Source organism: Vombatus ursinus, unplaced genomic scaffold, assembly GCF_900497805.2.
Source record: "Vombatus ursinus unplaced genomic scaffold, bare-nosed wombat genome assembly UNPS02010461.1, whole genome shotgun sequence".
Taxonomy (NCBI): Eukaryota; Metazoa; Chordata; class Mammalia; order Diprotodontia; family Vombatidae; genus Vombatus; species Vombatus ursinus.
The window spans coordinates 6,731,302-6,803,020 of NW_020950239.1; the positions used below are offsets into that span (position 1 = coordinate 6,731,302).

The following is a 71,719-nucleotide window of genomic DNA, read 5'->3' on the forward strand; positions in this document are numbered from 1 at the left end:
ATATAAAAAGCCTACTTGTTGTCCATTACAAAATATCAAATCTAATTATATATAAAAGAAAAGAAAATTTTTTGTTATATGCTTGCACATTCAGTAGATCACAACTCCCCAATCTGCTCATGGCATACCTTTCAATCACTGAGTCCTGCTGCATTTTGGACTGTTATTTACATGCCAGGCAACTGATAACAGAGGACTTCAAACTGCCCTTTGATACTACTCTTCCCCAGAGTTACCCAGTGTCCTTCTGATACCTGCCAGGTTGCTCACAGCTTCACTATGATACAAACTCTGCATGGAATTCCTAAAGCATAAGCTTGGCCAGTAATTCCTCTGAATTTGTTGGGTATATATTTTTCATTTGTTTATGCGTGTACATATTGTTTCCACTGATGGAATATAACATCTTTGAAGGCAGATACTGTTTTGATATTTTTTCTTTGTAAATGAATACAATGGCCAGTGCCCACTTAATAAATGTTTATTGATTAATTTGTGTATTAAAATATATCTTTATAGATTTCATTATTTCCCAATCATATTAAAAAAAATTTAGTTCCAACATCTCTCCTTCCCTTCCTGGCCCCTTGAGAAGACAAGCAAGATGATATCGATTATACGTGTGAAGTCATGTGAAATATATTTCCATATTAGCCATGTTGCAAAAGAAAACACGCAACAAAAAAGAAAGAGAGAAAGCGAGAGAAGTCTGCTTCGATCTTCATTTAGACTTCATTAGTTCTCTGTCTGGAGGCAGATGACATTTTTCATCACGGGTCCTTTGGAATTGTTTTGGATCATTGTCATAATGAGAATAGCTAAGTCTTTCACAGTTCATCATCATTACGATATTGCTGTTGCTGGATACAGTGTTTTCCTCTTTGATTCATACAATTTCACAATTAAGTAAATATTACATGATTTATAATACAAATAAATGTGCAGTTTAATGTAAAGAGATATTATCTAAGAAGGGTAATGCATTAACTCATTACTGTCTGCTGAACACATTAGGATGAGCAAGTTTCTCTAATTATCCAGACCATTGCCTAGAAGAGACCTGGTTTTCAAAGGGAGACATTTTGGACATATAAGTTTTGATGTGTAGTTTGGCAAAAGATTGGAGTTATGGGAGGTAGGCCTGGTTGGAGTGCCATGATGGAACTTTGGGCAATTAAAATAGAATGAGGATACTGGCTGCTCAGGAGGAAGGAGAAATTCAATAAAAAGAACCATCACCTGCTTCACAGTTTTACTTAGGATCCTCCCCATCATTAAAAAAAGGAATAAAACAAAGCTATGGCTTCATTTCCAGTTGGACTTGGAGTTAGTCACCCTTTATAGTATTCCTTTCTCAGGTCTATGTACATGTCATTTTAAGTTCCATTTTATCAACATGGATTCTCTCTGCCTCCCCCCCCCCTTTTTTTTAGATAATCAGAAGGAAAAAGGAAGTGATTAATATTCAAACCCAAACCAAAGCAAAATTTAAAATCCCAGCAACACCTTTGGCTAATTTTTGTGCAGAAAACAGAAATGTAAGTTTATGGTTTGAGCTCTGCAAGGCCATATGACTAGAGAGCATAATGGTTCCATACCATAAGAAAGAGGTGTTTTTTAGTGTCCTAGTCAAAAATACATTATTAAATAATTAAAAAACTAGATTCTCTAACTTACATTTATAGCTTTCGTACTCAATTCAAATCTTAATCTCTCTGTCTCTTTGTGTCTCTTTGTCTCTCTCTTTGTGTCTGTCTCTCTATCTCTCTGTCTCTGTCTCTGTCTCTCTTCATTCAGTCCCCTCAGTTTAAAAGACTGAAGAAGAACGTTTTCAGAGGCAGTGTGGCACAGTGGAAAGAGAAGTGATTCTGGAGTCTGAGGATCTGGGTTCAAACCCCTCCTCTGACATAAACCACTTGTATCATCTTGGAAAGGTGGTCCAGTGGCCAGAGCACTGGACCTGGAATGAGAAAGATCCAGGTGCAAACTTACTAGCTGTGTGACTCCGGGCAAACTCCATGAACCATTATCTGCCCCAATTTCTCCATTTGTAAAATGGCATGCAGCTGCTAATATCATGGAGATCCTAGGGTAGTTGTAAAGATAAAATGAGATAATATTTGTAAAGCACTTTGTGAAACTTTAAGTGCCGTAGAAATGCTCCCTATTTAATTGCTTCATTTCTCAGCACTTAAGTTTCTTCAGCTGTAAAAATGAAGGGATTGGATTAGAGAGCCTTTGAGGCCCTCTCTAGTTCAAAATCAATGATCCCATAACTACTAGATCTCCTTCCAAGATAGTAAGTGTGTATACATTCCCAACCCCTAACTGACTTTTTTTGAGAAAGAAAATTTCAGTACACTTATATTAGGAATCCACTGACTGATGGTAGAAAAGGATCTCTTGTGATCAAGCTGATTTACACAAAGGGCTGGATTATTAGAATCTCAGTCCTCTGGTAACTTTAGTCATCAAATAATCCATATTTAAAAACTACTTGGAACTACAGGGATCAGATAAATCATATAGTTATTTTTTTCAAGTGTGCTCAATATTTTTTTTTGACAAGGTAGTTGGGGTTCAGTGACTTGCCCAGGGTCACATAGCAAGTAAGTGTCAAGTGTCCGAAAAATCACCTCCATGTATCCTGTTAAGACCTGAAGATTTGGAATTTTTTTTTCTTCTCTGAAATTATGATTATTGCATTAAGGCATATTATTGCTTGAGAGGTAATGGTCTATTCTCCGTCCTGTGCAATCAGCTTTCATGGAATACGTGTGGATGGTATAGTGGATAGAGCACTACATCTTGAGTCAGGAAGACCTGAGTTCAAATTCTCTCTCAGACACTTACTGGCTATGTGACCCTGGGCAAGTCAATTAACTTTTCTAAGCCTCAGCAAATAATAACACCTGCTTGCCAGGACTACTGTGAAGATAAAATGGAAGAATAATTATAAGTGCTTTGTAAACCTTAAGTTATGCTAGTGATCATCATCATCATCATCATCATTCTCAAAAAGTCTATCTTCATGTAACTGCAACAGACAACTAAATATTTCAGAGGGCTACACGTTTTCTATTCAGCAAAGCTTTGGACAAAGTCTCTCATACTACTCTTGTGGACAGATTAAAGAAATGTAGGCTAGGTGGAATCAGAACTGGTTGAATGACCAGACCAAAAGAATCAATGTCAACTTCAAAGGAGGTCTTGCAGAGGAGTGTCCCAGGGATCTGTCCTTGGTCCTGTACTATTCAACATTTTTATCAACAGCTTAGCTAAAACCATAGAAGAGACTCTCATGAAATTTCAGATGATGTGAAGCTGAGATAGGGAACTCATATCTTGGATGACAGTCAGGTTCCACAATCAACTTGGCAGGCATGAATGATAGGTTGAATCTCACAAGATGATATTTAACATGGACTGATAGAAAACTGTTCTCTTGGGTTAAAGAAAAAACAGGTTCATAAATATAGGATGGTGGGGTGGGGTGGTTAGACAGAAGTTCATTCAGATAAATACCTGGGATGTTCAGTGAGCTCTAAACTCAATTGGATGAATGAATGAAGCTCTTAGGAAATGTTTACTATGTGCAAAGCAAGGAAATACGAATGGAAAAGCATTCAAAGGGTTCACATTCTAATGAGGGAGACAACACATATAAAAGGTTTCATCTGGAAATCAGATGGGAAGATCCCATGGCTCTTAGGATACAACAGAAAAGCAGATGGTAATACTTCTTCTTTAATGTCATTGCCACTAATACAATCAATTACTTTCTGATGTCGAATTGAGCTGACAATGTAATATGCCAGCGAAAAAAGCTACTGCTCTCTTACGCTCCGTTGAGAGGTGCAATATCCAGAATGAGGGAGGTCATGGTTTCATTGTACTTTGCTCCCCTCAGTTGACATCTGGACCTCTCTGTTTCATTCTGAGACCATATTTTAGGAAGAACCTTTACAATAATAGTATCAAACATAATAACTGACATTTATATCATATTTCAATGTTTGCAAAGTACCATACATAAATTGTCATTTGATATCACAATCACTTAAGATAGGTGCAATAGGTCTTATTATTCCCATTTTGCAGAAAAGGAAACTAAGTCTCAGACAACTTCAATGCCTATGCCGTAGAGTAGACAGCTAATGTGTGGTGGGGTGAGATTCAAACCCAGAACTTCCTGACTTCAGGTCCAGTGCTCTTTTCTCTACACCAGGAAAGTGAGAACCCTTCCGAAAGAGGGCAACAATGATGATGAGGGAATTGACTGAAGAAATTGGGAAAGAGAAGACTTATGAAGGTAGTGATAGCAACTACAAGTCTTTGAAGGGTTTTCATGCTGATGGAGGAGTCATTTTATTATGTTTAGCATCCATGGCTCTAAATAGGAAGAGAGGATGGAAATTCAGAAAGATAGGTTTATGCTCATGGAAAAGGAAAACTTCCTAAAAATTCGAACTATCTGAAAGTGAAATGGATTAACTTGGAAGATAGTGGTTCCCCTCTAATCAGAGGTCTTTAAGCAGGGGCTAGATGACCACTTGTCTGTGATGTCATAGATGATATTCTTAGTCAGATACAAATTAGACTAGGTAGCGTCTGGGCTCAGGTTCTGGGACTCTGTGATTAGGTCTCTCAGGGTGAATCTAAACTCCTTGGGGAGTGAAAGTCTGCTAGAATTAGCAATTGTCTTAAAAACGAATGATATTTTCCTTGGGGGTGTAAGAGTATGTGGGGAAAGGATAACTTTTTTTTTTCTTTTTGAAAGAGAAATTTACTAGAAACATATCCTTGTTTAGGCAGAATAATTAGACTGATGATGCTGATTGAATTGTCCGTTCGTTTGTTTCTTCTACTCTTTCTTTGCTCCTCCTTCTCATTTCTTCCTTTTCCCTATCTCTCCTTCTCTTACTCTCTTCCTCCTCCCCTTCCTCTCTAGCCTATATCCATCCACAACTTCTCGAAAATATGAGCTCAGTGTCCATCCCTACCTGTGTTCCTGAGTCTCCCATGAATACTCAGGTTGCTTCAGTCTGATGAGGGGTATCTCAGCATTTTCAGCATTACGGAACGTGCCACCTGGTCATGTGGTTTTAAGATTTTGATTTGTACCTCACTGTTTCCAAGATCATTATTCCTACAAATCACTTCAATTATTTTCTACCATAATTTCTAAGAATCACAGATAAAGTCAAATAAAAGAAATAAAGTGAGCTTCAGAAAGGGCAATAGCTTTTGAAGGTCAGGCCTGAGATTGATGATGTGAAGTTCTTGGACATCTAGCTGTACTCTAGATGTTTTAGATATCACTGTCTCCATTTGTTGCATTCTGGGCCATATGGGAACTTTTCAGCCTTCAATACTTCCTGAGTAAAGGTAGGAATGAATGAAATGGAAACCTCTAATTCTTTTAATTTAGTAAATTTTTCCAGACCCTCATTGCCATAAGGTAAGTTCAGCAGTGCAAATGGTTTGCCAAGGCACATTTCTGAACTTAGGGCCACTGTTCATGCAGCTCTCCAAGCCTAGCTCCCAGGTTGGTTAAAATTTTACAACTATCACAACTAAAATGTCCAAATGGGAATCTAGGATAAAGGACAAGGTACTGAATAAAAGGTACAAATATTTTAGATCCTTGTTTATAATTTGATAAGGTATTTTACATAAGTTTAATGAATTTACAAGGTCTTTTTGAGAAGAGAGTTCCACATGGCAAACATGTGCAAGGCATTTGGGCAAACAAAGTTTTGGCAAGAATAGTCTGAATTTTGAAATCCGTGGGAGGAAATGAAATGCAAAGTTAATAATCTACAATTATTGTTTAAAAAAGGTATATTAATCCATTTCTCCTCTCAATATCCTACCTTCTTTCCTCCACCAGTCCCCCTAAACTGTTGACAAGATGAAGTGGGTCACCTTCATTTCCCTTATTTTCCTCTTCAGCTCTGTTCATTCCAGGGAAATCGTCCGTCGAGATGCACGTAAGAGTCTTTCTATTCATGGTCTCTTTTAATGAGAAATCGAGGCTGAAGATTGAATCTTTGGGGATTTGTAGTCCCATCGTGTATATTTTCCTTCAGAGGTGAAAAATATTCATGAAGATGATTGTATCTATATAGTGTCAAAGAAGTCATCAGTCTGTCTAATATTGTCAATGAGTTAGACAGGATAGTTTTTGTAACCTTTTTCAGATGGAGAAAATATAGCTACCATGACTTCTTAAAGTTGTACAATCCCAAAAAAAGAAAGGGAACTTATTCCTCCCACCTCCTCAGCTATGACATCATCAGCTCTGCCTCAGCATACAGAAATCTAGAACCATTAGATAAATTTTATAATTAGGGTTTGGGTTTATTGCACTTGCATTTCAGACAGACCTCTCATCACTCCTCTGAGGGAGGTATAAAAGAACTAATCCTATCTTGGCAGCTAGGTGAATAGAGTGCTGGGCCTGGAGTCAGGAAGACCTGAGTTCAAGTCTGGCTTCAGTTACTTTTTAGTTTGTGTGACCTTGGGCAAGTCACTTAATCCTGTTTGCCTCAGTTTCCTCATTTGCAAAATGAGCTGGAGAAGGAAATGGAAATCCACTTCAATATCTTTGCCAAACCCCCCCCAAAAACAAAACCCAAGAAGGGTCATAAAAAATTGGACATGACTGAAAATGACTAAATAAACAACAAAAATCCTCCCTTAGATTTGAAGAAAAAATAAAGAAACAGCAAAGTTCAAAAGAAGCATCTGTGCCAATCAACAATTCCCCAGGTGTTATACTGAATTGAGCCTGACTATTCTACAAAGATTTGTCTGTGCTGGCAGAGGCATCATCTTTTGAGTCAAATGAATGTATAAAATATGCCTAGATTGAGGAGTGGTTCTTCACCTGGTGGTTTAAATATATATGTGTGTGTGTGTATATATATATATATATATATATATATATATATATCATGTACATATGTATATATGTATACATATAAAATATATATTTAAATATATGTACATGAGATATATATCTCAATGTTGTTTATTTTACTTCTAGCTAAGAGTGAGATTGCCAAACGGTATAGAGACTTGGGTGAGGAGAATGTGAAAGGCCTGTAAGTATAATTATTGAAAATTTGAATTCATATTTTCCATTAATATTGATGTGACATAATCCCTTTGTACTTTACATAGTGGGTCCCTTTCTCCTCTTTCTGCTACCTCCCCTGTGGAACATATTTAGCTGTCAATGGTTTCTGGCTCAATAGCTAATTAAAGAACTTTCCAACATCTCCCCTATGAAGGCCTTATGGCTGGAAGTAGGCACCTCATATTTTCACATGGTTACCAGGAATGACAACTGAGCATACTATTGTTATCCCTATTTTTACAGATAAGGAAATTGAGGCAGGTCATCCTCTGAGTCACAGTCTAATAATTGGTGATGTAATCAGTGTCAGAGGCAGACTTTGTGCTCAAGTCTTCTAGACTTAAGGTCCTAGATGCCTAATTGAATTGACTTCAGTTGCTCAGTGATCGACTTACACGTAGTTGGCTACTTTCTACATAGAGTGATTTTTGGGGGTTAGGAAGATCCTCTTCTCCCTCCACAAAATACTCACTCACTGGCTAATGCTTGGAGTTCTACCTTCAGATGTGATCTCATTTGTTTAACTGTTAAAATACAAGTGTCTTTGGGTTAAACACGACTTTAAATATATCAGTCCCTTAGCAAGTGATGTGACTGGAGATTCTGAGAGCAAAGTTTGTATGAGATTGTGAGGATCAAATGAGATAATATCAGTAAAGTGCCAAGAACAGTGCCTGGAACATAGTGGGAGCTGTATAAATGCTTGTTCTCTTCCCCCACCTTTGGTTAGAGCAGTGAGGAAGAGATAGTATCCATTGATCCTTATAGAATGAATGACTGCAAAAGCATGCATTAAATACTATGCTAAGAGCAGGAGGTACACACAAATAGAAAAGCAAAGCAGTCCCTGTTCTCAAGGAGAACCCATCTAGGAGAATGCAGCTACAAGGCAGATGGAAAAAAATCCCATAATCCTTAAGGTAAAATAGCAAAGTACATGGTAATACCACTCTTTTAATGACATCTCTACTGCTAAAATCATTTTCTGTTTCTGATACTGAAAGTCCTTTGGCAAGGACTTTGGTGATGAGAATTTTCCTTTCTGGGTCTTCAGTAGCTATGGCTGCTGAAGAGGTAGGGGCTGCAAGCAGCCTCAGAGACAGCTGTCATAGTTCTTCTCTACAAGGGTCAATCCCCTTGATAAGGGCTGTGGGGATATCAGAGTAGAAGCAAAACATGTCATTAAAAGGGTGCTGCTCTTCCTAGGGCTCTTGGTTACGGGGTCCTGGGCTGTCTCCACCTGTGTGTGAGTGGAGGTGATGGTGGTGGTTGAGGTAGTGGTGGTGGTTCATCCATGAGGTACATGCCACCCCTGTCTTTCTCTCAGGATGCCTTGGTACTCTAGCCAAGTTGGCATGGTGTGGATGGTCCTCCAGCCAACCTGAAAGTGGTGTAGATTCAATTGGATCTTCACCTAAGCAAACACTTTATGATGGGGTTTTTAATATTTAATTTCACCTTTTCTTTCAGTAACCATAAGAACTCTTTATTTCAGAGTATTGATCACATTTTCTCAGTACCTCCAGAAATGTCCATATGAAGATCATATAAAATTAGTGGGTGAGGTTGTGGAATTCGCAAAAGGCTGTGCTGCTGATGAGACAGCGGAAAATTGTGGCAAATCCCTTGTGAGTATCGACCCTGTGGTTGAGTTCGACCTTCTCTCTTCATTTCATTTTAGATAGGAGATCAGAGTCAATAGTAATGTGTCCCATCAAGAAGGCCATTTCTCTCTTTGTTCTTGGACTTCTCACACAGAGACCAGTCCAGAAGTGTTCCTTATCATTAAAAAAATGCAAGGAATTGTTCTGAACTAAGAGAAAGTCAGATAATTTGAGAGGAGCAGAAGAATGTCAAGGGAGCTGCTTCTCCTAACTTTTTGTCTCCTAAGTCTTGTTCTTTCCAAAAGAGAAAGACGAGTATGTCCAGGGCTTTAAATGGGTCAGTGACTAACCACCTATTTTTTTCCTTCCTAGCACCAACTATTCGGGGATAAGTTATGTAGTTTGCCAAATTTTCGGGAGCTGTATGGTGAAATGGCAGACTGCTGCGCTAAAGAGGAACCTGAGAGAAATCACTGTTTCCTGAGTCACAAAGATGACCACCCAGTGCTCCCTAAAATCGAAGCCCCTAATGCTGACACTCTGTGCCACAACTTCCAAGAGAATGAAAACAGAGTCATTGGATAGTAAGTGAAATCAGAAAGTGATTGCAGGGGCTGGTGGGCCAGTGTAGGAGCCAAAGAACCCTGGCACAGGTCATAGCACTAACTGTGTGGGACTGAGGGAGAAGGGGAATAAGCATTCATGAAGTACTTACTATGTGCCAGGCCGTGTGCTAAGGGGTTTACAAATATTCTTTTATTTGATTCCCACAACAAATTATTTAGATGTTGGTATGATTCCCATTTTATGGATGAAGCACCTGAGGCAGACAGAGATTATGTGACATGCCCAGTGTCACACAGCTACTAAGTTTCTCAGGTTTTCCTGCATCCAGGACCAATGCTTTATCCACGGTGCCATCAAGTTGGAAAGGGCAAGTCATTGAAGCTCCTTGGGCCTCAGTTTCCTCATCTATGAACCGAGGAGGTTGGATCAGATGATCTTTGTGCCCCTTTGTAGCTCTAGAATTCTGTGGTCTGAGTGCCCCAGTCAGCTTGACAAAGACTACTGTTATTGAAAAGTGGCCAATCTGCAGAGATAGAGGGAGTTTCCCTGCTCAGCATTTCCTATGCTCCGAACAGGACCTACCTTTGGGGTCCTAAGGGTGGTAGACTCAGAGAAAACTGAACCTATTTGTAGCACTTTGATCAGTGGGGAAATAACAGCATTCAGTCCTGAGTTAGCAGGAATAGCTAATTTTGAGAAAAAGACGCTGGGCCTTGGTGAATCACTCCCAACGCATGGTGTTCCCTGAAACTTCTGCTGCCCTCTCAGGGGGTCTGTCTCTTCTCTTCTCACCTGAAGGGGCCTTTTACATCATTTGCCCTCGGCCTTGTAGGTGGGGTTTGCCAACTGCTCCACTACCAAAACATACCCTGTCCTCTTCCCTATGTCTTTCACATCATACCCTCATCGTGTCCTCTTTGAAAAACAATCTTGTAAAGTAATTCACATTCAATTCTTTTTTTCACATTCAATTATTAATAATTGAATTCTGTTATCCTAATTGTGTTTTCCTTTAAAAAGAGGATTCTAAGAGATGCAGTTCCTTAACCTCAAAGAGTGAATTTGTAGTGAAGAGTGAAATATTCAGTGCACAGTAGGCCAGTGAAAGAGATGTTTTGAAGGTGAGCTTCTTTTGAGTCCCCTGAAATCCCATGCATTTTTACTTCATTCCCAAGCCTAATGCTGGTTGGTACACAAGCAATTTAACTTTGATACTTATTGACAAAACATTCTGTCTTAAATACTTTTGAATCTCTCTGTAAGAACAATATGCACTGTGTAATTTTTCAAATGTGGAGAGTATATCCTACTTAGAAAAGACGTATAGCTTGCTTTATCAGAATAGAGAATGTTAAAGATGTTATATTGCATAATATAGCACACCAATTCCTAGATAGAACTGAAAGAATGCCAATGAGATCACAGCTCCAAATTAGAGGGTTCAGCAGAAGTCAAATCTAGTTAGGTTCAGTTGAGGGAGTAAACTTATCGCCTGGTTCTGGTTGATGTGGGTACAAGGTTGAGGACATTTGTTATTTGTAGCTACTCAAAAGTGACCACTTGGTTCTCTTTGCCAATTTCAGCTACCTGTATGAAGTTGCAAGAAGACACCCCTACTTCTATGCCCCAGCACTCCTTGCCTACGCTCATCAGTATAAGGCGGCAGTGAAAGAATGTTGCCAGGCTGCTGACAAAGCCGCGTGCCTCAAAGAAAAGGTATTTGAGAGAATGAGAGAGAGACAGAGACAGAGAGAGAGAGAGAGAGAGAGAGAGAGAGAGAGAGAGGGGGGGGGAGTGGGAGGGAATAGCAATGTGGGATTTCTGACCTGGACCTAAGAAGTCCCATCTTCCTTACCATGATCATCCATCAGCACCTTCCTGAGTCCTGACCCATGACTTGAGAGGCAGTGTGGTACAGTAGAGAAAGCCCTTGGGTTGAGGAGGGGTGAAAGCAGGAACACTTGGGTTGAAGTCCCATCTCAGATGCTTTCTAGCTGTGTGGTCCTCAGTAAGTCACTTCCTTTCTCCTGGCCTCAGTTTTCTAATCTGTAATCTGAGGGGGTGGTATTTCGTGCTCTTTCCAGATCTAAATACATGATCCTTCCTTTGTTCTTCTTCAGTACTGTCCTCACTTCCGTGAAGGGTAGGGTGATAGAGTCTGCCTCTGTATTGCTTAAACTTTCCAGTCCCCTGAATCATTCCGTTATTTGTGATAATGCTATTGAGAACTTTCTGCATCCTGGTGTTAGTATTGTGTGTGCATGTGTGTGTGTTTGTGTTTGTGTGTGTGTGCGCACGCATGTACGTGTGCAAGCATGTGAATTTATATTTGTGGAATAATTTGGAGTGGACAGACTCTACTGTAGGTAGAAGAGTGAATTTTGCTGACAGATGATAGTGGGAACATTAAGTAGGGCTAAAGATGGAGTTGACAACATAATTTTGTTGTTGTCTAGTTTTTTTCAGTCATGGCTGACTCTTTGTTACTCCATTTGGGGTTTCCTTGGCAAAGGTACTGGAGTGGTTTGCCATTTCCTTCTCCAGCTCATTTTATAGATGAGGAAACTGAGGCAAACAGGCACTTATCGTGCCTTGCCTAGGTTCACAGAGTTAGTAAGTGTCAGATTTGAACTCATGAAGATGAGTCTTCCAGATTCTAAGCTTAGTACTCTATTCACTGGGCTACCTAGCTTCTTGATGACATTGTTGGCCCTAAAGAAAATTGGAAAGCAGGTGAAGTTTGTCTTCTTGGTTCCTTTAGGCTCTTTACCATGCCCCAGGAGGTATTTATATATATTTATTTACTTATTTTTTATTTATATTATATTATATTATTTTTATATTAGTATATTATTTTATCATTTATATTAATATTTTATTTATAGTTTGTTTATTTATATATAAATACATATTTATATGTAATATATTTATTTATATATAATTATTTATATACTGACTCTTCACTGTGCAAAGTATCCCACTGCAGTTAACATTCCCAAGTCCAGCCTCCCCCAAAAGGCTCCTTCCCTATCAAAATATACCCTGTCCTCTTCCCTACCTCTTTGTCACCATACTCTCAGCCAGATATCTTCTCTGAAAAATAATCTTGTAAAGTAATTCACATTCAATTCTTAATACTTGAATTTTGTTATCCTAATAGTGTTTTCCTTTAAAAAGAGGATTCTAAGAGATACAGTTCCTTAACTTCAAGGCGTGAATTTGTAGTGAATAGTGAAATTTTAGGTTCACAGTAAGCCAGTAAAGGAGATGTTTTGAATGTGAACTCCTTTCGTATTCCATTCAAATCCTATACATTTTTACTGTATTCCCAAGTCTAATGCTAGTTAGTAAATAAGCAATTTAACTTTGATAGCTATTGAAAAAAATTTCTTAAATACTTTTGAAACTCTCTTTGAGAACAACATATACTATACAATTTTCCAAATGTGGAGAGCATATCCTACTTAGCAAAGATATATAGCTTCTTCTATCAGGACAGAGAATATTAAAGATATTATATTGAATATAAGAGCACAGATTGAGAGCTGGGAGGGACCTTGGAGATTCTTATATTTACTAATTTCATCACAGGTGAGGAAACTGAGGCCCAGGGAGATTAAACATTCAATTAATTGATCACTGTGCTTGTGGCTGATTGACTTGATGATTCACACATTATTTTAATAGAAATGAAGGTCCTAGCTTCAATTCCAACCCAACAAGCAATTATCAATCTCCTATTAACTCCCATTAAGTTCCTACCAACACCAAGAGAAAACTCAAAATATCCTCTGTCCTCTTGGATCTTATAATGTATTACATACTGGTGAGATTATCATTGACAATTCCTAAATCTGAACAACTCTCTTCAAATTGTGTCACCTTGGTCATAAGAAGCACCAGGAAAGTGATCATTAAGGGCTTAGTCAAAAAAATCTATCACCACTACTGAGAAAAGAAGCCCAAGTGCAAAACTGACTATTGGTGCATAAGCAATGCTATCTTCATATAAAGCAGGGTCTTTTAACATTTTTTGTGTCATGGGCAGTCTAGTGAAGCTTATGGGCCCTTCTCAGATTCACGTCTTTCAATGCATAAAAGGAAATATATAGGATTACAAAGGAAACTAATAATATTGAAATACACCTATCAATAAATCTCTGTCTCTGTCTCTTTCTCTCTGTCTCTATGTCTCTCATTCATGGAACTCAGGTTAAACTCCTTAAATTTTGAAGAAAATGTAGAATTAGTTTGTGAGGACTTTGTGGGGAATTTATTTTTCATATTAATGAAAATGTGGAAATTATTTTCGAAAAAAGTGATTTCTTTTTTCTACAGCTCCCTCTTTTAAGACATAAAGTATTAGCTGAAGGTGCAAAACAGAGATTCCGATGCTCCAGTTTAGACAAGTTTGGAGAGAGAGCTGTCAAGGCTGGGTAAGTCTCTAAAGTTCCAATTGTTTAAAAACCATTGTATTTGTTGTAGAATCAAAGATGGACAAAGGCCTGGGATTCCAATATCTCTAGCTCCCAAGACTTTTTGTTGTTAATTTCATCATTTCCAAAAAGTAAAAAAATTGTCACAAGTGCAATTCAACAGAAAGGTAAACCAAGGTACTTGCTCCAAGCAAGACAACATTTTATTATCAGGGTATTACCTGTTAGTAGAATGGGTCTAATGATAGCCTCAATTAGCCAAAAGACAAAGAATTGAATATGCAACTCTTTTTTATAAGCACAGAACAAAGTATAGAACAGAGTAGGTGACATCCTGGGGTTGAGGACAACATAATTGGTTACATAGCTGAAGCTCAGGCAACAATTTGATTGGTTGGAAGTTGGAAATGAGGGGCAAGCAATAGCTCCTTTCTTCTTTTCTGAGACTGAGAAAATTTCATAGGTCGAGTCCATTTTCAATGTTAAAAAATAGTGGTCCAGACTTCTTTGGATAGTAAATCAGACATCTTTGAAGGAAAGCCTGCCTTGTGTCCATGGTCATTCCTCAAGGACAGCAGAAATCCTTGAGGCAATAATAGAACAATGACTAACAGAACTGGATTTCTAAACTTAACTCATTCATGTTAGTGTATTTCTGCACTCAGTTCAAAGAACCATAATTTAGGCAGTTACAGGACAAAATCAGTAATCTGGCAATAGGATCAATAAAAAAGATACAGAATCAACAAAATTCTCAAGAATTGAACATTTCCTATTTAGTCCTTGCAATAAAAGTGGCAGGCATTTCCATTCCAGTTTTATAAGTAAGGTCTGGAAAAGGTTTATTCTTTAACTTGGAGTATTAAAGCGGCTTTTCGGGAGGGGTTTCCCCACAAATCCACTCTCACTTCATCCCTGCTTGATACAGATTGATGCTTCAATTCCTCCTCCTGTCATATTGGTGAGGGGGTCTGGTTCTCTCTAACCTTCTATCTACCACTTTGACTCACAATGTAGCCTCGTTTAGCCCAGCTAAGCTGTGATTCTCTCTCTCTCTCTTTCTGCCTTTTTGGTGAGGTAATCAGGGTTAAGTGACTTGCCCAGGGTCACAAAGCTAGTGTCAATGTGTCTGAGGCTGGATTTGGACTCAGGTCCTCCTGACTCCAAGGGTGGAGTTTATCCACTGCACCACCTAGCTGTCCCCTGATTCTCTTTTCATTGGAAAAGTACTCATCCACCTTGGGTTTGACTGCCCAAAGCACTTTGCTGTAGAGGGGTCCCCAAAGTACCCCATAGAATCTCTAGGTAACCATGTTTATTAATTGCTTAGAATTTGCAAAAAGAGTGATAGATGTGACTAATGCCTTCTAAGACCACAAAAATATGGTAATGAAGGCCGCTGTTAATACTAACGATCGGAAAATCCTTCCTCTTCCCAAAAATTAATGGAAAGGAAGTATGGCAGAGTGTATAGAGTGTTGTCCTCTGAGTCAGAATGACCTGGGTTTAAGTCCTATCTGATACATAATCATTATTTAACTATGGGCATATCACTTTACCTTTCAGTGGCCAACATAGTTAAGATTTTAAAATTATAGATGAGTTGCATTGGTATAGGGAGTTTTCACTAGGAGTTCTTTGTGCCACCAGAACTATGATAACATGATGTTACACCAGAAATGTCAGGTTGATTATCCAAGTACTGTAGTTGGTAAGAGTAAGAGGCCTGATCCACTTACCAATATGGTGGGGCAGCTACGTGGCTCAGTGGGATAGAGCACCGGCCCTGGATTCAGGAGGACCTGAGTTCAAATTCGGACCGAGACGCATAACACTTACTATCTGTGTGACCCTGGGCAAGTCACTTAACCCCATTGCCTAACCAAAAAAAAAAAAAACAACCAAAAAACCAAAAAAACAAACAAACACTTACCAATATGGCAAGAGGAGGAAGTGGGCTATCAGCTAGAGGCATTGTCTGCATGAAGGAGGTATCCAAGGCAGCAGGGGAAGATTAAAAACCATGTTCTGAAACTCTGAGTCTGAAGATAAACATTTGCAGGTCCTGTTGAAAAGTTTGGAGTGCAAATACTTGCCACATTTATTAATAGCACTAAAAAGAAGACAAAATGTCCCAGAAGCCTTTGCTTTCTTAGAGTAATAGTGACTTCAAATCACTACTGATGCAAGTTCTTGGCAGACAGGTGATGCAGTGGAGGTGCACAATGAAATATATGTTCTCTGACACGGCCAGTACATTGCCTTGTTTTTCTGAGCTACTGTATATACATATTTATAACAGGGAAGGGGTAAATTAGTGGGTAGCGACAGAGATGCAAAAAAGCATCATTTAAACATTTAGAATAAATACACAGAAGAAAGCAAAATGCAGGAGGGAACACAAACAGAACAATATTTGTTTGTGTATCTTTCTTGTTAAGTGCATATATAGGGATAGGAAGAGTGGGCCAGCGATTTCATTGGTATGAAGAACTCTCAGATAAGGAAACTTCCTTGGCTAATGTAGACTGGCACCTTATCTGCAACTTCTAATCTTAGAGAGTTGACTAGAAAAGTGAAAGGTTGAGTGACTTGGCCAGAGTCTCTCACATACACATATAACATATGTATATGCTCATATATATGTGAGTATATGACTTTGAAAACAGATTGTGTACCAGAAGCTCACAGGTTTTTTTAAACATATAATCTTTCCTTGTATAAAGTTTATTTGTGTTTATGATTGTTAAGGTTCTAATGAAATAGAACATTAAAAAACACCATGTGGTTATGGTCCCTGCCTCTGCAGCTTGTTAGCTTTGGGGCCTTGGGAAAACCACTCTGCCTCTTTAGTGTCCTCATCTGTAAAACAGATATCACCCTAGCCACATTACTTTGGATTGTGGGGCTCAGATGAAATATTTGTATATGGAAGTGCTTTGTAATTGTAAGGTGCTTTATCAAAGTCATCTGCTAAGTCAGCATGCACCAGTTCAGTCAGAGGAAGGGACCTTTTTCTACTCTCACCCACCCCAACCTCTGTGTCCTCCCCTGCTTAACTCTCCCTCTTGTGAGACCTGGAAATAGTTTCCTCCTTAAGGAGACCAGTCAACCTCTTCAATAAGCATTCCATGCAATTATTTCCTGTAGTTGAATGAAGACAATAGAACACAAGGATTTTTTTTTTTTTCTGATCAAGTTCTGTTCTCAATATAGGTTAATGTATGTATCTGGATGCTTAAGTACTATTGTGAGAGACTCAAAACTCAGGATTCTCTGCTGCTGGAGGTCCTTAGAAGTCAGAGGAACATCAAACATCGTTTAACAGGTTTTGGTGCAGGATGGCCTGGAAGGGTCACAGAATGGCTAGTGTCAGAAGACCTCTCTTAGCTCTATGATTAATTATATTGAAGGACTAAATGGTTAACCACCCTGTTCTTCTTTACTGATCATAAACTCAGAGTGACTCGTAAGTGATTATGCTGGCATTGAGGACAATAAATAATAGCTAGCATGTATATTATGCTTTTAGGTTTTCAAAGTCTTTTGACAAATATTATCCTCAGCAGCTGGACTGGAAGGTAGATGCTATTATTATTATTATTCCCATTTTGCAGATGAAGAAATTGAGGCAGATAGGGGTTAAGTGATTTGCCTAGAGTCACATAGCTAGATGGATTTGAGGCCAGATTTGAACTCATGTTCCTCGCTCCAAGCTTAGGTAGTGATGGTGTTTGTGATGATGGTTCAGAGTCAACATTGATGTCATATTTGACTGTACCTCCCAAATACTTTCTGTGTGTCAACTCATTCAAGAATTTCATAGCAATTTAAAAAATGATTTCCAGGAAATTTTCATGGAAGTTTTAAGTTCTAATAATTTACCTCTTGTGGATTTTCTTCCTAGGCTCGTAGGTTGGCTAAGTCAGAAATTCCCCAAGATTGAATTTGCTGAACTTCATAAAATAGTGGATGATCTTGGCAAGATTCATAAAGAATGTTGCCATGGTGACCTATTGGAGTGTGCTGATGATAGGGTAAATATTTATTGTTATTTATCCATATTGTTGTTATATAAGCTTCTGTATAATGTGCTTGTCTGAGGATTTTTTTTACACAAATTTAATAAATTTAGAATCACAGGGATGATAATGAATAAATTTGAATCTGTAGTTTCTTTCAAACCTCAGCTTATTCTGGCAGCCAGTCAGTCAACTGGCATTATTAAGCACCTACTGTATGCCAGGTAGTAGGCTAAGCTTGTATCCCTTTCTATAGGAAGCCTTTTCTAATCTCCTCAGCCTCTCATTTCTTCCAGCAGAAAATTACCACATGACGACTTGTATATACTTCTATAAAACTTATGTATATATTTATTATCTTCCTGGATAGAATATGAGCTGTTAGAGGATAAGCACTTTTTGCCTTTGAATTCCTAGGGGTGTAGCATAGCACCTTACAAGTGGAAGGCACTTAATTACTTGCTGCTGTATAAAATAAGGGAGTTCATTAGCAAGATGGTGAAATATAGTAGACAAGGTTTCTTCCTAGTGTTCTTATTGCTTCCCCCCAATTCCCTGTTTTAAGAAATTTTCCTACTCCCTCTGACTCCATGGTTTTTAGCACCTTCAAACTCTCTCTATTACTTCCCTTAACAAAATTAATTTTATATTATCATTATTATTATTTTTGTTGCCATCTTGGACAAAAAAAAACACTAATTGAGGCTAAGGTAAATATTGCTGCAAGTCAGTTGGTCAGACAGTCAATAAGCATTTATCAAGCACCTCCTATGTGCCAGACACTGTGCTATTTACTTTGGGGATGCTAAGAAAGACAGCAATAGTCCTTGTTCTCAAAAAGCTTGCATTCTGCTGGGAGGAGACCACATGCAAATACATAATGAATATGAAGATATACATAAAGTACAGGGGAGGTAATCTGAGGAGGGAAAGCTCTTACATCTGGAAGACCTCTTCATCTATCTTAAAATAGCCAGGGAGTCTAAGATGCAAAGGCGAGAGGGACAGAGCATTGAGGCATGGGGGACAGACAGTGCAAAGTAGACCAGGGTCCCTAGATTGGAGAGCTTATGGAATGGAGTAAGGGGTAAGAGGACCAGCAAGGTAGGAAGCGGACAGGCTATGGAGCAGTTTGGATATCAAACAGAGAAGTTATGTTTGATCCTGGAGGTACTAAGGACCCATTGAGTTCACTAAATAGGAGAGTGACATGTTTAGACCTAAACCTTGGAAAAATCAGCCAAGTGGAAGATGTATAGGACTGAGGAGAGACTTGAGCTGCAACCAAGTATTGAAGTGCAGGAGAAAAGAGGGAGAATGAACCAGGGGAAGTTGATAAAACCCAGTAGAGTCTGGACAGGGTGATACATCTGGTTGGGTAGAACTTTAAAGGAAGACAGAGAATGTAGGTGGTAGGGTAAGGGCCATGAAGTGGCAGTGAGGGGGAAAGGAATCCCCTCTCCCCATTCTCTCTTGGCCAAGTGTGTGTGTGTGTGTGTGTGTGTGTGTGTAGGGAACAGATGTAAAGAATGAGAGAAGGAACATTCCATTCTGAAGAGCTTGGGCAGGGATGAAATGTCTCCAGGACAAGGTCAGCTTGCCAAGCCTGCAAGGATATGGAAGGAGCTTCAGAGGAAGGAGCTCAAGTGAAGAACAGTTTGTTAACAATAAGGAGGATCTAAGGGCATTCTGGAAGGGAAAGGCAGATTGGATTGGAGTGCCTAGAACCTTAGACTATTGAGCCCTGTGTTGACCTGCTTCTATCTCATGGCTTGTAGGTGGCTCTTTCTGAGTACATTTGTAGCAACAAGGATGCAATCTCCTCCAAACTCGGAAAATGCTGTGAGAAGCCTATAATTGAGAAGAGCCAGTGCATTGCTGATCTGGAGAATGATGACATTCCTGCTGACCTCCCTAACTTCCTTGCTGAATACGTAGAAACCAAGGATGCCTGCCAAAACTACAAAGAAGCAAAAGATCTCTACTTAGCCAAGTAATTCAACTTTTCATCTTATTCTTGTGTTCCTTTCATATGCTTAATACCATTCACCTGATACTCTACTTGCTTCACAGTTGCAGAGCTATTGGCTACTCCTTGCCTTTTCCTCTCCCAAGTGTTTTAGGCAGAAATAGAGAGAAAGTTCTTCTTCATGCCTTCTGCTGTACTTAGCCACGGGATCCAGGCCAATGGCTCTGGGACTTCAGCTTGGTTGTACCTCATCTTTGTCTCCATACATCATACTCTCTTTCTTTCAATCTCAAGAAGAGACCAATGATGGCAGGAAGTCATAATTGCCATGCTTGGCACAGAAAGGACAGATATCTGGGAATTTGGAGATAGTTTTGGACATGTGCTGGTTGGAGGAGTACAAAGCACTGCAAAGTCCCCCTTTAGCCCTGAAACTACCTACTATGTGGCCTTGAGGCTTGATGAAGTTACCATTCATTAATTAGGGGAGAAAGGGAAACTTTGCATTATCCTCTGTCTGCTGAGCTTTTCTTTGTCCATCAATGCATCCCACCATATACTGATCCACCCATTCATTCACTCTCATTCATAGGACAAATATGTGTTGAGATCCATATTACTCTCGTCGTTCTGAACAAGGCACTGTCCGGGATACAAAGAAGTGTAAGATAGAATGCTAGCATTCCAGAAATGTACAGACTAATTGAGAAGTTGGTAGGCATCCAGACATGTGACCACTAAGCAAGAGTAGAAGGCAGTATGGAGTTAAGTGCTACAAGTGTGGAACTGGGAGATGTATTTCTGGTGTCCTCTGGACTGACTGATATGTTGTAATATTATACAGTAGGGCTGCACAGAACTGAACTTTTGAAAAAAAAAAAAGGAAAATTTAACACCATCTGCTGAATCCATTAATACAAAGACCAATAGGCAAAGTTAACTCTAAACATTTTATCTGAGAAATTTTGATGTAATTTTACAAAATTTGTGGAGCCTTAGGCCAGAGGAACAATGCTGGGGGCTGATCTTGTTCCTTACTGTGCTCATGTGTTTGATCTTCATTCTTCAGCTATTTGTATGACAGCGGAAGAAGGCACCCTGAGCTTGCTGTCAGCACACTGCTAAGGCTTGCCAAGGACTATGAACACACCCTTGAGGAGTGCTGTGCCACAGCTGACCCTCCTGCTTGCTATGCCAAAGTGGTAGGTTTCTCATGAGAAAGAAAAAAAATCAGACTACTCTCCTGGGATGCCATATGCTCAGGATTCCTTGATCTGGAAATGATAGCACAGTACATGAAAAAGAGGAAAGAAAGTAAAGTCATATGAATGCTAATTGGACCTTACCTTGGGACTCTTGTCTTCTTCTGGGCTTTCAAATCAGGTTGTTATGAACAGTATTTAAAAGAATTAAGAAGATTTGCCCTAGAGATGGGAAGGTTACAAATGAGACTCTGTCATTCCAGAACAGCTATTTGAGAAAGGTGAAAGTTTTGCTTATCTCCATTTCCACTAAGACAGAATGAGAAAAAGCATTCTGAGAGGTGCAATTTAAGAGAGACTCAATTTAGCCCAGACTAAAGAATTTCCGAGTTTTCCTGAGCATTTGGGTCATTAGGCAATGGAATTGGAATGTCCCTGTATAGAAGTCTTGAAAACCCTTGTTTGATCTTTTAGGTATGCTTTTGCATGCAATTAAGTGAGCTGGAGGGAATGACTGCTGTGGGCTAATTCTAATCTGGTTTCTAAAATTGGTATATATATGTGATGTGTCCACAGAGGATATGCTACAAGTACCATTTTATTCTCTTCTAGGCTGAACACTGGAAAACTGTTATCGATGATAGCAACCGTTTAGTCAAGGAAAATTGTGATCTTTTTGAAAAAGTTGGAGAATATGGTTTTGAAAATGCGTAAGTAGGACCTTTCTGCTTCAACAGTTTTTGATATTTAAGGTTTAATATGATGGAAGGTTATGGTTGTGGTTTGTCCTTTGTTCTTGAAGAGGACCATGGCGTCAGGAAGATGATGCCATGCCTTGCAAACGAATTGGATTTAAGTGAGGCAGGGTTGTTCAAAGTCACCAGCCTCACTTTATTCTCCAGAGCCATCTGTGTCCAGTGACCAGACATAGATCAAGATAACTAGAGATGGCCTAGCAGGAAAAAAAAGCAGTCTCTTATAAAAGGCCATAAAACACAAAAACTTCAACTTTCCCTTTCAAAGTGCTATGTAAGCCTGTGGTCCTTTTAATAATTTGGGGTTGTAAGGGCAGTACTTGGGCTGTCTACTGGTTTGCTACTACTCATAGACTGGGGGCATGGGGCAGTGAAGAGAGCACTGGGCTTGGAGTCAGCACAACCTGAGTTTGATACTGGGTTCTGACCTGACTCTGGCACTTGCTAGCTATCTATTCTTGGGCAAGTCACTAGGACTCAGTTTCCTTCTCTGCAAGATGAGGATGTTGGACTCAGTGGCCTCCAAGAACCTTTCCAGTTCTCAATCTGTGGTCCAGTGTTGAACTAAATAAAATTCTTCGGCATGGAAAGCTGAAGTTTTAAATGTGATATGATCCAATGCTAAAAAAACTATGGAAGGACGCAACAGAGCAGGGAATGCCAGACTCCTTCAGGCAAACATGAGGGTTGGGACCCCATTTGAAATGTAAACAAAATGATTCAGGACAAATAAATGATTGGATTACTCTTTGTAATGGATCATAAACTTGTAGAGTACCAAGAGGTGGTAGAGTTACGTAAGTACAATGTTTAAGAAAGACCCATGTGTGACAGATTAATACTGGGGAAAATTGGGATATTTGGGAAACTTCCATCATTGAAAATGTGAACATCATTGAGGGGATCAATGAAGCCTCAGAAAATGTCCCTGTCACCACTACGTAAAAAATGGTATTGGGAAGAATGGATGAGTGGTGGAGGCCGTGACAGGAGAGGCCTAATGAGGGAGAAAAAGGGAAGGGCCATATTGACTGCCAGGGATGCTCAGTTTAATGATGTCAAACTGACTCTGAGTAGATGTTTGTTGCTTAGCATGTTTTTAATGCTATTATTATCATCATTATTATTATTTTACTAAAGAGTGATTCTTTGACTGACTACAAACATCTGGAACATTGTAATTATAGATTGCTGGTCCGTTACACCAAGAAAGCACCTCAAGTGTCAACCCCAACATTGCTCAACATTGCACATAAATTAGCAGAGGTTGGCTCTAAATGCTGTAAGCTCGGTGACCGAGAGAAAATAAGCTGTTCCGAGAGCTACGTGAGTTTTTTTCTTTTCTTTTCTACTTCAATACTATTGTTGGGAGTTTTTACCTTGAGAGGCCAATAAAAAAACCTGTGGCAGAGGAGTACCCTCTATAAATGTTGGTTACTCCTCCTCTTAAGTAGAGCACCTAAAAATCCCAAATCAAAACCCCTTAAGTGTTTTATTTTCAAAAACCTTAACATTTTGAGAAGCTTTTAATTACTCCTGGAACTGAAGCTTAAAAATTCAATTAGACAGAGGCAATGAGTAAGGGCAGACTTCAATATAGCAGTTTAATTTCGTCTGTGAGATACTAATATGTTCACCCTACCCATTTGGTGAATTCACCCATTTTTTTCCTTTTGCTTTAGCTGGCTTTTGTAATTGACAACCTGTGTCGCCTTCATGAGAAGACCCCAGTGAGTGAGAGAATCACCAAATGCTGCACAGAATCCTTGGTGCACCGCAGGCCCTGCTTCACTGCCTTGGGAGTTGATGAGACATATGAACCCAAGCCATTTTCTGCAGACACATTCACCTTCCACGCTGACCTGTGCACACTTCCTGAAGAGGAGAAACAGAACAAGAAGCAAAGGTCAGGAGCATTTGGAAAGCATCCTGCTTTCCTCAAACTTATTTACTTCTTTGAGAGTGAGAAAGACATTCTACTGACAACATGAGTAAACCTTTCTGTTTTGGGGTAAGAATCTGTTAGGGAAAAATAGTTAGAAAGTGATTCAAGTGCAAGTCACTCAGAAGAAACTTGTGGGGCAAATGGTTCTAACTGAAAAGTATTCAATAGCAATGATAGCTACTAGTATTTATATAGTGCTTTAAGATTTCCAAAGTGCATATGATGAAGCTTATGGTAAGATGTCTAGGATCTCTGAAGTTGAAGGCAGGAAAAGGAGGTCCTGATGCCTTCAACAGGATCATCTTTACTCCAAACTTCAGGCTACAGTGTCATTTTTTACCCTCTGATTTCTGATCTAGAACTGAGGGCTGATGAGGCATGGTCGGCCACCCTGGTTGCTCCTTGCATTTCACGGGCATTTCTGTATTTTTTTTTCATTCCAGTGTACTCGTTGAACTCATAAAACATAAGCCCAAGATCACTGATGACCAACTCAAGGGTGTAATTACTGATTTCACCGCATTCGTGGACAAGTGCTGCAAAGAAGCCAACCAGGAAGTCTGCTTTGCTACAGATGTATGGACCTCTTTTTTCTTTTAATGCATCTACCTTGGGAATCCTTGGTGATGTTTCAAATGGAGGCTTAGCCGGGAGGACTTTGGTTTCCTGCCTTAGTTTCCTAAAAGGTCATCACTGGTCATTCTTAAAAGCAAGAGGCTATTCCCTTTCCCCCCTTGACTAAAATATTTCCATTTGTCCATTGAATGTTGGGTTTTTGTTGTGCATTAGTAGTTTTCTTTCACTTGTCAAATGGTTATCTCCCTGGTCTCCTCTGTGTCAGGTTGAATAAAAATCATTAGCTGGCCATTTTTTTGAAAAGGACCAATCTATAACCCAGCCAAATCTAAATGCTTGTGCACAGGTAGTGAAACAGCCCCATTTTCAAGCAATCACTGAACATGGAATCTTACGGATGGAAAGGACCTCAGAGACCATCTAGGCCAGGGCTTCTTAACCTTTTTTGTTTCATGGACCTCTTTGGCAGCCTGTTGAAACCTATGGTCCCTTTGTCAGAATAATGTTTTTATACTACAGAAAATTAAATACACACGAGTGTCAAGGAAACCAATCATGTTAAAAACAATTGCCATTATTAAACAAATTAAAGACCTCTGATGGATTCTAACCCTTACCCCAGAATTCTCTCTCTTCCCTACATGACACTTTGTCATCCAGGCTTCACTTAAAGACCTTGAGGGAGAAGAATTCACTGCTTCTCTCTTTAACATCTACCTGCTCCTCCAGGTTTTGCTACCATCTAGGGCCCAACAAAGAAGTCTACTTTCATAAAATAATCTTTCCTATAGCTTCAAAACCAGATAAATATACAGATAGGCATCTTTTCCTTGAGCAGAAATCTAACATTCAAGGATGTTTATGCACAAATATCTTCCCTTGTCCTTTGATAGGGATGGTTTTGTGTATTCAAGGGCAGTGGATAATAACTCAAAGAGCCTCCTTTCAGGGACCTTAGGCTTGGGCTCTCTGAAATCTCTTTCTCACCAATCTGTGATTTCTTTGCATTCAGGGTCCCAAACTGGTTGCTTCAGCTCAAGCTGCCTTAGCTTGAACACCTGATGGACAAGCCACCACTAGTATTTCAGGTAACTCTCTTTGGTTTTTTTTTTATTATTTTGGGACAATTGGGGTTAAGTGACTTATCCAGGGTCACACAGCTAGTAAGTGTCAAGTGTTTGGTCTGAGGCCAAATTTGAACCCAGGTCCTCCTGACTTCAGGGCCAGTGCTCTATCTACTGAACCACCTAGCTGCCCCACGTAACTCTCTTTGGATATTTCATTGGCAGTAGGTTGATATATCAAGTATCTGGGATTTCAACTTTGTGGGACCACCTTCCACTGACACATTTCACAGTTGATGGATACCTCAGTCTTAGTTGAGTTTAAATGGTTTGAGGATAAGCATCAGAGGTTGGGTACCAATCCAAATCCTGTTGACTCAATGTCCAGCACTCTATGCCGTGTTGCCTGGCATATGGTCAATACTGGGGCCTGAATTTAACTCTACACTACCAGGCTGCCTTAGTCAATGGGGCTGGTGTTCCTTGAGAAATGATCCCTCTTAGGATGGAGGCTGAAGGGGATCTGTTTTGTATTGAATCTTACTGAGGTATTATTGTAATAAATATCCAAGGCATATGAAATCTATTCCTGTGTGTCAGGTTGAATGACCCCCTTTAAATTTGAGATCTTTATGGAAAAGTGTTTTCTTTGTACTTGTTGAATTCATTACTGCTTTGTATTTTGTGTTGGATTCAGTCAATCAATCTCTTATCTTTTAATTAAGGAGATGCCTCTTTATAGTGGAAAGAAGACTATGGGTACAGAACTTTGCATATAGAATTGGACTTAGTAGATGTGTCAATTCAGTTGAACTTTCTTTTTTTATTATATAAAGAGTTTCTCTATAGGAAAGGGAATTTCTTTCTAGGAAGGGGGAGGGGCAAGGATATATTGGGAAAAGTATATGACATAAAATAAAAACAATTACTCTACTTTTTTCAAAAGGGAGGAGAAAATATTAAACTATTGTTTTTCCTTAGTAATTTTTAAAATCATATTTACTCTGCATATCATTTGATTCAGTAAATCATTACTATGTCTGTATCCTAAAGACATTTTAAAAAAGGGAAAGAGACCTCTTTCTCCAAAAGTATTTATAGCTGCTCTTTTTTTTTTTTGGTGGTAAAGAATTGGATATTGAGGGGATGTTCATCATTTTGGAAATGGTTGAAAAAGTTGTTATATATGATTGTGATGGAATAATATCATGCTATAAGAAATAATGAGCAGGATGCTTTCAGAAAAACCTGGAAAGACTTATATGAACTGATACAAAGTGAAATGAGGAGAATCAAGAGAACATTGTACACAATAAGAGCAATATTATATGATGTTCTACTATGAATAACTTAGCTATTCTTAGCAATACGATGATCCAAGAAAATTTCTAAGGATTCATGATGAATAATGCTATCTACCTTAAAAGAAAGAGCTAATGGAGTCTGAATGCAGATTAGATCATACTATTTTTCACCTTCTGCATTTTTATTGGTTTCTTTTCTTTTCTTTTTTGTTCTGTGTCTTCTTTCAGAACACAATTAATATGGAAATATGTTTTACATGATTGCACATGTATAACATGTCAAATTGTTTACTGCCTTAGGGAAGGGTGAGGAGGGAAGGAGGGAGAAATTTAGAACTCAAAATTTTAGATAAGTGAATGTTAAAATTATCTTTACATGTAATTGGGAAAAATAAAATACTAGACTTTAATATCATTTTTGCTTATATTTTTTTCTTCTAGTTGACCAATGGAAGAAAACAGAGACAGAACTGAGGACCCCAAATTCATGCATCTGTTTTGTTTCTCTGTTGGTGTCAAACCAACAGTGAAGAAAACATCAATTTCGCCTTACATTTTTTTTTTATCCTTCCCCAGTGTTGCAATAAATAATAAAGGAAAGCATAAACAATCGCGGCAGTTGTCTAGGACTGATCTTTCTTTGGTGTGTGATGATGACTTGTACCAGCGGGTGTTACCCTCCTAGATCTACTGGTGCCTGAATTAGACTTTCTCTCCCACCTTAAGGAGTTTCCCCTAGACAAAGATATGCAACTCCATACTTGCAAATTCATGAACATCAGCATTACTTTTGAAAGACTTAAAAGGATATGGACTTTTGGGTTCTTTTTTTCTTTTTAATTTGATAATATGTCTAAAAATATTGGGGTGAGCCATGGGACATGGATGGTCAGTAAGCAAGTTCTAGTTACTAGATACATTAACAAGCATCTTCATCAATAGAAAATATGGCCAAAGTGTAAGGTTTGCAGCTGAATAATTAGGGCCAGGCAGCATAAGGGGATTTGAGACCCATAATGAGGATCCAAGCTGAGGTTATGGTGACAGCTAGTCAGAGAGGGAGACATAATGATGGGGGCTAAGTCTTTTCACTTCAGGAGGCAAACCAAATTGTTAAAGAGGAGAGGAAGCTAGGTGATGCAGTGGATAGAGCCCTGGATCTGGAATGAGGAAGAACTGATTTCAAATCCAGTCTCAGACATTTACTAGTTGGGTAACCCTGGGCAAGTCATTTAACCTCCTTTGGCCTCAATTTATTCCACTGTAAAATGGGGATAATAATAGCACCTACCTTCCAGGGTTTTGTGAGGACCAAATGTCAAAATAATTAAGAAATAGCACAGTTCCTGGCGCATTGTAGGCACTATATAAATGTTTTTGGTTATTATTATTATTGTTGTTCTTGTGGTGTGGTAGTTGTAGGAGGAGGAAGGGGAGGAGGAGGAAAAGGAGGAGAAGGAGGAGGAAGAAGAGGAAGAGGAAGAGGACGAGGAGGAATGAAGCTGGTCAACAGATGTATGGTCAATGAGCCAGGTTAGAATGAGAGAATCTGACAGTGTAGCAAAGTAAGATCCAAGACAAAGTGTAAACTCTCCTACCAGGTGTCCTTGGATGTAATCTCTCTCCTCTTCAGTCTCTTCCCTGCAGCACCATCAAAGTGAAGATGTTGAAGTCTGATCATGGCACTCCCCCGTTCCACAAGCTCCTTTTGCCTTTAGATTCAAATAGGTCTTCTCCTGTCCGGCCTTGAAGCCTGTGACAACATGGCTCTGACCTTCCTTTCTGGACTGAGTCTCCATTGCTCTCCTCCATTCTCTCTCTATTCTGGTTAAACTGGCCTTCCTCATCTTTCCTTACACACAATTTTCCATCTCTGAAGCTTTGCGCAGGTTGTGCCCTTATCCTGGTATTCCTTCCTCCTCATTTCTATCTTCTAGGATCTCTATTTTCCATCGAATTTCAGCACCAAGGCCATTTCCTCCATCAGCCTTGTCTTGATTCCTGAGACCCCCTGCTACTAATGTTTTCCCCTACACACAATCCTCTGCATTTCTTTCATGTATGCTTGTCTGGGTACATGGTTTTTTCTTCTGACAGAATGTAAGCTCCTTTTCATTTTATTGTCTTGGTAATCCCTGTACATAGCACAGTGGCTGTCAGGCAGTAGGTGTTTAAGAAATGCCCTTTGGGGTGCAGCTAGGTGGTGCAGTGGCTAGAGCAGCAGCCCTGAAGTTAGGAAGACCTGGGTTCAAATCCAGCCTCAGACATATAACACTCACTAGCTGTGTGTGACTCTGGGCAAGTCACTTAACCCCAATTGCCTCACCAAAAAAATTAATAGTAATAAAAAGGAAATGCCCTTTGATTGAGTGATTAAAAAGTAATAGCCCAGACCTCTCCTAGGAGGGTGAGTTGTTTTAGTGAAGGTTCTCCATGGGTTATCATGTTTTAGGAGGTGACTCAGGTCATTTAAATGGTCCAACCATGTGGAAAAGACCCAGGGACTAATGGACATGTAGATAGAAGAAAGGGCTCTCATGGTCACCACGAACCACAGGGTTGGATTCTCAGAATCCCGGGCCTTTGTCTATTAAATAACCTGTGCTTAGCACCTTCTGTGCAGACAGTACCTTACTTGAAACTATAAGGGTCAGATAAAATAATATAATTTATTTTTTCAGGTGTGTTCAATTCTAGATTATCAAAGCTACTCCAAAGTTACTTTGATGTTTTGTGGGAATAGGAGGAACATTATCTCTGCGTATCCTGTTTCGACCCAAAGATTTGGAATTTTTTTCTTCTTCTCTGAAGTTAAAATCTGAATCAGAGCATATTATTGCTTGAGACGCTTTGGCTTATTCTCTGTCCTGTGCTACCAGAATTCAGGGAATATATATGGATGGTGCAGTGGATAGAGTTTGGGATCTGAAGTCAGAAACACCTGAGTTCAAATTCTCACTCATACAGCCTTAGTGGCTGTGTGACCCTGGACAAGTCAGTTAACCTGTCTAAGCCTCAGTTTTGTCATCTGTAAAACGGAGCAAATAATAGCACTTACTTCCCAGGATTATTGTGAGGATAAAATGAGACAACAATTGTCAAGTGCTTTATAAACCTTAAGCATATTCTAGCCATCATCATCATCATCATCATCATCATCATCATCATCATCATCATCGTCATCACGATCGTCATCAAAAAGTCTATGTTTATGTAACTATAACAGACATCTAAATTCTTGTGAAGGCCTCATATTTAATATTCGGCAAAGTTTTTGACCAAGTCTTGCATACTGTTCTTTTGAACAGATGAAAAAAAATGTGGCCTAGGTGGATTCAGAGCTGGTTGAATAATCATACACAAAAATCTGGCCTCACACACATGATACTTCCTAGCTGTGTGACTCTGGGCAAGTTACTTAACCCCAATCACCTTACCAAAAAAAAAAAAATAACGAATAACCAGACCCAAAGAGTTAATGTGAATTTCAAAGGAGGTCTTGTGGAGGAGTACCCCAGGGATCTGTCCTTGGTTTTGTGCTGTTTATCATTTTTATTAATGACTTAGCTAAAATTATAGGAGAGATTCTCATGAAATTTCAGATGATGTGAAACTGAGATGGAGAATTCATATCTTAGATGACAAAGTCAGGCTCCACAATCAAGTTGGCAAGCTTGAATGATAGGTGGAATCTAATATGATGACATTTAGCGTGGACTGATATGGAAATTTTTCCTTGGATTAAAAAAAAATTAGTCTCCTACCTACATGGTGGTGGGATGGTTATACGGAAATTAATTCAGATAAATACATGGGGGAGGGGGTTGTTCAGTGGACTCTAAACTCAATTAGAAGAATGAATGCAGCACTTATGAAATACTTATCCTGTGGAAAGTACCAGAGATACAAATGGAAAGGTGATTCAGTCCTTTTTCCCAAGGAACTCACATTCTAATGAGAATGAGAATACACATGGAAGGTTTCATCTGGGTGTCAGTTGGAAAGTTTCCATGGTTCTCAGAATACAATGGCAAAGCAAATGGTAATGCCTCTTCTGTTTATGATTTATTTATTTTGTTACAGTTTGAGTGATGTATTGTTTCTCTCATTCTCTCCCATCCCCACATTAGAGAAAGCCAACATTTTATATATATGTATATGTGTATATATATACACACACACATCTATATGTGTATGTATATATGTGTATATATGCATATATGTACATATGTCTATGTTTATGTGTTTGTGTGCATATATATATGCATATATATGTGAAACTATACAATACATACGTCCATATATCACAGTTCTTTCTCTGGAATTGGATAGCATTTTCCTTCACAGGTCCTTTGTAGTTGATTCAAATGATCATATTATTCAAAATAGCTTAGTCATCCATAGTTATTCTTTAAACAATAGTGTGTTACTGTGTACAACATTCTCTTGGTTCTGCTCTTTTTACTATGCATTAGTTCATGTAAGTCTTTCCATGCTTTTTCTAAAACCAAACTGCTTGTCATTTCTTGTAGCACAGTAGTATTCCATCACAATCATATACCACAACTTGTTTAGGTGTTCCCCATTTGATGGGCATATACTCCAGTTCCAACTGTTTGCCACCACAAGGAGAGCTGTTATCAATATCTTAGAACATGTAAGTTCTTTTCCTTTCTTTCCTGATTACCTTGGGAAACAGACCTAATAGTGGGATTGCTGGGCCAAAGGGCATACTCAATTTTATAACTCTTTGGGAATAATTCCAGATTACCCTCCAGAATGGTTGAATCAGTTCACAATTATGCCAACAGTGTTTTAGTGTTCCAATTCTTCCATATCCTCTCCAACATTCGTCATTTCCGCCTATCACTTTAGCCCATCTGATTGGTGGGAGATAGTATCTCATCATTGTTTTAATTTGCATTTCTTTAATCAATAGTGACTTAGAGCCTTTCCCCACTTTTCCCAATATATATGATTATATTTAACTTTGATTTATTCTCCCCCAAAACTGCCTGTTCATGTCCTTTGACTACTTATCAATTGTGGAATGACTCATTTTTATAAATTTGGCTCTTTTTTATATATTTGAGATATGAAGCCTTAATCTGAGAAACTGGTTATTAAAAAATTTCCCTAATATTCTGATTTCCTTTTGATCTCAGCTATATTGGTTTTATTTGGACAAAACCTTTTTAATTTAATATAATCAAAATTATCCATTTTACACCCCACTATGCTCTTTATTTCTTGTTTAGTCATAAATTGTTTCCCTATCCATCTGTCTGATAGGCAGTATGCCCCATACTCCTCTAATTTATTTATTATATTTCCCTTTAGAGCTAGGTCATGTATCCATTTTGACCTTTTCTTGGTAAATGGCACAAGATATTAGTCTATATTTAGTTTTTGTCATACTGCTTTCCAGTTTTCCAAGCAATTTTTTTTTTTTACCAAATAGTGAATTCTTATCCCCAAAGCTTAGATCTTTGTGTTTATCAAACATGGACTTACTACAATCATTTACTATTGTGCATTGTATACCTACTCAATTCCTCTAAGCCATCCATCCATTTCTTAGCCAGTACCAAATCATTTTAATAATTACCTCTTTATTATACAGTTTAAGATCTGGTACTGCTAGACCCCCTTGCTTTGCTTTCCCCCTCCAATAATACCATTGATATCTTGACTTTTTGCACTTCCAAATGAATTTTTATTGTTTTCTAGCTTAATAGAATAATTTTTTTGGTAGTTTAATTGAGATGACAGTGAATAAATAGATCCATTTGGGTACAATTGTCAATTTGATTATATTGACTTGGCCTACCCATGAACAATTAAAGCTTCTCCAATCATTTAAATCTGACTTTATTTGTATAAATAATGTTTTATAATTATGTTCATACAGTTTTTGGTTTTGTCTTTGCAAATATATTTCCAGTTATTTTATATCACCTATATCACCTATGGTCTGAGGCCAGATTTGAACTCAGGTCCTCCTGACTACAGGGCCAGTGCTCTATCCACTGTGCCACCTAGCTGCTCCCACCTATTGATAGTTTAAATGAAATATTTCTTACTATGTCTTCTTGCAGGGTTTTGTTGGCAATATATAGAAATACATATAGAAAGTATGTAGAATATATAAATAGAATAGAAATATGGGATACGGAAGGTTTCAGAATATATAGAATATAGAAATTTATGTGGGTTTTTTTTATATCCTGCTATTTTGATATAATTATTTTTTAACTAATTTTTTTTACTTGAATCTCTAGGATTTTCCGAGTGTACTATCCTATCATCTGCATAGTTTTATTTCCTCCTTGCACATTCTGATTCCTCCAGTATCTTTTCCTTTTCTTGTTGTTATTGATTGTTTTTCTACTACAATATTGAATCATAGTGGTGATAACGGACATTCTTGTTTCACTCCCAATCTTTCTGAGAAAGCTTCTAGCTTATTCCTAATACAGATGTTTGCTGGTGGCATTGGGCAGATGTTTCTTATCATATTAAAGAAAAAATCATTTATACATATCCTTTCAAGTGTTTTTTTTAATAAGAATGAGTATTGTTTCATCAAAAGCCTTTTTTGCATCTTTTTTGCATCTTTTAATTTAATCATTTTATTTTTGTTGATTTTTTTAGTAATATAATCAATTATGCTAATAGTTACCCTCATATTGAAGCAGCCCTGCATTTCTTGTATAAATCCCATTTGGTCACACCGTACAATTTGTGATATATTACGGTAGTCAACTAGCTATTAGGATATATTTAGGATTTTTTGCATTGGTATTCATGAGTGAAATTGAGCTATAATTTTCTTTCTCTTTTTCCTCTTCCTGGTTTAGGCATCAGCACTGCACCATATTTGTTCCATAAAAGGAGTTTGGTAGGACTGCAATAAAAGTAATAGGCAAAATAAAGTGACATTTATGTGACACTTCAACATTTGCAAAGTGCTATGCATAAATCATGTCATTTGATATAATAATCGCTTAAGATAGGTGCTATAGGTCTTGTTATTCCCATTTTACAGGAAAGGAAACTCAGTCACAGATAAGTTAAATGCCTGGCCCATAGAGCAGACAGCCGTGTGGTGGAGGTGAGATTTAAACCCAGAACTTCCTGACTGCAAGTTCCACTGCTTTTTTCATTACAGGAGGAATGTGAGAACCCTTCCAAAAGTGGGCAACAATGAGGATATTGAGTGAGGGAATTGACTGAAGTAACTGGAAAAGAGACTTATGAGTGTAGTGATAGCAACTACAAGTCTTTGAAGGGTTTTCATGTCAATGCAGGATTCATCTTATTATGTTGGGTGTCAATGGTCTGAAATAGAAAGAATGGATGGTAATTCAAAATGGTAGGTTTAGGTTCAAGGAAAGGACAAACTTCTTAACAATTAGAGCTGACTGGAAATGAAATGGTTTGACTTGGAAGATGGTGGTTCCGCTGTCATCAGAGGTCTTTAAACAGGGGCTGGATGACCACTTGTCTGTGATGTCATAGATGATATTTTTAATCAGACACGAATTAGACTAGGTAGCCTCTGGACTCAGATTCTAGGACTCTGTGATTAGGTCTTCCAGAGTGAATTTAAACTCCTTGTGGAGTGAGAGTCTGCTAGAGTTAGCAATTAGCTTAAAAATGAAAGGTATTTTCCTTAGGGGTACAAGAGAATGTGGGGAAAGGATCCCTTTTCTCTTTTTGAGAGGGAGAAATCTACCAGAAACATATTTGTTTAGAATAATTTGATTGATGATGCTGCTTGAAATGACCACTCAAGTTTATTTTAAATTTCTTCTTCTCATCCGTCTCCCTCTCATCCTTTCTTCTATTTCCATACTCTCTTTTCTTCTTCTCTCCTTCTTCTATGGCCTATACATATCCACAGTTCCCTGAGACTATGTGCTTAGTGTCTATGTCTACCTTTGTTGTTCTGTCTCCCGTGAATACTCAGGTTTCTTCAGTCTAATGAGGGGTATCTCAGCATTTTCAAGGTTACATAAGGTGCCACCTGATCTGGTAGCTTCAAGCTTTTGATTTGTATCTCAATATTGCCAAGATCATTATTACTATTAATCATTTCAATTATTTTCTACTATCATTTCTAAGAAACACAAATGAAGCCAAATAAAAGAATTAAAGTGAACTTCAGAAAGGGCAATTGCTTTTGAGGGTCTGGCCCAAGACTGATAATGCAAAGTTCTCGGACATCTAACTGTATTCTAGATGTTCTAGATTCTGTTGTCTCCATCTGTTGCATTCTGCGCCATATGGGGACTTCAACCCTTCCCGAGTAAAGGTAGGAATGAATGAAATGGAAGAATTCTAATCCTTTTATTTTAGTAACTTTCCCCCCTCCTCAGATTTTCATTATCGTTAGGTAAGTTCAGCAGTGCAAATGGGTTTCCAAGGCTCATTTCTGAACTTAGGTCCCCAGTTCATTCAACTCTCCAAACCTGGCTTCCAGGTTGGTTAAAATTTTACTACTGCCACAAACTAAAATGTCCAAACAGGAATCTAAGATAAAGGGCATGGTACTGGATAAAAAGTGCAAATAGTTTGAATCCTTGTTTAGAACTTGATAAGGTATTTTACATAAGTTTAATGAATTTACAAGGTCTTTTTGAGAAGAGAGTTCCAGATGGCAAAACTGTGTAAGGAATTTGGGTAAACGCAGTTTTCACAAGAATAGTCTGAATTTTGAAATCAGTGGGAGGAAATGGAATGCCAAGTTAATAATCTAAAATTATTGGTTAAAAATGTATATTAATGCATTTCTCCTGTCAGTATCCGACCTTCTCTCCTCCACCAATCCTCACCAACAACTGACAACATGAAGTGGGTCTCCTATATTTCTCTTATTTTTCTCTTCAGCTCTGTTCATCCTAGGGAAATCATCCGTTGAGATGCATGTAAGCATTTTTTTATTCATGGTCTCTTTTAATGCAGAAAGAGAGGCTGAAGATTGAATCTGGTGATTTGTGGTACCATTGTGTTTATTTACTTTTGGAGGTAAAAAGCAATCATCAGGATGATTGTATCTATATAGTGTCAAAGAAGTCATTTGTCTGTCTAATATTGTCAATGAGCTAGACAGCATAGCTTCTGTAGTTTTCTTTTTCAGATGGAGAAAATGTGGCCACCATGATTTCTTAAAGTTGTACAATCCCAAAGAAAGAAAGGGAATTTACTCCTCTCACCTCCTCAGCTATGACATCATCAGCTCTGCCTCAGCATACAGAAATCTAGAATCATTAGACAAATTTTATAATTAGAGTTTGGGTTTATTACAATTGCATTTCAGACAGACCTCCCTTCACTCCTCTGAAGGAGGTATAGCAGAAGTAATCCTACTTTGGCAGCTAGGTGAATAGAGTGTTGGACCTGGAGTCAGAAAGACCTGAGTTCAAGTCTGGCTTCAGCCATTTATTAGTTTGTGTGACTTTGGGCAAGCCTCTTGCTCCTGTTTGCCTCAGTTTCCTCAACTGTTAAAAAAGCTGGTGAAGGAAATGGAAAACTATATCAGTATCTTTACGAAAAAGACCCCCAAAGGGTCATGAAGAGTTGAACATGACCAAAAATGACTAAATAAACAATAAAGTTCTTACCTTAGATTTGAGGAAAAAAACCATGAAGTTCAAATGATGGTTCAAGAAGCATCTGTGCCAATCAATGATTCCAGGTGTTATACTGAACTGAGATTGACTATTCTACAAAGATTTGTGTATCCTGGCAGAGGTACCATCTTTTGAGTTATTTAGAAAGAGAAACTGTGCCTAGATTGAGGAGGGGTTCTTCACCTGGCAGTTTAAAAGATATATATGTATATATATATATATATATATATATATACATATATACACATATATAAATCAGTGTTCTTTATTTTATTTCTAGCTAAGAGTGAGATTGCCAAATGGTATAGGGATTTGGGTGAAGACAATGTGAAAGCCCTGTAACTATAATGATTGAAAATTTGGGTTCATTTTTCCATTAATATTGATTGTGGCATTATCCCTTGAAACCTTACATAGTGGATCCCTTTCTTGTCTTTCTGCCACCACCCCCATGGAACATGCTCAGTTGCCATTGGTTTCTGGCTCAGTAGTTAATTAAAGACCTTTTCAACATCTCCCTTATGAAGCCCTGATGTCACTTATGGCTTCAGTTGGCTGTACTGGATGCAGACAAACGTAGTCCCAAATTGTTCCACTCCTGACAGCTCCCCTTCTGTCTCTCCAGTCAATGCCAGGCTAATAGACTTGGGCCTGCCTAGGTCAATACAGAATGTGCTCTGGTAGATTTCTGAGCATCTCCATGGAACTCAGTATCTCACTGAGTATCTTTGAAGGTCAAGACTCTAGTGTAGACCTTCCATAGGCCAGAAAAGCCAGGATGGATGTGATTTAAAGAACATGCAAGAGAAGAGCTTTTCAAAAGCAGGCTCTTTTCTAAGTTTTGAATTTCTCAATAATTTACTTTAATGGCAATAGCCCTTTGGAGCTTCATGATCATATCATATTCCATCCCACAGGCTGGGACATCACTTCAGTACCAAAAGAATCATGTTATAGAGCAATCACAAGCTACCCTGTCCCTTGGAAAGGGTCACCACAGGGGAGATCCAGAAAGCAAACTTATGAGTGTAATGATGCCTTCCGATACCTAGAGAGCATGCCCAGCTGCCATCCCTGGTGACCATGTGGAAATGTGGGGTGCCTACTCCAACCATAAGTGACATCAGGGCTTTATAGGGAAGATGTTTAAAAGTTCTTTAATTAGCTACTGAGCCAGATACCAAACAGATAAGGAAAGTGAGGGAGAGAGTGGTTGAATGACTTCCCCTGGGTCATAGACTTAATAATTGGTGATGTAATCAGTGTCAAAGGCAGGCTTTGTGCTCAAGTCTTCTACACATAAGGTCCTAGAGGACTAATTAAGTTGACTTCAGTTACTTAGTGATTGTCTTTCACGTAGCGTACATAGAATGTACATATTCCACAGAGAATGGTTTTTGGGGGTTAGGAAGATCGTCTCCTTCCTCCGCAAAATCTTCTTCCACTGGCTAAAGCTTGGAGTTCTACATGAAGACTTGTCCTCACTTGTTTAACTGTTGAAATACAAATGTCTTTGGGATGAATATCACTTTAAACTTATCAGTCACTAAGCATGTAGTGTGACTGGAGATTCTGGGATCAAAGTTTGTATGAGATTGTGAGGATCAAATTAGAGAATATTAGTAAAGTGTTGAACACAGTGCCTGGCACATAGTAGGTGCTGTATAAATGCTTGTTCTCTTCCCCCACCTTTGGTCAGAGCAGTGAGGAAGAGATAGTATACATTGATCCTTGTAGAGTGAATGACTGAAAAAGCATGCATTAAACACTGTGCTAAGGACTGGAGATATACACAAATAGAAAAGCAAAGCAGTCCCTATTCTCAAGGAGAACCTATCTAGGAGAATGCAGCTACAAGGCAGATGGAAAAAAATCCCATGGTCCTTAGAGTACAATAGCAAAATAGCAAATACTTTATGATGGGGTTTTTAATATTTAGTTTCATCTTTGCTTTCAATAACCATAAGAATTCTTTGTTTCAGACTGTTGATCACATTTGCTCAGTACCTCCAGGAATGTCCATTCGAACATCACGCCAGATTAGTGGGTGAGGTTGTGGAATTCGCAAAAGGCTGTGCTCCTGATGAGACAGCAGAAAATTGTGGCAAATCCCTTGTGAGTATTGACCCTGTGGTTGAGTTTGACCTTCTCTCTTCATTTCATTTCAGATAGGAGATCAGAGTCAACAGTAATGTGTCCCACTGAGAAGGCCATTTCTCTCTTTGTTCTTGGACTTCTCACACAAAGACCAGTCCAGAAGTGTTCCCTCTTATTAAAAAAATGCAAGGAATTGTTCTGAACTAAGAGAAAGTCAGATAATTTGAGAGGAGCAGAAGAATGTCAAGGCAGCTGCTTCTCCTAACTTTTTGTCTCCTAAGTCTTGTTCTTTCCAAAAGAGAAAGACGAGTATGTCCAGAGCTTTAAATGGGTCAGTGACTGTCTATTTTTTCCCTCTTAGCATCAACTATTTGGTGATAACTTATGTAGTTTGGCAAATTTTTGGGAGATGTATGGTGAAATGGCAGACTGCTGCGCTGAAGAGGAACCTGAGAGAAATCACTGTTTCCTGAGTCACAAAGATGACCACCCAGATCTCCCTAAAATCATAGACCCTGAACCTGAAGTTCAGTGCCAAGCCATCCAAGGTAATGAAAACAAAGAGGGAGCATAGTAAGTGAGATCAGAAAGTGAGTGTAGGGGCTGGTAGGCCACTGTAGGAGACAAGGAACCCTGGCATAGGTCATACATACTAACTGTGTGGGACTGAGGGGGAAGGGGAATACACATTTATGAAGCACCTACTATGTGCCAGGCCCTGTGCTAAGTGGTTTATAAATATTATTTTATTTGATTCCCACAAGAAATCATTTAGATGTTGGTATGATTCCCATTTTATGGATGAGGCAACTGAGGCAGACAGAGATTATGTGACATGCCCAGTGTCTCATAGCTACTAAGTGTTTGAAGTCTTCCTTCATCCAGGCCTAATGTTTTATCCACTCTGCCATCTAGTTGGAAAGGGCAAGCCATTTAAGATCCTTGGGCCTCCGTTTCCTCATCTATGAACTGAGGAGGTTGGATCAGATGATCTTGTGCCCCTTTGTAGCTCTAGAATTCTGTGGTCTGAGTGCCCCAGGCAGCTTGACAAAGACTACTGTTATTGAAAAGTGGCCAATCTGCAGAGATAGAGGGAGTTTCCCTGCTCAGCATTTCCTATGCTCCAAACAGGACCTACCTTTGAGGTCCTAAGGGTGGTAGACTCAGAGAAAGCTGAACATTTTTGTAGTGTTTGATCAGTGTGGAAATAGCAGCATTCAGTTCTGAGTTAGTAGGAATAACTAACTTCAATAAGAAGATGCTGGGCCTTGGTGAATCACTTCCTATGTGTGCTGAGACTTTTGCTGCCCTCTCAGGGGGCCTGTCTTTTCACTCCTCACCTGAAGGGGGCTTTTACATTGTTTGCCCTCGATCTTGGTGGTGGTGGTTGCCCTAGACACACCAATTCCTTGTTAGAGCTGAAAGAATGCCAATCAGAGATCTAGATTAGAGGGGGCAGCAGAAGTCAAAACTGGTTAGGTTCAGTTGCAGGCATAAACCGCTATCTAAACTAGGAGAAAGAGAGAGAGGGAGGGAGAGAGAGAGAGAGAGACAGAGAGAGAGAGAGAGAGAGAGAGAGACAGAGACAGAGACAGAGACAGAGACAGACAGAGAGAGAGAGAGAGAGAGAGAGAGAGAGAGAGAGAGAATCAGTGTGGGATTCCTGACCTGGAGCCAAGAAGTCCCACCTTCCTTACTATGATCATCCATCAGCACCTTCTTGAGTCCTGGCCCTTGGCTTGAGAGGCAGTGTGGTACAGTAGAGAAGGCCCTTGGGGTGGGGTGGGGTGAAGTCAGGAAAACTTGGGTTGAAGTCCCATCTCAGATGTTTACTGGTTTTGTGACTCTCTGCAAGTCACTTCATTTCTCCTGGCCTCAGTTTTCTAATCTGTAATCTGAGGGGGTGGTACTTGGTGCTCTTTCCAGCTCTAAATATGTGAATCTTCCTTTGTTCCTCTTCATTACTGTCCTCACTTCTGCGAAGGGTAGGGTGATAGAGTCTGCCTCTGTGTTGCTTAAACTTTCCAATCCCCTGAATCATTCCGTTATTTGTGATAATGCTATTGAGAACTTTCTGCATCCTGGTGTCAGCATTGTGTATGTGTGTGTGTGTGTGTGTGTGTGTGTGTGTGTGTGTGTGTGTGTGTGTGTGTGCATATGTATGTGTGTGCGTGTACAAGCATGTGAATTTATATTTGTGGAGGAATTTGGAATGGACAGAATCTATTGTAGGCAGAAGAGTGAGTTTTGCTGACTGATGATATTGGGAACATTAGGTAGAGCTAAAGATGGAGTTGACGACATAGCTTTGTCGTTGTCCAGTCTTTTTCAGTCATGATTAACCCTTTTGACTTCAGTTGGAGTTTTCCTGGCAAAGATACTGGAGTGGTTTGCCATTTCCCTCTCCAGGCCCTTTCATAGATAGAGAACTGAGGCAAACAGGGATAAATGACTAGCCCAGGTTCACACAGTTAGTAAGTGTCTGAGGCCAGATTTGAACTCATGAAGGTGAGTCTTCCTGATTCTAAGCTTTGTACTCTATACCCTGGGCCACTTAGCTGCCCGATGACATAGTTGGCCCTATGGAAAATTGGGAAGCAGGTGAAGTTTGTCTTCTTGGTTCCCTTAGGCTCTTTCCCAAGCCCCAGGAGGTATTTGCTACCCTTATAGTGACTCTTCACTGTCCCAAGTACCCCACTGTAGTAACACTCCCAAGTCCACTCTCCCCCAAAAGGCTCCTCCCCTATCAAAACATACCCTGTCCTCTTCCCTATCTCTTTGACATCACACTCTCATCATGTCCTCTTTGAAAAACAATCTTGTAAAGTAATTCACATTCAATTCTTAATTGAATTCTGTTACCCTAATTGTGTTTTTCTTTTTAAAGAAGATTCTAAGAGATACAGTTCCTTAACCTCAAGGAGTGAATTTGTAGTGAAGAGTGAAATTTTATGTGCACAGTAGGCCAGTGAAAGAGATGTGAATGTGAGCTTCTTTTGGATCCCCTCAAATCCCATACATTTTTACTTTATTCCCAAGCCTAATGTTGGTTAGTACATAAGCAATTTAACTTTGATATATATTGACAAAACATTTTGTCTGAAATACTCTTGAAACTCTCTTTGAGAACAACATATGCTATATAATTTTCCAATCAGGGAATAGCAAAGATATATGGCTTATTCCATCGAGATATAGAATGTTAAAGATTTCATAATCTATATAGGAGCACCAATTGAGAGAGAATTATGGACCTTGGAGATCCTTGTATTTACTAATTTCATCACAGGTGAGGAAACTGAGGCCCAGAGAAGTTAAGCATTCAATTAACTAATTGCTGTGCTGGTGACTGATTAGTTCAGTCGATTCACTCATGTTAATAGAAATGAAGGTTCCAATCTAACAAGCAATTATCAGTCTCCTATTGGATAACAATAAAGTCCTAGGGCACCAAGAAAAAATTGAAAATATCCTTTGTCCTCTTGGAATTTACAATGTATTATATACTGGTGAGATTGTCATTGACTATTCATAAACTGAACAATTCTCTTTTAATTGTGTCACCTTGGTCATAAGAAGTGCCAGGAAAGTGATCATTAAGGGCTTAGTCCAAAAATCTATCACCACTACTGGGAAAACAAGCCCAAGTGCAAACCTTACTATTGGTGTGTCAGCAATTTCTTCATAGAAAGCAGGGTCTTTTAACTTTTTTTGTGTCATGGACCCCTTTGAGCAGTCTACTGAAGCCTATGGACCATTCTCAGAATCATGTCTTTCAATGTGTAAAAGGAAATACATAGGATTACAAAGGAAACTACCTATCAATAAATTTCTCTCTCTCTCTCTCTCTCTGTGTCTCTCTCTCTCCCTCTCTCTGTCTGTCATGGAACCCAGGTTAAACCCCTTAAATTATGAAGAAAATGTGGAACTAATTTTTGAGGACTATATGGGGAATTTATTTTTCATATTAGTGAAAATAGGGAATTTTTTTTGAAAAAGGTGATTTCTTCTTTCAACAGCTCTCTGCTTTAAGAGAAAAAGTAGTAGGTACAGGTGTAAAACAGAGATTCCAATGTTCCAGTTTAGACAAGTTTGGAGAGAGAGCTGTCAAGGCTGGTTAAGTCTCTAAGTTTCATTTATTTAAAAACCTTTGTATTTGTTAAAGAAGAAAAGATGTAAAAAGGCCTGGGATTCTAATATCTATAGCTATTACCACTTTTTATTGTTAATTTTATCACTGCCAAAAAGCCAAAATATCTGCTGCAAGTGAAATTCAACAAAAAGATCAACTGAGTATTTTTCTCCAAGCAAGGTAACATTATCAGGGCATTACCTACCAGTAGAATGGGCCTAATGACTGCCTCAGTTAGCCAAAAGACAAAGAATTGAAGATGCAACTCATTTTTATAAGCATAGAACAAATATAGAACTGAGTAGGTGACATCATGGGGTTGAGGACAACATGATTGGCTACATAGCTGAAGCACGGGCAACAATTTGATTGATTGGAAGTTGTAAATTGAATGGAAGAAGGAAACAACTCCCTTCTTTCCCGTGACTGAGAAAAGTTCATTGAGTCTACTTTCAAGGTCAAAAGAAAGTGGGCCAGTCTTCCTTGGATAATAAACCAGACATCCTTGAAGGAAAGTCTGCCTTGTGTCCACCCTCATGCCCCAAAGATAGCACAATTCCTTGAGGCAATAATAGAACAGTGATTAGCAGGAGAACTGGATTTCTAAACGTAACTCATTACAGGTCAGTATATTTCTGCACTAAGTTCAGAGGCAAAAAGGATCAGTAAAAATAACGATACAGAATCAATTTAATCATCTCAGAATCAAACATTTCCTGTTTAGTCTTTGTGATAAAAGTGGCAGACATTTCCATTCTAGTTTTATAAGTAAAGTCTAGAAATGTTTGTCCTCCAATCTGGAGTATTAGAGAGGCTTTTTGGGAGGGGTTTTTCCCACAGCCCCACTCTCACTGCATCCCTGCTTGACTCAGATTAATGCTCCAATTCCTCCTCCCGCCATATTGGTGAGGGGCTCTGGTTCTCTCTAACGCTCTATCTACCAGTTTGGCTCATGATGCGGTGTCGTTCAGCCCAGCTAAGCCCTGATTCTCTTTTCATTGTAGAAGTGCCGATCCACCTTGGGTTTGACTGCCCAAAGTACCTCAGTGCAGTGGAGTCCCCAAAGCACCCCATAGAGTCTCTAGGTAACCATGTTGATTAAGTGCTTAGAATTTGCACAAATAGTGATAGAGATGGCCAATGCCTTCTAAGGCCATCAAAATATAATAATGATGGCCACTGCTAATACAAAGGATTGGACAATCCTTCCCCTTCCCAAAGATTAATGCTAAGAAAGTATGGCAGAGTGTATAGAGTGTTCTCCTCTCAGTCAGAATGACTTGAGGTCAGAGCCTGTATCTGATACTTTCAATACGTCAACTCATTCAAGAACTTCACAGAAATTCAAGAAATAATTTCCAGGAAATTTTCTTGTAAGTTTTAATTTCTAACGATTAACCTCTTATGGATTTGCTTCCTAGGATCATAGCTAGGCTAAGTCAGAAACTTCCTATGACTGAATTTGCTGAACTTCATAAAATAGCGGACAATCTTGCCAAGGTTCATAAGTAATGTTGCCACGGTGACCTGTTAGAGTGTACTGATGATAGGGTCGGTATTTATTGGTATTACCCCATATTGTTGTTATATAAGCTTCTCTATGATGTGCTTGTCTGAGTTTTTTAAACAAAAAATTAATAAATTTAGAATCAGAGAGATCATAATGAATAAATTTGAATCTGTAGTTTTTTTTTCAAACCTCAGCTTATTCTGTCAGTCATCCAGTCAACTGGCATTATTAAGCACCTACAGTATGCCAGACATACATTGAAACTCTTCTATCTTACTGCTTGTAGATGGCTCTTTTTGACTATATTTGTAAATACAAAGATGCAATCTCCACTAAACTTACAAAATGCTGTGACAAGCCTCTGATTGAGAAGAGCCAGTGCATTGTTGATTTGGAGAATGATGACATTCCTGTTAACCTCCCTAACTTCCTTGCTGAATATGTAGAAAGCAAGGATGCCTGTCAAAACTACAAAGAAGCAAAAGATCTCTACTTAGCCAAGTAATTGAACTTTTCATCTTATTCTTGTGTTCCTTTCATGTATTCAATACCATTTACCTGTTATTCTACTAGCTTCACAGTTGCAGAGCTGTTGGCCACTCCTTGCAGAAATAAAGACAAATGTTCTTCTTCATGCCTTCTGCTGCACTTAGCCATGGGATCTAGGCCAATGGCTCTGGGACTTCAGCTTAATTGTACATCTCCATACAATATACTCTCTTTCCTTCAACCTCAAGAAGAGACCAATGATGGCAGGAAGTCATAATTGCCGTGCTTGGCACAGAGGGAGAAGAATTCACTTCTTCTCTCTTTAACATCTACCCATTCCTCCTCCAGGTTTTGCCACCATCTAGGGTCCAACAAAGAAGTCAAAACTCTTTCACAAAATAATCTTTCCTAAAGTTTCAAAACCAGATGAATATACAGATAGGCATCTTTTTCTCGAGCAGAAATTTAACATTCAAGAATGTTTATGCACAAATATCTTCCCATGTCCTTTGATAGAGATGGTTTTGTATATTCAAGGGCAATGGATAATACTCAAAGAGCACCCTTTCAGGGACGTTTGGCTTGGGCTCTCTGGAATCTCTTTCTCACCAATCTGTGATTTTTTTGCCTGCAGGGTCCCAAACTGATTGCTTCAGCTCAAGCTGCCTTAGCTTAAATACCTGATGGACAAGCCACCACTAGTATTTCAGCTAACTCTCTTTGGATATTTCATTGACAATAGGTTGATATGTCAAGTATCTGGGGTTTAAATTTTGTGAGACCATCTTCCACTGACACATTTCACAGCTGAATTTAAATGATTGAGGATAAGCATCAGAGGTTGGGTACCAATCCAAATCCTGTTGACTCAATGTTCGGCACTCTATGCCGTGTTGCCTGGCATATGGTCAATACTGGGGCCTGAATTTAACTCTACACTACCAGGCTGCCTTAGTCAATGGGGATGGTGATCCTTGAGAAATGATTCCTCATAGGATGGAGGCTGAAGGGGATCTGTTTTGTACTTAATCTTACTATTCTTGACATGATGTAGCATTGTATTAAAAATCCAAGACAGGTACATATGAAATCCATTCAGGATTTCTCACCTCAGGAAGAAAAGACCCACTTTACATTTCAGATCTTTATGGATAAGTTTTTTTTCCTGCACATGCTGTATTCATCAGTACTTTGTACTTTTTTGGGGGATTCCTTCAATCAATCCACCATCTTTTAAATAAGGAGAGGCCTCTATATTGAGGAAGGATGACTATGGATATTGAACCTCACATTTATAGAAGTGGACTTAGTAGACGTGTTAATTTAGTAGAACTTTTTTTTTTAAATTACCCATATAAAGAATATCTCTCTAGCAAGGGGTGGAGTCAAGGATATATTGAGAAAAATAGGTGATGTAAAATTAAAAAATCACTATACTTTTTTTTAAAAAGGAGGGGAAAATGTTCAAATATTGTTTTTGCTTAATAATTTTTAAAATCATGTTTATTGTGCCTACCATTTGATTTAGCAATACCATTAGTATATCTGTATCTGAAATAGATTTTATCAAAAGGAAAAGAACCTATTTGTACAGATATATATGAAGTACGATTTTTTTTTTGTGGTGGCAAAGAATTGGAAGTCAAGGGGATGTCCATCAATAGGGGAGTGGTTAAACAAGTTGTTTATGATTTTGATGAATATTATTATGCTATAATAAAGGATGAACAGGATCCTTTCCTAAAAATCTGGAAATATTTACATAAGCTGATACAAAGCAAAATGAGTAGAACCAGGAGGGCACTGTACCGAGGCACAACAATGTTAAGTGATATTCTACTATGAATGTTTGCTATTCTCAGCAACACAATAGTCCAAGACATTTCCAAAGGACTCATGATGAAAAATGCTATCCACCTCCATAGAAAGAGCTAATGGAGTCTGAATGCAGATTGAAGCATATTATTTTTCACTTTCTATATTTTTTATGGTTTCTTTTTTTGGGGGTTGTTGTTTTCTTTCCCAACATGACAAATATTTAATATGTTTTGGATGATTGCTCATGTATAACTTATATCAAACTGTCTCAGGGAAGGGTGAAGAGAGTAAGAGGGAAAGAACGCATAATGCAAAATTTAAAAAATGAATGTTCAAGTGGTTTTTATATATAATTGGGAATAACAAAATTTTAAGAGATTTTAAAATCATTTTTGCTTAACATATTTTTTTCCTTCTAGTTGACCAGTAGAAAAAAAACAGAGGTGAAATCAAGGACCCAAAATTCAGCATCTATTTTGTTTCTCTGTTAGTGTCAAAGCAACCGAGTCAAGAAAACATCAATTTTGTCTTAAATTTTTTATCCCTTCCCAGTGCCAGAATAAATAATAAAGAAAATTATAATAATGGCAGTTGTCTAGGACTGATCTTTCTGTGGTGTGTGATGATGACTTGTACCAGAGGGTGTTACCCTACTAGGTCTGCAAGTGCCTGAATTAGACTTTCCTACCTTAGGCAGTTTTCTCCAGACAAAGATCCTCAGCTCTATACTTGCAAATTCATGGATATCAGCATTAATTTTGAATGAGTTATAAGGATGTGGTTTCTGGGTTCTTTTATTCTTTTTAATTTGATAATATGTCTAAAAATATTGGGGTAAGTCCTGGGACCTGGATGGTCAGTAGGCAGGTTGTAGTTAGTAGATATATTAACAAGTGTCCTCATCGATAGAAAATATGGCCAAAGTGTAAAGCCACAGCATGGATATTGCAACTGAATATTTAGGGCCAGGCTGGATAAGGGGTTTGAGACCCATGCTAAGGGATCCAGGGTGAGGTTATTGTGACAACTAGTCAGCAAGGGAGACATAATGATGGGAACTAAGCCTTTTCACTTCAGCAGTTAAATTGGTTTGTTAAAGAGGAGAGGAAGCTAGGTGATGCAGTGGATAGAGCCCTGGATCTGGAGTGAGGGAGAGCTGATTTCAAATCCAGTCTCAGACATTTACTAGCAGGGTAACCCTGGGCAGGTCATTTAAGCTCATCTGGCCTCAATTTACTCCATTGAAAAATGGGGATTGTAATAGCACCTACCTCCAAGGGTTTTGTGAGGACCAAATGTCAAAGTAATTAAGAAGCCCTTAGCACAGTTCCCACAATATTGTAAGCACTATATAAATGCTTTTCTGGTTATTTTTGGTTATTATCATCATTATTGTTATTATTGTATTGTAGTAGTTATAGTAGTAGTGGTAGTGGTAGTGGTAGTGCTAGAAGTAGTAGTAGTGGTAGTAGTGGTGGTGGTAGCAGTGGTAGTAGTAATCTTCATCATCATTGTTGTCAGAGTAGTAGATTATCCCCTCCATTATAAAGAATGAAGCTCCTTTTGCCTTTAGATTCAAATAAGTCTTCTCCTGTCTGGCCTTGAAGCCTGTGACAACATGGCTCTGACCTTCCTTTCTGGACTGAGTCTCCATTGCTCTCCCTCATTCACTCTTTAGTCCAGCCAAACTGGCCTTCCTAGTGTTTTCTTACACACAACTTTCCATCTCTGAGCCTTAGCGCAGGCTGTGCCCTGCTCCTGATATTTCTTCCTCCTCACCTCTATCTCCTGGATCTGGAGTCAGAAACACCTGATTTCAAATTCTTCCTCAGACCCTTAGTGGTTGTGTGATTCTGGGCAAGTCAGTTAACCACTCTAAGCATCAGTTTTGTCATCTGTAAAATGGAGGAAATAATAGCACTTACTTCTCAGGATTGTTGTGAGGGTAAAATGAGGCAATAATTGTCAAGTGCTTTATAAACCTTAAGCATATGCTAGCCAACATCATCATCATCATCATCATCATCATCATTTTCAAAAAGTCTTTGTTTATGTAACTACAACAGACATCTAAATCCTTGTAAAGGCCACATGTTTGATATTCAGCAAAACTTTAGGCAAAGTCTGTCACAGTTTTCTTGTGAACAGATAAAAGAAATGTGGGGTAGGTGGATTCAGAACTAGTTGAATGACCTGGCCCAAGACATCAATGTCAACTTCAAAGGAGGTCTTGTGGAGGAGTGCCCCAGGGATCTGTCCTTGGTCCTGTGGTTTTTATCATTTTTATCAATGACTTAGCTAAAGTCATAGAAGAGATTTTCATGAAATTTCAGATGATGTGAAGCTGAGATGGAGAACTGATATGTTAGATGACACAGTCAGGCTTCACGATCTAGTTGGCAGGCTTGAATGATAGGTTGAATCTAATAGGATGACACTTACCATGGACTGATATCAAACTCTTTCCTTGGGTTAAAAATGTAAGTCTCCTAAGTACACGATGGTGGTGTGATTATCCAGAAGTTCATTTGGATAAATATCTGTGGTCTTCCATGTACTCTAAACTCAACTGGATGAATGAAGGAAGCACTTAGGAAATGCTTATCTTGTGTAATGTATGGGAAAAACAAATGGAAAAGTGATTCAGTCCCTTTTTCTAAGGAGCTCACATTCTAATTAGAATGAGAACACACATGGAAGGTTTCATCTGGGTGTCAGTTGGAAAGGTTCCATGGTCCTCAGGATACAATGGCAAAGCAAATAGTAATGCCTCTTCTATCTATGACTCATTTATTTTGTTATATTTTGAGTGCTGAGCTGTCTCCCTCCTTCCCTGCTATCCCCACATTAGAGAAGGCCAATCTTTTATGTGTGTATGTGAGTTTGTGTATATATGTACACACATATGTCTATGTCTTCAAGCATGTGTGCATATATATATATATATATATACACACACAAATACGTGAAACTATACAACACATACATCCATATATCACAGTTCTTTCTCTGGAATTGGATAGCATTTTGCTTCACAGGTCCTTTGTGGTTGATTCAAATGATCACATTACTCAAAGTAGCTTAGTCATTCATAGTTACTCTTTGAACAATATTGCTGTTACTATATACAACATTTTCCTGGTTTTGCTCATTTTACTATGCATTAGTCCATTCAAGCTTCCCATGCTTTTCTAAAACCAACCTGCTTGTTGTTTCTTATGGCACAGTAGTATTCCATCACAATCATATTCAGCTATTCCTCATTTGATGGACATATACTCCAGTTCCAATTGTTTGCCACCACAAAACAAGCTGTTATCAATATCTTAGAACATATAAGTTCTTTTCCTTTTTTTCCTGATTACCTTGGGAAACAGACCTAATAGTGAGATTGCTGGGTCAAAGGGTATACACAATTTTATAACTTTGGGCATAATTTCAGTTGCTCTCCAGAATGGTTGGATCAGTTCACCATTCTACCATCAGTGTATTAGTGGTCCAATTTTTCCACATCCCCTTCAGCATTTGCCCTCCAGAGTTGTCATAGGTCATTGTATTGCTGAGAATAGCTAAGTCATTCATGGCTGATCATCTTACAATATTGCTGTTATTTTGTACACAGTACATTTCACTTTGCATCAACTCATGCATGTCTTTCCAGCTTTTCCTGAGAGCATCTTGCTCATCATTTCTTATAGTCCTATAGTATTCCCATCACAATCACACGCCACAATTTGTTCAGCCATTTCCCAATTGATAGGCATCCCCTCAACTTCTAATTCTTGACCCCCAGAAAAGAGCTGCTATAACTGTTTTTGTGCATTTTGGTCCTTTCCCGTTTTGTTTTTCATCTGTTTTTGGTGCACAGACCCAGTAGTGGTATTGCTACCTGGTTGCAATTGCATTGCATGGTTTTATAGCCCTTTGGGCAGACTTCCAAATTGCTCTATAGAATGGTTGAATCAATTCACAAGTTCCCCAAAAGTGCATTAAAGTCTTATTTTTCCCATGTTCCCTCCAACATTTATTATTTCCCTTATCTGTCCTATTAGCCAATCTAATAGGTATGAAGTAGTGCCTCAGAATTACTTTAATTTGCATTTCTCCAATTAATAGTGAGTTAGAGTATTGTTCATATGGCTATAAACAGCTTTAGTTACTTCATCTGAAAACTGTTCATATCTTTTGATCATTTATCAGTTGGGGAATGGCTCTTATTTTTACAAATTTGACTCAGTTCTTTATATGTTTGAGAAATGAGACCTTTATCAGAGAAACTTGCTTCAAAACTTTTTTTCCCAGTTAATATTGCTAACTGTATTTCTCTCTACCTATTCCCTCCTGCCTGTTCCATTCTCTCTCTATTTTCACCCTGTCCCTCCTCAAAAGTGTTCTTTACTACCCCTCCCCCAATCTGCCCTCCCCTCTATCACCCCTCCCCCCTTATCCTCTTCCCCTCCTACTTATCTGCAAGGTAAGTAAGATAGATTTCTATACCCATTTGAATGTGTATTTATTCTCTCTTTGAGTCAATTCTGATGAGAGTAAGGTTCCCTCACTACCCCTCACCTTCCCCTTCTTCCCCTCCATTATAAAAGTTTTTTCTTTCCTCTTTCATGTGAGATAATTTACTCCATTGTACCTCTTTCTTTCTCTTTCTCCTTTTAATTTTATTTTTTTAGATATCATCCCTTCATATTTAAGTCACACTTGTGCCCTCTATCTATATATACTCCATCTAACTACCCTAATAATGAGAAAGATTTTATGAGTTACAAGTATCATCTTCCCATGTAGGAATGTAAACAATTTAAAATTATTAAGTCCCTTATGATTTCCCTTTCCTGTTTACCTTTTTGGCTTCTTTTGAGTCTTGTATTTGAAAGTCAAATTTTCTATTCGGCTCTGGTCTTTTCATCAAGGATGCTTGAAAGTCTTCAATCTCATTGAATATCCATTTGCCCCCCAGAGGATTATACTCAATTTTGCTGGGTAGATGATTGTTGGTTGTAATTGTAGCTCCTTTGCCTTCTGGAATATCATGTTGTGAGCCCTAAGATCCTTTAATGCAGAAGGTGCTAAAACTTGTGATATCCTGACTGTGGCTTCACAATACTTGGATTGTTTCTTTCTGGCTGCTGGCAATATTTTCTCCTTGATGTGGGAAGTCTGGAATTTGGCTATAATATTACTGGCAGTTTTCATTCTGGGATCTCTTTCAGGAGGTGATTGGTAGATTCTTTCAATTTCTATTTTACCTTCTGGATCTAGAATATCAAGGCAGTTTTCCTTGATAATTTCTTGAAATGTCTAGGCTTTTTTTTTTATCATGGCTTTCAGGTAGTCCAATAATTTCAAAATTATCTCTCTTGAATTTATTTTCCAGATCAGTTTTTGTTCCAGTGATATATTTTACATAGTCTTCTATTTTTTCATTCTTTGGTTTTGTTTTATTATTTCTTGATTTCTCATAAAGTCATTAACTTCCATTTGTTCCATTCTAATTTTCAAGGAATTATTTTCTTCGATGAGATTTTGGACCTCCTTTTAAATTTGGTCAATTCTGCTTTTTAAGGCATTCTTCTTCTCATTGGCTTTTTGGACCTCTTCTCTCTTTTGGGTTGGGCTATTTTTTATGATGTTATTTTCTTCATTTTTTTTTGTATCTCCTTTAGCAAGATATTGACTTGTTTTTCATGATTTTCTTGCATCTCTCTCATTTCTTTTCCCATTTTTTTCCTCTACCTCTATCAATTGATTTTAAAAATCCTTTTTGAGCTTTTCCACAGCCTGAGACCAATTTATATTTTTCTTGGAGTCTTTGGATGTCGGAACTTTGATTTTGTTGTCTTCTTTTGAGTGTGTGTTTTGATCTTCTTTGTCACCATAATAACATTCAATAGTCAGAGTTTTTTCCATTGTTTGCTCATTTCCCCAGCTTGTTGATTTTAAGTCATTATTAAAGTTGGGCTCTGCTTCCAGGGCAGAGGGCACACTGTCCAATGTTTCAAGGGGTTTGTGCAGCTGTTTTCAGAGGTATTTCTAGGGACCTATAAATTTTCAGTTCTTCCAAGGTGGTATGGTCAAAGACAAAGTGTTTATTCCTTTCTTGGCCTGTCATCTGGTCTATGAGTGACCACAAGCATTCTTTTCTGCCTTGGAACTGTGAGGAGGGTCTACCCCTCTGCTGTGGCTTCAAACTCTGCTATGCTAGTGGTCCTCCTCACCCCGAGACTGCCATCCAGGGCCATGATCTAGATCTGAGTATGGGCAAAGTAAGAGAATTCTGTCTCAGTGCTAGCAAAAAGACCCCTGTAGTCTCCTTTTGACTAGTTGTTTGACCCCATTACTGTCTGTGGGCTGAGAGCTCCGGAAGTAGCCATTGCCACTGCTTATTCAGTCACTCCCATATATTCAGTCACTGTTTCAATTTTGCTGGGGCCCGGGTTGTGCTGGTGTGGCCTGTGCTGGCCTGTGCTTCTCTCTCACCCTAAGGTAACAGACTTTTCCTGACTACCTACCAAGGTGTCTTGGGCTGGAAATATGTGGCACTTCATCTTTTTGTGGGTTCTGCTACTCAAGAATTTATTTAGAGTCCTTTTAAAAGGCATTTTCAGTGGTTTAGGGGAGAGCTCAGGCAAGTCCCTGCCTTTACTCCACCATCCTGGTTCTGTCTCCTCCTTCTTCCTTCTCTTTCCCTACCTTCTCTTTTCCTTCCCTTCCTCTCTGGCCTATACATATCCACAACTCCCTGAGAACATGGGCTTAGTGTCTATCTCTACCTTTGTTGTTCTGTCTCCCATGAATACCCAGGTTCCTTCAGTCTCAAGAGGGGAATCCCAACATTTTCAAGGTTATAGGAGGTGCCACCTGCTCATGTAGCTTCAAGCTTTTGATTTGTAGCTCAATATCACTGAGATCATTATTGCTACCAATTATTTCAATTATTATCTACTATCATTTCTAAGAAAAATAAGTGATGCCAAATTCAAGAATTAAAGACAACTACAGAAAGGGCAATTGCTCTTGAAGGTCAGGCCTGAGACTGATGATGCAAAGTTGTTGGACATCTAGCTGTATTCTTCATGTTCTAGATTCTGTTCTCTCCATCTGTTGCATTCTGGGCCATATGGGGACTTCAACCCTTTCTGTGTAAAGGTAGGAATGAATGAAATGGAAGAATCCTAATCCTTTTATTTTAGTAACTTCTCTCCCCCCCAGATTCTCTTAACCATTAGGTAAGTTCAGCAGTGCAAATGGGTTTCCAAGGCTCATTTCTGAACTTAGATCCCCAGTTTATTCAACTCTCCAAACCTAGCTTCCAGGTTGGTTAAAATTTTACAACCGTCACAAACTAAAATGTCCAAATGGGGAATCTAGGATAAAGGACATGGTACAGGATAAAAAGTACACATAGTTTGGATCCTTGTTTAGAATCTGATAAGGTATTTTACATAAGTTTAATGAATTTACAAGGTCTTTTTGAGAAGAGAGTTCCAAATGGAAAACCTGTGCTAAGAAATTTAAGCAAACACAGTTTTGGCATGAATAGCCTGAATTTTGAAATCAGTGGGAGGAAATGAAATGTCGAGTTAATAATCTACAATTATTGGTTAAAAATGTATATTAATGCATTTCTCTTCTCAATATCTGACCTTCTCTCCTCCATCAATTCCCACCAACAATTGACAAGATGAAGTGGGTCACCTTTTTTTCCCTTATTTTCCTCTTCAGCTCTGTTCATTCCAGAAGAATCATCCGTCGAGATGCACGTAAGAATCTTTTCAGTCATGGCCTCTTTTAATGCAGAAAGAGAGGTTAAATGAATATTGAATCTTTATTGATTTGTGTTACTATTATTTTTATTTTCCTTTAAAGGTGAATAATATTTATCAGGATGACTGTATCTCTATAGTGTCAAAGTAGTCATTTGTCTAATATTGTCAATGAGCTAGACAGGATAGTTTTCTGTAATCTTCTCTTGCAGATGGAGAAAATGTAGGCACCAAGACTTTCTAAAGTTGTGTAATTCCAAAGAAAGAAAAGGAACTTATTCCTCCTCCACCTCCTCAGCTGGGACTTTATCAGCTCTGCTTCAGCATCTAGAAATCTAGAACCCTTAGATAAGTTTTATATTTAGAATTTGGCTTTATCGAACTTGCATTTCAGGAAGACCTCCCATCATTCCTCTGAAGGATATATAGAAGAAGTAATCCTATTTTGGCAACTAGGTGAATAGAGTGCTGGACCTGGAGTCAGGAACACCTGAGTTCACATCTAGTTTCTGCCACTTATTAATTTGTGTGACTTTTGGCAAGTCAATTAACCCTGTTTGCTTCTGTTTCCTCATTTGTAAAATGAGCTGGAGAAGGAAATGGAAATCTACTTCAGTATCTTTGCCAAAAAAACCAAATAACCATTTAACAACCCATGAAGGGTCATGAAGGGTCAGACATGCCTGAAAATGACCTAATAAATGATAAAAATGAGATGATTCTGGGAAGATGGGGGAGTGGGTCAGAAAATTCCAAGCTCTCAAGATTTTCCCCCACAGAAAATTGGAGCACTGGTGCACTGTTGGTGGAGTTGTGGGTTGATCCAACCATTTTGGAGAGCAGTTTGGAGCTATGCCCAAAGGGCTATAGAAATGTGCATGCCCTTTGACCCAGCAATAGCACTTCTAGGGCTCTATTCCAAGGAGATCATATAAATGGGAAAAGGACCCACATGTACAAAAATATTTGTAGCCACTCTTTTTGTGGTGGCAAAGAGTTGGAGGTTGAGGGGATGCCCATCATTTGGGTAGTGACTGAATGGGTTGTGGCGTATGAATGTAGCGGAATACTATTGTGCTGTGGGAAGTGATGGGCAGGGTGACTTCAGGGGAGCCTGGGGGGACTTGTGTGGTCTGGTGCTGAGTGAGGTGAGTGGAGCCAGGGGAGCATTGTACACAATAGCAGCCACTTTGTGTGATGACTAATATTGATAAACTTAACCCTTCCCAGCAATACAAGGATCTAAGACATCTCCAAAAGTCTCATGATGGAAAATGCTATCCATATCCAAAGAAAGTACTATGGATTTGGAATGCTGATCAAAGCATACTATTTGCCATTTGTTTTTCTTCTGTTGAGTTTTGTTTCCTCCTTCTGGTGGTTCTTCCTATTGGTTCTAATTCTTACTTAAAACAATGCTAATGTGAAAAAATATTTAATAGGAATATATATGTATAGCCTAAATCAGATTGTGCGCCATCTTGGGGAGGGTGGGGGGAAGGAAGGGGAAGAAAAATTTTAAACTCAAAAGCATATGGAAGTGATTGTTGCTAAATCCAAATAAATTAATTAAAAAAATATTTCCCCCCACAAAAGAGATGAAATAACACCTTAGGGCGAACACAGAGCAGTAAAAATAGTTAAAAGTAGGGGCAGAACAGGGATCCTCCTGGGACAATCAGAGAAGATTTGAAGAAAACTCTCAGGACAAGGTTTGGTCTCTGTGAAGAGTAAACACCCCAAGTCCAGGTCCTAGGCCTTCTTAAACAACAAGACGCAAGCCCTGGGATTATCTGGGTTGGTAGGCTGCCTTGCCCCCAGGCATAGGAACTTTTATCCTTGGGACAGTGAGTTAAGTTGTGCATCTGATCCAGGGAAGATTGAGGGAACCTCTGATGACAAGGAATGCCAGACCCAGCTGTACTGTGGAGAAGCAGCCGGGGGTGAGAAAGAACCAGCACATGTTCCAGTGAGTGCAGAAGCAGTGGTTCAGGGATATCACTGGCTGTGGGCACTTACAGGAGGCTGGAGGTCTTGGTTTTAGGTTCCAGGGTAGAGGAGAGTGCTGAAGGAGATTCTGAGGCCAGAGCCACCATCCCCCATACTCCAGGACTAGAGGTGATGCAAAAACTAAGCTACTACAAACTTAAAAAAATGTACAAGTAAAGGAGAAAGAATCCAACCACAGAGAGTTACTATGGAAATAGCGAAGACTGCGGTTCAACTTCAGAGGCAGATACTGAAACAAAGAAACCCTCCTCTACCCAAATGTCAAATGATCACCTTCCCAAAAAAAATCACAGAACTTTAGAAAGACTTTAAAAATCCAATGAGAGTGATTGTGAAAAAACAAAGAAAAAAAGAACAATACAAGAAAAACAAGAAGATTATGAAAAGAAAGTCAACCAATTAGAAATGGAGATCCAGAATCTTATGGAAGAAAATGGCTCCTTGAAAATTAGAACAGGGCAAGGGGAAGCCAGTGAAGTTGTAAGAGATCAAGAAATAATAAAACAAAATATAAATAATGAAAAACATAGAAGAGTACATAAAACATCTCATAAGAAAAACAACTGATTTGGAGAACAGATCAAGAAGAGAAAACATAAGAATAATTGGACTACCTGAAAGCTATGATCAAAAAAAAAAAGAATCTTGACACAATAATACAAGAAAAAATTAAAGAAAACTATTCTCAAACTTTAGAACAAGAGGGAAAGTAGAAATAGAAAAAAAAAACCAAGGGGCAGCTAGGTGGCACAGTGGCTAGAGCACTGGCCCTGAAGTCAGGAGGATATGAGTTCAAATCCAGCCTCAGACCAAATACTTGACACTTACTAGCTGTGTGACCCTGGGCAAGTCACTTAACCCCAGTTGCCTTAAAAAAAGAAAAAGAAAAAAATCCACTGATTGCCACCTAAAAGAGATTCTATGAGGAAAACCCACAGAAATGTTATAGTCAAATTCTGAAATTCCCAGCTCAAGGATAAAATATTACAAGCAACAAGGAAAAAAAAACCCCAAAATTTAAATATGGTGATGTCACAATTAGAATCACACAAGACATAGTAATGGTGACACTAAAAGACTCCAGGTCTTGGTACATTATATATTGAAGAGCAAAAGAACTGGGGTTCCAGCTGAAAATATTATACCCAGTAAAGCTAAGCATAATCCTGAATGAAAAAATGGACATTCAATGAATTGTCATACTTTCAGGACTTTGTTAAAACAAAACCCTGACCTTCGTAGAAGATTTGACATACAAGAACCAAGAGAAATATAAGGTATACACCAAAGACTAATTACAAGGGACTCAATAAGGACAGACTGTTTACCTTTTGTGTGTGTAAAATGTATGTTTAAGTTTGCTATTAGTAATTGGGTAGTTCATAAGAAAGATTGGGGTAGACCTGAGTAAGATATGACTTTAAAAATAAAATCATTTAGGAAAAGCTAAAGAGAGTAATTATTTTATACAAATGAGGGGCAAGAGGAAGAATGAACACAGGGAATTAGGTGGGGGAGGAGAGCTGGTAGTTCTGTAAGCCTCTTTTCATCAGGAAGGGGTTCAAGAGGGAACAATACATATATATCTGAAAGAGTATAAAAGTCTTGTAAATTCAGAAAGAAATAAAACAGTAAGGGGATAGGGAGAGGGGAGAGAATAAGGGAGGGATTTCTAGAGGGGAGGGTGAGGGAATAAGTCAAATGTGGGTATAGAAGGGTGTTTAGATTTATGAGAATGGGAGGATAAGGAAGGGTTCCTTGTGTGGGGGATAGGTTAATTATTAAAAGGGTAAGGTAGTGGGTAGAAGTAAAGTAGAGGAGTTAGGAGGGATAGGAAATAAGAGATACACACAAACATAAAATAAAAATCAGGAGTAGAATTTGCTAGGGAAAGTATATGTCTATATATGTATACATGTACGTATATATTTATGTGTACATATGTATACATGTATGTATATCCCTATCTCTCTATATAAATATATACATGCTCAATTGTAGCTTTCTAGGGGACAAGTGGAGGAAGGCAGAAAAAAGAACAAAGTAAATAATGCCTGGCAGAGAACAAAAGAAAACTTACAAAGAAACAAAGAAAAGATGGTTTATTATATAGGCTTTCTAGAAATAGAAATTTATTGCTATATATTTTGAATCCTCTCTTACATTCTGCTGTGTATATGAAAGCTTTTATTTCTTTTCTTATTTTCTATTTAAGCTTCAATATCTAAATTTACAATATTTTTTTTCTTACTGTGCATTTAAGTTTCAGTAAAAAAAAATAAACCATAAAAATCCTACTTTAGATTTGAGGGAAAAAATTGTAAAGTTCAAACAGTAGTTCAAGAAGTATCTTTGCCAATCAACAATTCTCTAAGTGTTATACTGAACTGAGTTTCACTGTTCTACAAAGATTTGTCTGTGCTGGTAGAGGCACCATCTTTTGAGTTATTTAGATAGATAAACTATGCCTAGATTGAGGATGAGTTCTTCACCTGGAAGTTTAAAATATATAGACACATATAAAAATCAATGTTCTTTGTTTTATTTCTAGCTAAGAGTGAGATTGCGAAACGATATAGGGATTTGGGTGAAGATAACGTGAAAGCCCTGTAAGTATGATTATTGAAAATGTGTGTTCATTTTTCCATTAATATTGATTGTGACATTATCCCTTGATACCTTACATAGTGGATTCCTTTCTTGTCTTTCTGCCACCCCAACATGGAACATGCTCAGTTGCCATTAGTTTCTGGCTCAGTAGTTAATTAAAGACCTTTTCAACATCTCCCTTATGAAGCCCTGATGTCACTTCTGGTTGAAGTGGGCACCCCACATTTCCACATGGTCACCAGGGATGGCAGCTGGGCATGCTCTCTGTGCAGAGGAAGGGCATCATTACACTCATAAGTTTGCTTTCTGGATCTCCCCTGTGGTGACCCTTTCCAAGGGACAGGGTAGCTTGTGATTGCTCTATAGCATGATTCTTTTGGTACTGAAGTAATTTCCCAGCCTGTGGAATGGAATATGATATGACCATGAAGCTCCAAAGGGCTATTGCCATTAAAGTAAATTATTGAGAAATTCAAAACTTAGAAAAGAGCCTGCTTTTGAAAAGCTCTTCTCTTGCGTGTTCTTTAAATCACATCCGTCCTGGCTTTTCTGGTCTATGGAAGGTCTACACTAGAGTCTTGACCTTCAGAGATACTCAGTGAGATACTGAGTTCCATGGAGATGCTCAGAAATCTACCAGAGCACATTCTGTATTGACCTAGGCAGGCCCAAGTCTATTAGCCTGGCATTGATTGGAGAGACAGAAGGGGAGCTGTTAGGAGTGCAACAATTTGGGACTATGTCTGCATCCGATACAGTCACCTGAAGCTTAGCACCATGGACTGGTGACTGCTGTCTCTCTGTGAGCATTCTTGATGTAAGGTCATGTATATTGCTACAGGAATGCTGCTGAGAAACACATGAATACTTCAGACTGTGCTGTTGGGTTGCTAGTACACAGCATACAAATAATTATAGTTGTGGAATTAAAAATAATAGCTAGTGTTTACATAGTGCTTTAAGGTTTGCAAAGTGCTCGAGAAATAATATCTCTTTTATTCTCACAACAACCCTGCAAGGTGGGTGCTATTGTTATTCCAGTCATCCCTGGTGACCATGTGGAAATGTGGGGTGCCTACTTCAACCATAAGTGACATCAGGGCTTTATAGGGAAGATGTTTAAAAGTTCTTTAATTAGTTACTGAGCCAGATACCAAACAGATAAGGAAAATGAGGGAGAGAGTGGTTGAATGACTTCCCCTGGGTCATAGACTTTATAATTGGTGATGTAATCAGTGTCAAAGGCAGGCTTTGTGCTCAAGACTTCTACACATAAGGTCCTAGAAGACTAATTAAATTGACTTCAGTTACTTAGTGATTGTCTTTCACGTAACGTACATAGAATGTACATATTCCACAGAGAATGGTTTTTGGGGGTTAGGAAGATCGTCTCCTTCCTCCTCAAAATCTTCTTCCACTGGCTAAAGCTTGGAGTTCTACATGAAGACTTGTCCTCATTTGTTTAACTGTTAAATACAAGTGTCTTTGGGATGAATATCGCTTTAAACTTATCAGTCACTAAGCATGTAGTGTGACTGGAGATTTTGAGATCAGAGTTTGTATGAGATTGTGAGGATCAAATTAGAGAATATTAGTAAAGTGTTGAACACAGTGCCTGGCACATAGTAGGTGCTGTATAAATGCTTGTTCTCTTCCCCCACCTTTGGTCAGAGCAGTGAGGAAGAGATAGTATACATTGATCCTTGTAGAGTGAATGACTGAAAAAGCATGCATTAAACACTGTGCTAAGGGCTGGAGGTACACACAAATAGAAAAGCAAAGCAGTCCCTATTCTCAAGGAGAACCTATCTAGGAGAATGCAGCTACAAGGCAGATGGAAAAAATCCCATGGCCCTTAGGGTACAATAGCAAAATAGCAAATACTTGATGATGGGGTCTTTAATATTTAGTTTCATCTTTGCTTTCAATAACCATAAGAATTCTTTGTTTCAGACTGTTGATCACATTTGCTCAGTACCTCCAGAAATGTCCATTCGAACATCACGCCAAATTAGTGGGTGAGGTTGTGGAATTCGCAAAAGGCTGTGCTGCTGATGAGACAGCAGAAAATTGTGGCAAATCCCTTGTGAGTATCGACCCTGTGGTTGAGTTTGACCTTCTCTCTTCATTTCATTTCAGATAGGAGATCAGAGTCAACAGTAATGTGTCCCACCAAGAAGGCCATTTCTCTCTTTGTTCTTGGACTTCTCACACAAAGACCAGTCCAGAAGTGTTTCCTTTCATTAAAAAAATGCAAGGAATTGTTCTGAACTAAGAGAAAGTCAGATAATTTGAGAGGAGCAGAAGAATGTCAAGGCAGCTGCCTCTCCTAACTTCCTGTCTCCTGAGTCTTGTTCTTTCCGAAAGAGAAAGACGAGTATGTCCAGAGCCTTAAATGGGTCAGTGACTAACCACCTATTTTTTTCCCTCCTAGCACCAACTATTCGGGGATAAGTTATGTAGTTTGGCAAATTTTCGGGAGATGTATCCTGAAAAGGCAGACTGCTGCACTAAAGAGGAACCTGAGAGAAATCACTGTTTCCTGAGTCACAAAGATGACCACCCAGACCTCCCTGAAATCACATACCCTGAACCTGATGCTCAGTGCCAAGCCATCCACGATGATGAAAACAAAGTGGGAGCATAGTAAGTGAGATCAGAAAGTGAGTGTAGGGGCTGGTGGGCCACTGTAGGAGACAAGGAACTCTGGCATAGGTCATACATACTAACTGCGTGGGACTGAGGGGGAAGGGGAATAAATATTGATGAATAAATATTGATAAATATTGATGATGGCACTATGTGCCAGGCCCTGTGCTAAGGAGGTTACAAATACTCTTTTATTTGATTCCCACAATAAATCATTTAGATGTTGGTATGATTCCCATTTTATGGATGAAGCAACTGAGGCAGACAGATTATGTGACATTCCAAGTGTCTCATAGCTACTAAGTGTTTCACATCTTCCTTCATCCAGGCCTAATGTTTTATCCACTGTGCCATCTAGTTGGCAATGGCAGGTCATTTATGCTCCTTGGGCCACAGTTTCCTCATCTATGAACTGAGGAGGCTGGACAGATGATCTTCGTTCCCCTCTGTAGCTCTAGAATTCTGTGGTCTGAGTGTCCCAGGCAGCCTGGCAAAGAGTACTATGTTATTGAAAAGTGGCCAATCTGCAGAGATAGAGGGAGTTTCCCTGCTCAGAATTTCCTATGCTCATAGCTGACCTAGATTTAGGATTCTGAGGGTGGTAGACTCAGAGAAAGCTAAATACATTTATAGCACTTTGATCAGTGTGGAAATAGCAGCATTCAGCCCTGAGTTAGTAGGAATAACTAACTTTGATAAGAAGATGCTGGGCTTTGGTGAATCATTCCCTAAGCATGGTCTTCCCCAAGACTTTTGCTGCCCTCTCAGGGGGTCTGGCTCTTCACTCCTCACCCGAAGGGGGCTTTTACATCATTTGCCCTTGGCCTTGGTGGTAGTGGTTGCCCTAGACACACCAATTCCTATTTAGAGTGAACGAATGCCAATGAACTTACAGCTCCAGATTAGAGGGGGCAGCAGAAGTCAAAACTAGTTCGGTTCAGTTGGAGGAGTAAACTGCTAACACCTGGTTCTGGTTGATGTGGGTACAAGGTTGAGGACATTTGTTATTCATAGCTACTCAAAAGTGACCACTTGGTTGTCTTTGCCAATTTCAGCTACCTGTACGAAGTTGCCAGAAGACACCCCTACTTCTATGCCCCAGCACTCCTTGTCTACGCTCGTCAATATAAGGAGGAAGTGAAAGAATGTTGCCAGGGTGCTGACAAAGCCGCGTGCCTCAAAGAAAAGGTATTTGAGAAGCGGAGAGAGAAAGAGAATGAGAAAGAGAAACAGAGACAGAGATAGAGATAGAGATAAAGAGAGAGACAGAGAGACAGAGACCCAGGGTGGGGTGGGGTGAAGTCATGAAGACTTGGGTTGAAGTCCCATCTCAGATGCTTACTAGTTGTGCGACCCTGTGCAAGTCACTTCATTTCTCCTGGCCTCAGTTTTCTAATCTGTAATCTGAGGGGGTGGTACTTGGTGCTCTTTCCAGCTCTATATACATGATCCTTCCTTTGTTCTTCTTCAGTACTGTCCTCACTTCCGTGAAGGGTAGGGTGATAGAGTCTGCCTCTGTATTGTTTAAACTTTCCAATCCCCTGAATCATTTCATTATTTGTGATAATGGTATTGAGAACTCTCTGCATCCTGGTGTCAGCATTGTGTGTGTATGTGTGTGTGTGTGTGTTTGCGCGCATATGTGCAAGCATGTAAATGTATATGTGTGGAGGAATTTGGAGTGGACAGAATCTACTGTAGGCAGAAGAGTGAGTTTTGCTGACTGATGATATTGGGAACATTAGGCAGGACTGAAGATGCAGTTGACCACGTAGTTGTGTTGTTGTCCAGTCCTTTTCAGTCATATCTGACTTTTCCTGATCCCATTTGGGGTTTTCTTGGGAAAGATCCTGGAGTATTTTGCCATTTCCCTCTCCAGGGCCTTTCATAGATGAAGAACTGAGGCAAATTGGGATAAATGACTTGTCTAGGGTCACACAGTTAGTAAGTGTCTGAAACGAGATTTGAACTCATGAAGATGAGTCTTCCTGATTCTAAGCTTAGTACTCTATCCACTGGGCCAGCTAGCTGCCTGATGACATAGTTGGCCCTACAGAAAATTGGGAAGCAGGTGAAGTTTGTCTTCTTGGTTCTCTTAGGCTCCTTCCCAAGCCCCAGGAGGTATGTGGTACCCTTATAGTACTCTTCACTGTCCCAAGCACCCCATTGCAGTAACACTCCCAAGTCCACTCTCCTGCAAAAGGCCCCTCTCCTATCAAAATATACCCTGTCCTCATCAATTATATATGCTATATAATTTTCCAAATAGGGAGCCTATATCCTGCTTAGCAAAGATAAGGACTTGTTCCATCAGGTTATGGAAAGTTAAAGATTTCATATTGCAGTTAAGAGCACCAAAAGAGAGCTGGGAGGGACCTTGGAGAACCTTGTATTTACTAATTTGATCACAGGTGAGGAGACTGAGGTCTAGAGAGCATTCCTAATTCTTAATTACTGTGCTTGTGGCTAATTAGCTTGATGGATTCACTCATTATGTTAATAGAAATGAATGTCCCACTACAATTCCCATCCAACAAGCATTAATCAGTCCCATATTAGATAACATTAAAGACCTAGGGGGACCAAGAGAAAAGCCAAAATAACCCCTGCCCTCTTGGAACTTACAATGAATTACATACTGGTGAGATTATCACTGACCATTCCCAAATCTGAATAAGTGTCTTCTAATTGTGTCGCCTTGGTCATAAGAGGCACTAGGAAAGTGGCCATTAAGGGCTTAGTCCAAAATTCTATCACTGCTACTAAGAAAACCAGCCCAAGTGCATACATTATTATTGGTGGGTGAGTAATCTTCATATAAAGTAGGGTCTCTTAACTTTCTCTGTCTCTCTCTATCTCTCTGTCTCTGTCTCTCTCTCTGCCATGGAACCCAGATTAAACCTCTTAAATTATGAAGAAAACGTAGAATTAATTTGTGAGGATTTTGTAGGGAATTTATTTTTAATAATAATGAAAATAGGGAAATTATTTTTGAAAAATGTGAATTCTTTCTACAGCTCTCTGCTTTAAAAGAAAAAGTAGTATTTGCAGGTGTAAGACAGAGATTCCGATGTTCCAGTTTAGACAAGTTTGGAGAGAGACCTGTCAAAGCTGGGTAAGTCTCTAAGTTCTATTTGCCTAAAAACCTCTGTATTTGTTAAAGAAGCAAAGATAGAAAAAAAGCCTGGGATTCCAATACCTATAGCTAACACCACTTTTTGATGTTAATTTCATGACTTCCAAAAAGTAAAAAAAATCTGTGGCAAGTGAAATTCAACAAAAAGATCAACTGAGTCTTTTTCTCTAAGCAAGGTAACATTACCAGGGCATTACCTGGCAGTAGAATGGGCCTAATGACTGCCTCAGTTAGCCAAAAGACAAAGAATTGAAGATGCAGCTCATTTTTATAAGCATAGAACAAAGTATAGAACTGAGTAGGTGACATCATGGGGTTGAGGACAACATGATTGGTTACATAGCTGAAGCACAGGCAACAATTTGATTGGTAGGAAGTTGGAAATTGAATGGAAGAAGGAAACAGCTCCCTTCTTCTTTCCTGTGACTAAGAAAAGTTCTTTGAGTCTACTTTCAAGGTTAAAAGAAAGTGGGCCAGGGGCAGCTAGCTGATGCAATGGGTAGAGCACAGGCCCTGGAGTCAGGGGGACCTGAGTTCAAATTTGACCTCTGACACTTGACCCTTACTAGCTGTGTGACCCTGGGCAAGTCACTTAACCCCATTGCCTAGCCAAAAAAAAAAAAAAGAAAGAAAAAGAGAGGCAAAAGACAGTCCTTCTAGGGACAGCTAGGTGGCACAGTAGATAGAGTTCTGGCCTTGGAGTCAGGAGGACCTGAGTTCAAATGTGGCCTGAGACCCCTGACGCTTACTTGCTGCTCGATGCTGGGAAAGTCTCTTAACCCCTATTGTTTCACCAAAAAAGCAAAACAAAAGTGGGTCAGTCTTCCTTGGATAACAAACCAGACATCCTTGAAAGAAAGCCTGCCTTGTGTCCACCTTCATGCCCCAAAGATAGCACAAGTCCTTGAGGCAATAATAGAACAGTGATTAGCAGGAGAACTGGATTTCTAACCTTAACTCTTTATAGATGAGTGTATTTCTGCACTGACTTCAGGGACAAAGAGCCATGACTTAGGCAGTTACAGGACAAACTCAATCAGCTGTAAATAGGATCAGTGAAAAATGATACAGATTCAATTTAATTATCTCAGAATCGAACATTTCCTGTTTAGTCTTTGTGATAAAAGTGGCAGGCATTTCCATTCTAGTTTTATAAGTAAAGTCTAGAAATGTTTATCCTCCAATCTGGAGTATTAGAGAGGCTTTTTGGGAGGGGTTTTTCCCACAACCCCACTCTCACTGCATCCCTGCTTGACTCAGATTAATACTCCAATTCCTCCTCCCGCCATATTGGTGAGGGGCTCTGGTTCTCTCTAACGCTCTATCTACCAGTTTGGCTCATGATGCGGTGTCGTTCAGCCCAGCTAAGCCCTGATTCTCTTTTCATTGTAGAAGTGCCAATCCACCTTGGGTTTGACTGCCCAAAGTACCTCAGTGCAGTGGAGTCCCCAAAGCACCCCATAGAGTCTCTAGGTAACCATGTTGATTAAGTGCTTAGAATTTGCACAAAGAGTGATAGAGATGGCCAATGCCTTCTAAGGCCATCAAAAGTTAATAATGATGGCCACTGCTAATACAAAGGATTGGACAATCCTTCCCCTTCCCAAAGATTAATGCTGAGAAAGTATGGCAGAGTGTATAGAGTGCTGTTCTCTGAGTCAGAATAAAAACTTGGCTTCAGGGCCTGTATCTGATATATTCTATAAGTCAACTCATTCAAGAATTTCACAGAAATTTGAAAAATAATTTCCAGGAAATTTTCTTGTGAGTTTTAATTTCTAATGATTGACCTTTTGTGGATTTTCTTCCTAGGCTCATAGCTCGGCTAAGTCAGAAATTCCCTAAGATTGAATTTGCTGAACTTCATAAAATAGTGGATGATCTTGCCAACATTCATAAGGAATGTTGCCACGGTGACCTGTTGGAGTGTGCTGATGATAGGGTCAGTATTTATTGGTATTACCCCACATTGTTTTTATATAAGCTTCTCTATAATGTACTTGTCTGAGTTTTTTAAAAACCCAAATATAAGAAATTTAGAATCAGCGAGATCATAATGAATAAATTTGAATCTACAGTTTTTTTTCAAACATCAGCTTATTCTGTCAGCCAGCCAGTCAAGTAGCATTATTAAGCACCTACTGTATGCCAGGCAGTAGGCTAAGCTTGTGTCCCTCTCTATAGGAAGCCTTTTCTAATCTCCTCAGCCTCTCATTTCTTCCAGCCGAAAATTACCACGTAATGACTTGTGTATATTTCTATAAAACTTATGTATATATTTGTTATTTGCCTGGATAGAATATGAGTTGTTAGAGGATAAGCAGTTTTTGCCTTTGAATTCCTGGGGGTGTAGCGTAGGACCTTACAAGTGGAAGGCACTTAATTACTTGCTGCTGTATAAAATAAGAGAGTTCATTAGCAAGATGGTGAAATACAGTACACAAGGTTTCTTGCTAATGTTGTCATTGCTTCTCAGTCTCCTGTTTTAAGAAATTTTGCCACTCCCTCTAGCCCTGTTGTTCCTAGCAACCTCAAACTCTCTTTATTATTTTCTTTACCCAAATTAGTTCTTAATATTATTATTATTGTTATTGGTTGTTATCTTGTAAAAAAATTCAGTGAGGCTAAGGTAAACTTGGCTGCTAGCAGGTTGGTCAGACAGTCAATAAGCATTTATCAAGCACCTCCTATGTGCCAGACACTGTGCTATTTACTTTGGGGATGCTAAGAAAGACAGCAATAGTCCTTGTTCTCAAAAAGCTTGCATTCTGCTGGGAGGAGACCACATGCAAATACATAATGAATATGAAGATATACATAAAGTACAGGGGAGGTAATCTGAGGAGGGAAAGCTCTTACAGCTGGAAGACCTCTTCATCTATCTTAAAATAGCCAGGGAGTCTAAGATGCAAAGGCGAGAGGGACAGAGCATTGAGGCATGGGGGACAGACAGTGCAAAGTAGACCAGGGTCCCTAGATTGGAGAGCTTATGGAATGGAGTAAGGGGTAAGAGGACCAGCAAAGGAGGAAGCGGACAGGCTATGGAGCAGTTTGGATATCAAACAGAGAAGTTATATTTGATCCTGGAGGTACTAAGGACCCATTGAGTTCACTAAGTGGAGGGGGGGGAGACTTGAGCTGCAACCAAGTATTGGAGTGCAGGAGAAAGCAGGGAGAATGAACCAGGGGAGGTTGGTAAAACCCAGTAGAGTGTGGACAGGTTGATAAATCTGTTTTGGTTAAATTTCAAAGAAAGATAGTGAGTTCAGGTGGTAAGGGAAGGGCTTGAAAATGGCAGTGAGGGGGGCAAGGAAATCCCCCTCCCATCCTCTCTTGGCCCAGTGTCTTTATGTATGTATGTATGTATGTGTGTGTGTGGGGGTGGGAGGAACAGATATAAAGTATGAGAGAAGGAACATCCCATTCTGGTGAGGGTGGCAGGGATGAAATGTCTCCAGGACAAGGTCAGCTTTCCGAGCCTGCAAGGATATGGAAGGAGCTTCAGAGGAAGGAGCTCAAGTGAAGAACAGTTTGTTAACAATAAGGAGGGTCCAAGGGCATTCTGGAAGGGAAAGGCAGATTGGATTGGAGTGCCTAGAACCTTAGACTATTGAGCCCTGTGTTGACCTGCTTCTATCTCATGGCTTGTAGGTGGCTCTTTCTGACTACGTTTGTAAGGACAAAGATGCAATCTCCTCCAAACTCGAAAAATGCTGTGGCAAGCCTATAATTGAGAAGAGCCAGTGCATTGCTGATCTGGAGAATGATGACATTCCTGCTGACCTCCCTAACTTCCTTGCTGAATACGTAGAAACCAAGGATGCCTGCCAACACTACAAAGAAGCAAAAGATCTCTACTTAGCCAAGTAATTCAACTTTTCATCTTATTCTTGTGTTCCTTTCATATGCTTAATACCATTCACCTGATACTCTACTTGCTTCACAGTTGCAGAGCTATTGGCTACTCCTTGCCTTTTCCTCTCCCAAGTGTTTTAGGCAGAAATAGAGAGAAAGTTCTTCTTCATGCCTTCTGCTGTACTTATCAGGGCAAGGACTCTGGAACTTCAGCTTGATTATACCTCATCTTTGGCTCCATACATTATACTCTCTTTCTTTCAACCTCAAGAAGACAGCAATGATGGCAGGAAGTCATAATTTCCCAGCTTGACCCAGAGAGGACAGATATCTAGGACACTGGAGATAGTTTTGGACATGTGCTATTTGGAGGAGTAAGAAGGAGTGCAATGGCCCCTTTTACTCTGAATCTACCCACTTGTGGCCTTGAGGCTTGATGAAATTACCATTCATTAATTAGGGGAGAAAGGGAAACTTTGCATTATCCTCTGTCTGCTGAGCTTTTCTTTGTCCATCAATGCATCCCACCATATACTGATCCACCCATTCATTCACTCTCATTCATAGGACAAATATGTGTTGAGATCCATATTACTCTCGTCGTTCTGAACAAGGCACTGTCCGGGATACAAAGAAGTGTAAGATAGAATGCTAGCATTCCAGAAATGTACAGACTAATTGAGAAGTTGGTAGGCATCCAGACATGTGACCACTAAGCAAGAGTAGAAGGCAGTATGGAGTTAAGTGCTACAAGTGTGGAACTGGGAGATGTATTTCTGGTGTCCTCTGGACTGACTGATATGTTGTAATATTATACAGTAGGGCTGCACAGAACTGAACTTTTGAAAAAAAAAAAGGAAAATTTAACACCATCTGCTGAATCCATTAATACAAAGACCAATAGGCAAAGTTAACTCTAAACATTTTATCTGAGAAATTTTGTTGTAATTTTACAAAATTTGTGGAGCCTTAGGCCAGAGGAACAATGCTGGGGGCTGATCTTGTTCCTTATTGTGCTCATGTGTTTGATCTTCATTCTTCAGCTATTTGTATGACAGCGGAAGAAGGCACCCTGAGCTTGCTGTTATCACACTGCTAAGGCTTGCCAAGGACTATGAACATACCCTTGAGGAGTGCTGTGCCACAGCTGACCCTCCTGCTTGCTATGCCAAAGTGGTAGGTTTCTCATGACAAAAAAAAAAAAACAAAACCAAATCAAAGTACTTTAATTGCTTGATCTGGAAATGATAGCACAGTGAATAAAAAAGGACAGGAAGTAAAGTCATATGAATGTTCATTGAACCTTACCTTGGCACTCCTCTCCTTCTGGGCTTTCAAATCAGGTTTTTACGAGTACCCTAGAGATGTGAAAGTTGCAAATGAGACTCTGTGATTTTAGATCAGCTCTTTGAGAAAGGAGAAAGTTTTGCTTGTCTCCATTTCCACTAATACAGAATGAGAAAAAGCATTGTGAGAGGTGCAATTTAGTTGGACAGAAGAATTTCGGAGTTTTCCTGAGCATGAGGGTCATTAGGCGATGGAATTGGAATGTCCCTGTATAGAAGTCTTGAAAACCCTTGTTTGATCTTTTAGGTATGCTTTTGCATGCAATTAAGTGAGCTGGATGGAATGACTGCTATGGGCTAATGCTAATATGATTTCTAAAATTGGTATAAACAGCAAAAAATAATAAGCACTATATATGATGTATCCACAGGGGACATTTATATGTAATGACTCCATAGAGGACTTACTATAAACACCATTTTATTCTCCTTCAGGCTGAACATCGGAAAGCTCTTATTGATGAGAGCAGCCATTTATTCAAGGAAAGATGTGATCTTTTTGAAAAAATTGGAGAATACGGTTATGAAAACGTGTAAGTGGGACTTCACAGCTTGATCAGTTTTTAGTATTTAGAGTTTAGTAGGATGGAAGGACAGTCTCTTATAAAAGGCCATAAAACACAAAAAGCTTCAACTTTCCATTTCAAAGTGCTCTGCAAGCCTCTGGTTCCTTCAATACTTTGGAGTTGCAAGGGCAGCACTTAGGCTGTCCACTGGTTTGCTATTATTCATAGACTGAGGCACCCTGGGGCAGTGAAGGGAGCTCTGGGCTCTGAATAAGGAACCCTTGAGTTTGACATCTGGTTGTGACCTGACTCTGACACTTGCCAGTTGTGTAGTTTTGGGCAAGTCAATAGGACCCAGTTTCCTTCTTTTTAAGATGAGGTTGTTGGACTCAATGACCTCCAAGATTCTTTCCAGTACTAAGTCTTTTATTCAATGTTGAAGTAAATAAGATTCTTCCGCATGGAAAGTTGAAGTTTGAAAGGTGATATGATCCAATGCTTATAAACTATGGAAGGAGGTAACAGAGCAAGGAATGCCAGACTTGTTCAGGCAAACATGAGGCTTGGGACCCCATTTGAAATGTAAACAAAATGCTTCAGGCAAAATAAATGATTGGACTACTCTCTGTAATGGAGAGTAAACTTTTAGAATACCAAGAGGTGGCGGAGACTAAAGAGTTATGTAAGTTCAATGTTTAAGAAAGACCCATGTGTGACAGATTAATCCTGGGGAAAATTGGGATATTTGGCAAACTTCCATCATTGAAAATGTGAACATCATTGAAGGGATCGAGGAAGCCTCAGAAAATGTCCTTGTCACCACTATGCAAAATATGGTATTGGGAAGAATGGATGAGTGGTGGAGGCCATGACAGGAGAGGCCTAATGAGAGAGAAAAAGGGAAGGGCCATATTGACTGCCAGGGATGCTCAGTTTAACGCTGTCAAACTGACTCTGAGTAGATGTTTGTTGCCTAACAAGTTTTTAATGCTATTATTATTATTATTTTACTAAAGAGTGATTCTTTGACTGACTACAAACATTTGGAACATTGTAATTACAGATTGTTGGTCAAGTATACCAAGAACTTACCTCAAGTGTCAACCCCAACATTGGTCAACCTTGCACATAAGTTTGGAAGAGTTGCCACTAAATGCTGTAAGCTCGGTGACCAAGAAAAAACGGCCTGTTCTGAGCGTTATGTGAGTTTTTATTTTCTTTGCTACTTTAATACTACTGTTGTGAGTTTTTGCCTTGAGATGACAAAATAAATAATTTTGTGGCAAAGGAGTGCCCTTTAAAAATGTTGGTTACTTCTCCTCTTAAGCAGAGCACCTAAAAATCCCAAATCAAAACGCCTTTATTGATTTATTTAAAAAAAAAACCCACATTTTCAAAAGCTTCAAATTGCTCATGTTGCTGAGGCTAAAAATTCCATGGCCAAAATTGGACTGAGGCTATGAGTAAGGGCGGACTTCAACATAGCAGTTTAATTTAGTCTGTGAAATACTAATATGTTCACCCTACTCCTTTGGTGAATTCACCCAATGTTTCCTTTTGCTT

At 39.1% G+C, this 71,719-nt stretch overlaps 3 protein-coding genes across 3 annotated transcripts in view; all 3 read left to right on the forward strand.

Annotated features, from left to right (window-relative positions):
* Window positions 1-5,889: 5,889 nt before the first annotated feature.
* LOC114037607 (serum albumin-like) lies at window positions 5,890-27,200 on the forward strand. Its single transcript, XM_027854533.1, has 15 exons — window positions 5,890-5,993; window positions 7,052-7,109; window positions 8,640-8,772; window positions 9,121-9,332; window positions 10,899-11,031; window positions 13,654-13,751; window positions 17,659-17,788; window positions 19,552-19,766; window positions 20,812-20,944; window positions 21,557-21,654; window positions 22,887-23,025; window positions 23,382-23,605; window positions 24,088-24,220; window positions 25,233-25,308; window positions 27,030-27,200. The coding sequence occupies exons 1-14, from the start codon at window positions 5,915-5,917 to the stop codon at window positions 25,272-25,274; spliced, it is 1,827 nt and encodes a 608-aa protein (XP_027710334.1). The 5' UTR covers window positions 5,890-5,914; the 3' UTR covers window positions 25,275-25,308; window positions 27,030-27,200.
* Window positions 27,201-35,512: 8,312 nt separating this feature from the next.
* On the forward strand, window positions 35,513-38,894 carry LOC114037576 (serum albumin-like). Its single transcript, XM_027854498.1, has 4 exons — window positions 35,513-35,518; window positions 36,509-36,561; window positions 38,206-38,338; window positions 38,682-38,894. Exons 1-4 carry the CDS (start codon window positions 35,513-35,515, stop codon window positions 38,892-38,894), a joined length of 405 nt encoding a protein of 134 aa, XP_027710299.1.
* Window positions 38,895-53,930: 15,036 nt separating this feature from the next.
* LOC114037606 (serum albumin-like) overlaps window positions 53,931-71,719 on the forward strand; it is a 21,818-nt gene continuing 4,029 nt past the window's right edge. Inside the window, exons 1-11 of the mRNA XM_027854532.1 lie at window positions 53,931-54,041; window positions 58,606-58,663; window positions 60,618-60,750; window positions 61,099-61,310; window positions 62,369-62,501; window positions 64,331-64,428; window positions 66,262-66,391; window positions 68,101-68,315; window positions 69,348-69,480; window positions 70,086-70,183; window positions 71,220-71,358. Coding sequence (XP_027710333.1) covers window positions 53,963-54,041; window positions 58,606-58,663; window positions 60,618-60,750; window positions 61,099-61,310; window positions 62,369-62,501; window positions 64,331-64,428; window positions 66,262-66,391; window positions 68,101-68,315; window positions 69,348-69,480; window positions 70,086-70,183; window positions 71,220-71,358 — 1,428 coding nt within the window. The 5' untranslated portion in view covers window positions 53,931-53,962. The remainder of the gene's footprint in view (window positions 54,042-58,605; window positions 58,664-60,617; window positions 60,751-61,098; window positions 61,311-62,368; window positions 62,502-64,330; window positions 64,429-66,261; window positions 66,392-68,100; window positions 68,316-69,347; window positions 69,481-70,085; window positions 70,184-71,219; window positions 71,359-71,719) is intronic.

What these genes read in the sequence shown, in the direction of transcription:
- LOC114037607 (XM_027854533.1), top strand. Translation starts at nt 5,915, where the DNA reads ATGAAGTGGGTCACCTTCATTTCCCTTATTTTCCTCTTCAGCTCTGTT. An exon ending in CCGCGTGCCTCAAAGAAAAG is followed by an intron (nt 11,032 to 13,653) that starts GTATTTGAGAGA and finishes TTTTTTCTACAG; the next exon opens with CTCCCTCTTTTAAGACATAA. An exon ending in TAAGCTGTTCCGAGAGCTAC is followed by an intron (nt 23,026 to 23,381) that starts GTGAGTTTTTTT and finishes CTTTTGCTTTAG; the next exon opens with CTGGCTTTTGTAATTGACAA.
- LOC114037576 (XM_027854498.1), top strand. An exon ending in GAAGACAATGTGAAAGCCCT is followed by an intron (nt 36,562 to 38,205) that starts GTAACTATAATG and finishes TCTTTGTTTCAG; the next exon opens with ACTGTTGATCACATTTGCTC. An exon ending in AAAATTGTGGCAAATCCCTT is followed by an intron (nt 38,339 to 38,681) that starts GTGAGTATTGAC and finishes TTTCCCTCTTAG; the next exon opens with CATCAACTATTTGGTGATAA.